Consider the following 72,089-nt stretch of genomic DNA (forward strand, 5'->3'; position numbering starts at 1 on the left):
TTTTATGACTTAGTGCTCTAGTGCTCCTCCCTACCCCACATCCACACAAATCCACACAAATGTGGTGTAAGTTTAAATCGTTGGTGATATTTATGTGTAAAAAATATTGTTTATGTACTGATTTTTCGGCCAGAACCCCAACTAATCAAACCACCACCGTTTTCGAAATTGAAAATGATCCATCCCCTATGTTGGAAATATTATAAATAATATTATATTAATATAATTATTATTTAACAATTAACCCAAGATGAATGAGAGATCTTGAGCATTAAGTTTGTGTGTTGGAATCATAATGTGTGGGAAATTGTGCTTGTTTCGCATAAGTGGAAAGATACATCTTTTGTGGATTTATAATTAGATGTGTCTTGGCTCGTGTGGCTCGAGTCCGTGGCTTGGTGTGGTCAGCTAGAGCCTGTTTACATTCGTATCTGTCAAGTTCTCCGAATTTATTAGACCATTAAATTAGATACTTTATTGTATTGAATTTTGTATTCAATTCAAACAGGAATTCCAAACAGAATATAAAACAAACTAGTGTGCTTTGTTTTTAATACACAAGAATAGAAATTCATATGGTTCATAGCACACACTACTTTCATAGAATTTCCTAATTTTGCATTCCTGAGAACTCTTGTATTTCCTAATTTTGCATCCCTGAGAACTCTTGTTTTAGATATTCTTTCAGGTGCTTGGATATCCCCGGTAGTACAATCTGCTATGGCTGTTGTACTCTGAGAAACAGACGGGTTCACCTGGGTGGCCCCAAATCTGTTTTAAAGGAAGCGTGATCTTCACGTGCCTTAGTCCCCGTGGTTTTATGCTTTTCTTTATTTTTTATATTGTTCTTAGTTTTGTTTACATTTTGTATGGTAATTTACTAATTTATTACAGTTTGGTTTAGTTCTTGTTTATGTATTGTAATTCGAATATTGATTAATAAAATTGTTATTTTATTTTATTTTATTTCTTGAACGGTTCTCGTACACGCTATTTGATTTTCTTCACGACCGAACACCACTCGACTCTACAATCAAACACCATCACCACTGTTGTATCACCATTCCCCTTTCTTGTTGCAACCCATTCATCGTATTTTCTAGTGCACAATAACTTGCATCCACCAACAAATTTGAACCCCCACCATTGCAGTCCTTTTCTTCGGCTTTTGTGGGGCGGTATGTAATTTTTGTGTGAACCATGTTCTCGCCTTCATCAAAATAGAAGCAAGCTCTCATCACATCAGCCACTAGTGCCGAACAACGACATCACCTCAATGCCCTTATTTTTGATAACGGTTGAGGGAGCAACGATTGTGACCAGGGGCAATGGATGTGACGAAGTAGGGCTTATAGGGTTTGGAAAGAATAAAAGAGACATGAGAATCATCACGAGAGATGTGTCGGCTGTTTGAGATATCGTTGGGGGAATTACCAATTGAAAGAAGATGAGTGAATGAAATTGTTCTTTTTTAAAATATAAAATAAATTTTTAATAAAATATAGAATAACTTTCAATTGGAAGAAGATGGGTAAATAAAATTGTCTTAATCAAACACATTTTTTAAATTGATTCACAAATGTGTTGATTTTAACTAACTAAATATACTAGTTGTGCAATTGACTCTTAATAAAACTAGAAAAAGATAACCTAAAATAAACAGAATTTAAATTGGTGAATAGAATTTAAATTGGTGAGTGGGACATTGAAAAGAGAGGTGTATGATTTATTTCTCGTAAAAAAGAAAAGAAAATTGCAGACCACTTGGAGATCGATGCATGTGATATTGCAATTAGTGGATGGAAACATCCAAAGGATCCACAATAATCAAAGGCATGAGGGTCCCATGTTACATCCCGTGATCGAGTACTCCTAATAAGGGGATCCGGGGTGGTTCACTAGTGATGGGTTCTAGTGATGGGAGCACCCAATCAAATAATGCCATGTCAGCACCCAATATTCTAGTGATAGTGATAGAAATGTAGTGGGGGTGGTATCACTAGTGATGGGGATTCCAATATACAAGTATTAATGCACAATGTACAAGTGATATCCTATAAAACTCAAAAGTTTAACGCGTAATGGTGGTAACGCGTTAGATATATAACGCGTAATGGTGGTAGCGGCGGCGGTGTGCTTTACGGCCATCACGCGTGAAATTCTCCCATAACGGGACCGCCCCGTCCTGCCTAACAGCAGCTTATATGGGTTTTAAATCTCAATCAAACTTTTGAAAAAAAAAAGAGTTAAATATCATTTTAGTCTATGTGATTTGGGTCATTTCATCAGTTTAGTTCAAAAGTTTTATTTTAAACATGTGGGTTAAAAAATGTTTCACCATTGCCATTATAGTCCACTGGGTTAATTTCATCCTTTAATTCTGTTAACGAGAAAGACAATTCGGTCAATTTCTATGGCTGAATTGCCCTTGTAGTTCACAGAATTACATATAAAATGACCGAATTGCCCTTTTCGTTAACAGAAAAATAGATGAAGTTAACCAAGTGCACTAAATGGCAAGATGAAACATTTTTGAACAAACAGACGAAAAATAAAACATTTAAACTAAACTGATAAAATAAACCAAACCAAGGACTAAAATGAGATTTAACTCCAAAAAATAATATGTGACATGTATGGTCGGACACCATACAAATTTAAAGATTATTATTTTATTTTTCTATTATTTCATTTATTCATGATAACCACTGCCACCACTTGTCACCATTGCATGTCATTGACAACGTAACACCACCATTTCGAATATGCAATTCGAAATACTTCACACAAACACAAAAATATTGTCATGAATAATATACTTTTGAAATTCACAAATTCAATCAAAGCATTAAAAAACATTGATTTATAAAAAGCTTCGTATTATTGGCACACTTTGCAAAATTAAATCGACACCATTACTACGGATTGTATAGACCTATACGACCTGTATTATGGCAACATCAATTTCTAAGGTCAGTCAAAGGCTGACATTGTCTTCACAAGCTCCTCTAATACGCATCGTATAGGGCTATGCGATACGTATTGGTAAAAGGTTGTCTATCAACTCTGACAGATAGGGTTCACATACAAACCCTATACGGATCATATAGGTCTATGCAATCCGTATTAAGTACGAGGTTACTTTCTGTCATTCAACAGCAGTGTTGTAAAAGTCGCTAGGCGGTCCCTAGTCGGCTGACTGGGGAGTTGGGAGTAATCGGAGTACTCGGAGAGTACTCGGGGAGTACGCGGACATGGTAAATATAAAGAAAATTAATTGTTATCTATTATTTATGTGTTAAAATAAGCATAATTCATGTCAACTGAGTATAATTTAAAATGAAACATGTTTAAAGTTCAAATATTCTGAATACAAGTCCGACTAGTCTGAGTACAAGGCCGAGTAGTCCGAGTATAAGGCCGAGTAGGCCGATTTTGACCGAGTTTGACCGATTAAAAGTCAACAAACCACGTTGACCGCCTAGACCGAATAGGCCGACTACGTCCGACTAGGCCGACTAGGCACCGAGTACTCCCGAGTAATCCCAAGGCCGACTAATTGAGACCGCCTAGGAGGAAGTCGCCTCGGAGGGGGTCCGAGGACCGGGTACTCGCCGAGTACTCGGCCGAGTAATCCGACTTTTACAACACTGCTCAACAGTGACATAAAGTGATTGAAAGGAACATTACGTCAGCCCTATACGGGTCGTATAGGCCTATACGACCCGTATTGGTCTGTGAATTTGCATTCTAGTTGGCCTTTATAAACGAGGAAGACGAAGACGATTCACAAAATTCATTTCCTTCTCTTCGTTTTTTCTTTATATTCGATTCCACCATGTCTTGGTTCAACCTTAATTACACTTTCGGCGAGTCATCCGACACAAACACGAGCACGTTTATTCCGGAAAGGAGTGTGGTATAGCATTTTTTAACTTGTTTTGTTTATGAAATACTTAGCACACTGTTTGTATTAGGAGGGGCCTGTTGTCCCTGATTCTTACGATGGGAGCGGAAATGATGATCACGCGGAGGAGGTCGTGTCCAACTTTCGTCCCCATCATAAGGAACCGTTGTTGGCAGACCTCAACGAGGTAAGTATTTATTTAATTTTTTCTCTTAGGTGTTAAATTTACCATTACCTTTTACCCATTGGTTTTTTTAGTTTGTTGTGCCCCGCCAACCGTTGTTGCGAGATCTGAACGAGGTAAATATATATTTACTTATTATTAAGAAGGCTTTTAGATGTGCCATTATCATTTAACCGTTGGTAGGGGCGGCAATTCTTGACATAACCCGTTAACCCGACCCGAACCCAACATGAAAAAAACAGGTTTGGGTCGACTAACACGACCCATTTAAAAAAACGGGTCGGGTTCGGGTTGACCCGTATTAAAAATGGGTCGGGATCGGGTTAACCAGTATAAAAACGGGTTGACCCATTAACCCGTTTAATTATTTAGATAAAAAATCTTTTATATTTCTGATTTTGTTTTTTTGGTTTCTATTTTACATGGTTAGTTATAATAATGTTAAATTTGACAAATTATATTTTTTATTTATCACACTCATACTCATCATTAAACATGTTATCAATAACCAGCTTAAAACCGAACAACTCGTTTATAAATCGTCAACTTATATCACTCATTTAAAAATATGGGTTAAACGGGTCGGGTTGACCCGAATTAATATGGGTCGGGTTAGGGATGAAATCTTTGACCCGAATAATAATATGGGTCGGGTTCGGGTTGAACATTTCAACCCACTAACCCGCCAACCCGTAACCTGTCAACACGCCAACCCATCAACCTAACACGATTGCCACCCCTAACCGTTGGTTTTTTTTTTCGGGTTATTATGCCTAGCGGTGATCATGGTTAAGGTGTCTGGATTATGAAGCCGGTTAAGGTGCCTCGTACAGACAAGAAGACTATGGTAATAACTTTTTCGTTAGTGGTGCCTCGGGCGTACAACAAGACGTTGGTGAGCCTTCTTACGCGTAAGAGTCATTGGGTGACGAGCAACCCGCTTACCCTGAAGTTTCGTACAAAACTGATCAGGTACAAATGATATATATTTTGTTAAAAATATTACTATAAACGTTATATATTTTTTAAAATGTCTTATAAATGTTTTTTTTTTCTGTTAAAAATTGTTATAAATGTTATATATTTTTAAAATGTATTATAAAAGTTATATTTTTTATTAAAAATTATTATAAATGTTATATATATTTTTCACTTAGGATTTTATATCCCGCAATGAGTTGGAAGGTTGGGTAAAAAGAAGGGGTTTAGCCAACAGATACGTTATTGTTACTAAACGGTCCAAGAATCACTGGACATGGCTCCAATGTTGTCGTAGTGGCGAGTATGAGAGTAAAGCCACGGTTAGGAAAACCGGCAACAAAAAATGAGTATGCCCTTTTATGGTGATAGGACGTCTCGACCAAATTCGCCGAGCTTGGCGGATAGATTATCTGCACAAAACTTTTAACGAGAAGCATAACCACGGCCCTGCTGAACATCTGGAGGGTTACGTGTATGCCAGGAGACTTACTCCTAATGAGTTTAGACTGGTGCAAGAGCTGACAAATCAAGACATACAACCCCATACAATCTGGAAAGCCGTAACCGAACATAACCCTGAAAACAAATGTGTTCCGAAGGACAACACAACGCTCGCCAAAAAATTAGGGCCTCAAAGTTCGATAGAAAAATGACTCACATGCAGAGATTGGAACAAAACCTCTAGGAAAAAAAGATGACCTAATATATACAAGCGGAACCTTCTACCAATGTCGTTCAGAATATATTTTCTGTCACGAAAAGTCCTTTAAAATGTGGCGGGCATTCCCGCATGTACTTATGGTCGACGCGACCTACAAAACTAACATGTACAATCTTCCATTTTTGCAAGTTGTGGGTATGACGTCGACAAACCATACCTTTTGTGTTGCGCATGGATTTCTTTCAAACTAGAAGGGGAACGTACGTCTGGGTCCTGGAGTGGATCAGGTCCATGCTGCACGAGTGTGTGGACCCACGTATAATTCTTACGGACAGAGACCAAGAACTGATAAACGCGTGTAAAAAATATTCTCTGCCGCACACAGATATCTCCGCAGGGTTCCACATCTTACAGAATATCGTAAAATACGTCAATTGCACCACATGAGCAGAGTCGCGAGTGGTGCAATAAGGGGATCTGTTTTATATGTTTTGTCTTAAATGGGGAGAGACGTGCGCCTTCCATCACTGCGTAGCCCAGTGGTTTGCAGCGACGTACCACTGGCAGGACATGTCTTTGTTGTACGGGGGCGTACATCATGCCTACTATCCACTCGTTGGGCCTTGTTCCCCATGAGAACCCATTGTTCACTGAGGGAGGCACGGTTGAGCCGACTAGGTCGACACAGCAAACGTGATTGTCATGCACATCATGCGTGATTTCCCTAGGCTAGGGTTCCAGTTTATAGGAGAGGACGGGCTGCTGTTTGTCCCCGCCGACCTCCCAGATGAGTTACCAGAGGAGCTGCCCACGGCAGGTGGTGCTGTCGATGACAATGGAGATGATGGCGATGGTGACAACGCTCACCCACCACCACCGCCACTGCAGCTGCAGCCACAGGGGGTGCCTTAGTACCCCCAGCACGTTCTGTACAACCAGCTCCCACCAGTTGTGGCGCTTGCGTTATAGCAGATGGAGGGACGGCTGCAGGTGCGGATAGAATTCCATCATGCCCGTACTAAGGCCCTTCTCATGCGGGCGATTCAGGGCGATATACAGGCGACTATCGAGCGTGGTCGGACGCCATTGCCGATACCGATGTTGCAACCTTGCCCTGGACATGATCCAAGGTCATTAGGCGTGACTCAGGATCGGGGGCCCTCAGGCACGACGCAGGAGCGGTTTATGATTGTTGTACTTTTTTGTATTTTGACTGTTTATATATTTTGGACGATGTCATGTATATATACAAACTTATTATATAGTTAAATTTGCAGTTTCAGATTATTTATATTTGTGATTGTTTATTTTGACTGTTTAGATTGGTTTGCTTGGTTACGATACGATATGATACATGGATGATACGATGTAATACGACACAACATGATAAAATATAACAAAGTTAAAAATGTGATATGATACGTCACAATACGCTATAATACGACACATCACGATAAAATATAATAAAGTTAAAAGTAATTGCCAAAATCGTCCTTGAGGTTTGGGCATGTCTGCCATTTTCATCCAAAACAACTTTTTTGTACCATATACTCCTTCACTTTTGGGATTTTTTTTTTGCCATTTTCATCTAAACGTCTGACTTTTTTGCCAAAATCGTCCCTGAGATTTGGGACTTTTTGTCATTTTCATCCAAATGTTTGATAAAAAAAATAAAGCAAATTAGATGTTTCGATGAAAATGTCAAAAAATCCCAAAAGTGAAGAACTATATTGTACAAAAAAAGTTGTTTTGAATGAAAATGACAAAAAATCCCAAAACTGAAGGACTATATTGTACAAAAAAGTTGCTTTGGATGAAAATGGCAAACATGCCCAAACCTCAAGGAAGATTTTGGCAACTTACTCTAAAGTTAAAAATGTGATACGATACGTCACGATACGCTATAATACGTCACGATAAAATATAATAAAGTTAAAAAATGTGATACGATACATCACGATACGCTATAATACGTCATGAAAAAATATGAAAACTTTTACATGTGATACGATACGCTATAATGCGATAAGTAACAGTAAAAATATAATAAAAATTATAAAACCCATTAAAATAATAATAAACAACAATAAACACCAATAACCAAACCTAACACACCAAAAATCAACCTAAAAAACAGTTCTATAATACGGATCGTATATGCCTATACGATCCGTATAAGCCAACCGCCAGACACACGTTGGCCCTGTCAGTCTTGTAACAACCCGACCTTTTGGAAGTCAAAGTACAAGTCAAAGTCAAAGTCAAAAGAAGAAAAGATTGCTAATTCGATCTGTCACTCCTTGCTTAATTATTACTTGTACTTTCGAACCTCGTTAATCGATACTTTAGTTTATGCTATTTTAGTTGTATTATGTGAAGTAACAATGCAATAAACACAATTAAACGTTAATCTACTTAACGCTATCTCATCACAAATGCATCGCAACTTGAATCGCAGTTCTGGATATTGTTTTACGTGTGTGTGCTATTATGTGTTACTTGTGCATGTTTATTATATGTTTTGAGGTGATTAATCACAAACGCAATCGCAACTCTATCGCAATGCAATCTCATCGCGAACTGGAAACGCAAGGTTATTTATGTTGTTGTATGTTAGTTATGTTATTTGTGTAACTATTATCTAAAACTATCGCATCGCTTATTCGACACTCGCTCAAACGCAACGCAACGCTCAACACACGAAACAAAAAATCGGAAACCAACTCACTCGAGCCATCCGATCGAATGACCCTTCGATCGAATGGTCATCCGACCGGATGACCATCCGGTCAAAAGGCCCTCCGATCGAGTGACTCCCACCGCCTTTCTCTCCTTCCCCTATAAATACCCTCCTGTCACATCACTGTTCACGTGATGTGACAGCTCTCCTCCAACCAGCGCATTCTCGGCCCGTTTTCTCTCGATTCCTCGCGATTCTTAGAAGTTTTCATCTCAAATCTTGTACTTCCTTGATCTACACACACTTTCTCATCAATTTCACCATCAAATCACAACTTTTAACCATGAAATCCACCTGATTTAGGCTGTTATCGAGTGACGTCATCACGTGTTCAAATGGACGTCGAAGTATGACCTCATCTCACCAAGAACAACTCAGATCTAAAGGATTTCTACAATGTTTAACCACAAATTTCACCTAAATCTAAACCCACTTCAAGTGTTTCAAACTTTTCTTCAAACATTCTTCACATTTTCACATAAAACCGATGGAATCTAAGCTCGTTCAGGCCTTCTACTCGTTCTCTGGTGAAGTGCCGATCTGAGAACGAATTACTATCGAGGAGACAACCGATTCACGGGTTGAACATGAAACACCGTCAGTGAACAACTGGTATGGATCGAACGGGGTGATTCCCGTCTGACCAGCTAAGTTGGACCTGATGAGGTTTCCGTTGTTTAGCACGTTGTCACACCGTCTCGGTCAAACCGCAACTTTCGAAACATAATGGATTTTTCAAGTTTTCAAATGAACAGGTCACTGAACGGATTGCCGTCTGATCTGATCACCATCCGATCGAACGACGATCTGAACGGATGACTTATGATTTCCAAAAATTGAAGAATATCAGTCCCAATGAATAGTTATCCGATCGGACGACCATCAGATCGAATGACTATCCTACCAGGGGACTTGGATCTTTGAAACATCTCACTCGAACGGATCGCCGTCCGAGTGAACGACCATCTGTCCGGATGACCGTTCGACCGGACGGCTTGATAGGTAGAGATACTTCTCACTTTTGAAAATGCTACAACGAAAACTTCAAAGTTCACATCATACACAAACATATCCATCCCAAACGGACGACCCTCCGACCGAATGGCCATCCGTCCGGACGGTCATCCGATCGGATCACTATCTGTCACTCATTCCACTCGCACCGATTAACGCACCGTTCAACGTTTATACTGTCGTTATCTGATCAGGCTAATCCCTCCAGCGCTCCCTTCAATCTAAGACTATGTTTATTCATTAAACACGATCTGTGAGTATACTCGAACCCTTTTTGCTTTACACACTTTTGGGTGTTACGTACATTACCTATTTCAAAGCACAATCAACACACAACGCAAACACTTTTATATGCTAACCGTCTCTGCATGTTATACGTATTATTCAATGAATGCTTGTATGTTATGTTTACACATTGATTATTGCCTGGCACCTTAGCAACGATAGTACTATAGTTTGGACTCAGCACCTGTCGTGGACAGGGGTTGTTAAGGGTTTTACTTCACGTGTCACGGTGGTGATATGTGTTGCGCATTCTACAACTCGCAGCCATGTCTGTGCATATTTCATTGTCGATAGCTTACATGCTTCACTTTTCAACATGTTACGTGCTGGTTATGCGTAAACCGCTTTCGCTACTATTATACTATTAAACTTGTATGCTCACCTTTACACTATGTGTATTGACCTATTTTACCGTATGTGACAGGTGTTTAGGATGCTGTGTTGTGCCTTGCTTTTGTGGAATTAAGCTAGGGGAGTCTAGAAACGAACTAAATAATTTATGAGTCTAGAAACTATGCTGTGCTATGCCTTGCTTTTGAGAGCATCTATGTCTGTAATAACTGCTTTTATTTGATATGTTATGGTATAGGACGTAATGTTAAATATCTGGTAATTTTAGTTGTTATGGATTCTCTTGGACAATCTGTTTCGCTCAGTGCCTCACCCCGATGTTTCCACCATCGGTTGGGGTGTGACAAGTCTGCCGTGTTTTAACTTTATCCAATACAGATCGTATAAGCCTATACGATCCATATTGAAATGTCAAAGTTTGGGGATAGATTCCCCAGTATGCGTATAGAATCTGCCTTTATAAAAAGCACAATGATTTCATAAAGTACGCATACAGAAACACAATCATTTCATAAAGTACGCACTGGTTTCACAAAGAACACACAAATCAATCGTACATTAAATAAAATATATTTTAAACCGTACTCGATTTCAACACTTTTTCGACGACATGGTAATAAAATTTTAATTTTAAAACCATAAGACCAGTATCGGATTATATTTCAACACTTTTTTGACGACATGCGAACTTTCTCTTGTGGTCTCCAGATGACTCTACATGAGTCTACTTCTTCTCCTCAGAGTTTGAAAATTTGTTCAACATGATTGCCTCTTCAGTCAAGGTCACACTTAGATCAATGGCCTCAGCGATTGTTGCAGGCTTTGATGTCGTCACCATGCTCATGATTTGGGGTGCCAATCCCCAAATAAAACGCTCAATCTTTTTAAATTCTGGTTCTACCATGTAGGGGACAATACGCGATAGAACATGGAATCTCTCCACGTATTCAGCTATTTTTGGTCCTTCCATCTTCTGGCTTTCTGCTCTCGAACAGTATTTCTTATGCATTAGTTCTTTTAGTTGATCCCATGTCGAAGCATACGCAGCAGCCTCACCCATTGTCTGAACCTGGAGTTTCCACCATGACAGAGCCCCATCTTTGAACAGTCCGGAAATGTACGTGATCTGATGCTCTGGGGCTCATCTGCTCACACGCAAAATAGAATCCGTCTTCTCAACCCAGCGCACGAAGGCTACGGCACCCCTAGTGCCGTCGAAATGCAGGGGCTGGCAGCCCAAGAACTGCTTGTAGGTGCAGCCTACGATATAAGCAACATTATTCGCGTAGGGTAATAGCAAAGCACTTGTGGAAATGTCCAAACGTTTTGTAATGTGTCTTAAGGGACTAAACATTACCGTTGGGTGGGTTATTCCCTGAGGTACCTCCGCTGCGCTCGGAGCGAAGGGCCTCGTACTGTGCGATAACCTGTAAGATGTGTTCTTGAAATTCCGTCTCTGTCGTTGGCAGAGGGTTGTTGGTATCGGTGTTCCCTTGAGTCGACATCTTCCTAGAAGAAGGTCGGTTAGGTCAGGTCTTATTAAGGACACGAGCACACAAGCCTCTACTTAACGAATAAGACTTCAGAGGTGTATTTACATACGTATATAGGCAATCATATAACGGCATCATTATAGTACAACTTGTAGGTAGGAACACATTTAATGAGAACACAACAAGCAAGCACGTAGCATTACAATTACTGTACAATCATGCAACTCAATAATGTGTCTAGTGAGAATATAGCGACTGAGCTTTCATTATTTACCAACCACAAACACATTGTCTACGAAGTGCATCACATCAAATGGGACACATGGTCACCCCACCCAGCCTCTCAGACTGAACTCCCTAGTCTCTCAGACTAACTCCCTGGTCTCTAAGACCAAATCTCCCTAGTCTCTAAGTCTAAATCCCTGGTCTCTAAGACCAACTTCCCCAGTCTCTAAGACTAAATCCCTGGTTTCTAAGACCAACTTCCCCACTCTCTAAGACAAATTCCCTGGTCTTTAAGACCAACTTTCCCAGTCTCTAAGACTAATCATCCCTCAGTCTCTAAGACAGATACTCCCTCAGCCTCTAAGACTGATCCTCCCTCAGCCTCTAAGACTGAATCTCCCTCAGTCTCTAAGATTGATCCTCCCTCAGTCTCTAAGACTGATCCTCCCTCAGCCTCTAAGGCTGAATTATAAACATAAATTTTGAAATGTGTATTTGTACCTTTTGTTTGTAAAAATGTTTGTTCCCTGGATCTGAACATTTTGTGTATGCAATGAAAAAATGTCGTAAAACGTTTTTGTGAGAGCCCTAATGATCGTAGTCTAGACTCGAGAAAGAATCCTAGTTCGCTACGATCGAAGCTCTGATACCAAGCTGTCACACCCTGACTTTTGCGGAAGCGTGATTATGGTGTGACTTTCTTGTTATCATTGCATTCAACCATATCAAACAACTAAATGATAAAACCAAAGATTTGTCATCCATAAAATGAGTTTAAAACATAACAAAATTGTCTAAAACGTAGACTTCAAATTCAAGTTTTACAAACCATATGAATTGTGTAAAAGTTCGCTTAGGACTCATCAAAAGATATTAGTTGTAATCAAAGTTTGGAAGACGTGTCTCGTCCAGGATTAAGACACACTGACCAAACCCAAAGACCATGGGTGACATCTTTATACTTAACATGACTTGAACTCCAACGCCCGCCAGATCCATACTTAATTTCCTGAAATACATGTAGTTTGAAAAACATCAACAAAAGTTGAGTGAGTTCATGTGTATGTGTATTAATAAGCCTTTAAAGTATGTCTATATAAATGTATGTCCCTGGTATGTAGCAATAAGGAAAAACAGATCAATTAATGTGTAGCTAATACATTAATAAATGACATGGCCTAGGAAGCACTCAAACCTGTATGCGTATTTCGTACTGGCCCCTCCGACGGAACGACATAGTCACCATATGCAGCCACACGCAGGCCCATGGGTGGGGCTCGCAACACCCAATAGATCTATCACTCATGCCCCTCGGTCCTTATACAAGGATTAATGGTCTTAAGACAATAGCCTACCCATTCACGTGATCTAGCAGTACATTCCTTAGCTAATCATACCATGTTTGTAATCAGTATGTAACATGTATTTCACCCCCGAAGTTGTAAAACTGAAAACAGTTAAAAGAAAAGGGGGACATGAACTCACTGTATTGCGTCTTCAATATGCGTAACCCGAGTCTCCTCAGCAAACACGACTACCTACAGTGTACTAACGTCTATTAGACGAACGGGCCGTGCCTTTGCTTAGTATGAAGGTTTTTGAGTTACGTTTCTTGTGTTCCTAATATTATTCCAAGTTATAATTATTAATTGTTAAAATAATAAATATTTTAAATTGAATTTTTGGAATAATTTGTTAAACAATATTCTTGTAGTAATACTTCTCATGTATTTGTATTCGTATTTCCTTCCCAAGGATGCGGGTATCTCATACATGTGTATTTGTATTTTTGTATGTGTGTCTTTAGCCATGTATTGACGTCGTATTCCGGTGTATTATTTCAATTAAAAATATACCAATATATTCCCAATATATATTTCCAAAACAATATATTTTCAAGTCTCACTTAGAAAATATATATATATAACTTATTTGTCAAAAATAATGTATTCCAAGGAAACTATATATTTTTCCCAAAAATCATATACTTTCTAAATATACTTAGGAAAATATATTTTTAACTCCCCAAAAATAATATATTTTCTCTTTGTCGAAAATATGATATACTTGGTAATATGTACGAAAATCATATTTTCACTCCTTCCGTTTCCAAAATAATACTTGCCAAAAATATATTTATAAGAGTATTTTCCTGAATATTTCATAAGTTACGTGTTATCGTTTGGCTTTACAATATTAAGTGTGTAAAAAAAAAAAAAAAACTTATATTTCATTCCTTGTGATTCTTGGCATTATTTTGGAGTTGTAAATGGCATGGTATTTTGTTAAGTTATATTATTTTACCCTAAAATAATATAACTATTCCACAAAATAAACAAATATTCACACAAGTGTCTTAATATAAAATATATATTCTAAATATATATTTAACCATTTTTATTTACAAAAAAAAAAAAAAAACCAACCTCCAATACTTGTATTTTTTTTACAAAAATCTATGGCAAAGTTTATATTGAAAAGCAAGGTCTAAAACATACTTGTAACACTTGTTAAAAAATATTTTCTAAGTGTTGGTATTTTTAGAAAATTTCGCCATAGTTTCCTTTGTAAATGGAGGTGTCCATGCTATTTAGCATATCATTTTCTTTTCGAAAAACATTCAAACAATCAACAATAACTCACTAAACAATATTACACTTACCAAGTGTAAAAACAATGCACTTTACATAATAACATGTCACACCCCGATTTCCACGTGTATCACCGGTGGGCCCGGTGGGGGATTACCGTGACGTAGTTGGCAACAATATAGTCAAACCACACAATATATAAATGCACAGCGGAAGCATAAAGATAAATATATTCCAACTATCGAATGTAATATCCAAGTATCACAATCGTCGAAATATAATCCACATGGGATCAAAATAAAATATAAAATATTGTTCAATAGATATTGGCATCCCAAGCTTGCGAGACTCTAACGATGCTAAGGAGTGGCCAGCCTATTACGAGTAGAACCTGCATTAATCTTTTTGGGGAAAAATATGTCAGTTTACACTGGTAAATACATTCAACTGACACTTTTGTAAAATGTTTAAATAAATTGATTTGAATGCACAAGGCACAAACACTTTATAACTTGGGATAATTTATCAATTAAATCTTGTAAAAGAATTACATGTTCACTATGCGTTCGGCCGCCCGGGTCGTGCTGGGTTTAAGGTTAATAGACACGCCACAAGCATAAAGCCGTGGCGGGAAAACCAACGGTTATACCTTTAAAATTATAGACACACTACGAGTGTACGCCTACACCCGTGTGTCGGGGTCGTGGCCATTTTGTAAAATGATGCCAAGGATATCCGGGACATGGTCATTAAGCTCCCAAAGGCGTAAAGCCAACAAAACAAGTTTTTAAACGGGTCACATTGATAATACCCAACTACTAATGAGTTGGGGTCAATTGCCCGACCAAGCGGTATTTTAAATACCGTAACCCAAGCCCGTATAACGGAAAATAAGTTAAAAGTATTTACCTGAGCAAGTATTAAACCTCAATCAAACAAATGCAAGTTTCTTTTAATGGTCTCCTATTCTGGAACGAAGGTTTAAAATAACCTATTAGAATCCTAACGGGTCTTTAATTTAGCCTTAGCTTAGACCGGTCAGTTTCAAAGGATAATTACGGTTTAATCGCGTGAAAGGCGAAAACCGGGAATGGAATGTGGTTTGGACCCAACAAGTTTGAAGACTTGTTTTATATGGGTAATATAACCACACTCTGGATTTTGAGGTCAAAACAATAAGGTTTGACCCGTTTCGGCTAGTTTATGTAAACTAGTTACATAAACCGAACCGTGCGCGCAAAAGGCGTAACGGGTAACCGTATGAGTCCTACACAAGTTTCCTAAGTTAATATGCTCTAAAGAGGTTGTGGTATCAGTAGGATACCTCCCATAATGCCCGTAACGAGTTTAAATCCATTATATGCCCCGTAGGGGTATTTCGGTCATTTTAAAGATTATAACAGAGGTTTCTGAGTTCTACAGGAAATCTGAGTTTTCCAAACAGTTTATAAAGTCCAAAATACTCTATTTATTATTTAAAATCAGTAGCGACAGGAATCGGGTCAAAATACCTTGTAGAACTCAAGTTATGTCCAAAAAGGGTATATTCGGTATTTACCGAACCGATGCCATAACCGCAGGTTATGAGCATGCTAAAAATGATTAAAAATCTTTAAAAATCCCAAAATATTATTTTACATAAGTGTGTAAAAGGTTTGGTATCGAAATTTGGGCTTAGATAGGCGTTATGCTAATTGCGCCGTTTAATTACTAAAGTTTCCGTAATTGCGCTATTTAGCATAACTCCTATTCTAGACCTTGGATTGACGTGAAATTTTAGGGACATGCTTAGGAATCAGTAACTAAAGTTATTGTCCTTTCACATATCCAAAATTCTCGTTTAAAAGTAAAAAGGGCGTTACGGTCAACTTTTTAGCATTTAACGGAAATGTGCTAAAGACTCGGACAAACAACGAACCGGTCACAGAGGGTTATACCATCTTGTAACCTGGTCCTAAGAGAGTCCTAAGGCATATCTAAATCATACCATAACGGGTCAGAACTGAAGTCAAAGCAAAAGTCAAAGTTTTGCGATTTTCGGTTCCGAACCGGGTCAAAACAGCAAATGGTCGGATCAAACAAGCTTAGACTAGTTAATATAGTTATTATCATGTTATATGAGTGTTAAAACAGGTTATACGCCATCTACATTACTGATTATGCATAAAATCGCAAATAGCATTATGTTGACTTTTTCTAAGCAAGTTTGACTCGACATTTGGACTAGTTAGAGTGGGAATCAAAAGGTGCCCTTTTAGGGGTTTAAAGCCCACATGATTACCAACATATAACTACCTTTGATTCGACAAACCACTGGACCATTTGTGATTTATCGTAAAGTCAATCGTTAATTACGACGGATTGACTTTCAAGCTATAACTATGCAAAAACTAAACCACAAAGGGTTAGGCATACTTACAGAAGCTTGGTACACGACCAGAGATGTTAGAAGAGTGCTCTTGAGCTCCAGAGGTGATCAAGAAAGCAGGTTTGAGGTGTGTCCACTAAGTGCACAACTCATGGCCTTTTATAGTGAAAATGGAAGCACAAGATCATCACAACTAAGGCTACAAGGGTTCCTTGATCATCAACATGTGTCCCTGGGTGCTAGGGGTCGTTTAGGGGGCGCCCATGCTCTCATAATGGCATTCTAAGGCGGTTAAAATAGCAAACAGTGAACCTGCCCCCGTTTTCTGCAACTGGCGGTCTGACGCGGCCCGCGTGAAGGATTAGGCTACCTTTACGTGGGTCGCCTGGATCCTATTGTCAGTAAACGAATCTACACATGGCTCGCGGCCCGCGTAAGATCACTTAGATCTTTAACGCGGCCCGCCTGAGACTTGATTTCCAAGATTTTCAAATCTTTTGCCATTATTACCCTAGCCTTTCGGTTTTGAAGGGGTAACTTTGCGTTTTGGGCCTCGTTAATTTGCGTATAAGAGCCCCGTGGCTTTTACCCAACTTATTAACCCTTGGTTAATTTATTATTACCCGAAAAGTCTTAATTTTCAAAGTTTGACGCTTTTAACCCTTTTTAACGAATTCGATCATAACTTTCTCGTTTTGAATCGGAACTTCACGAAATTTATATAGCACATTCTAGTGAGTATAATTTACCATTACAAAGCCTCGGGTATGCCCAAAGGTCACTCAGAGGTATAACTTAAACATGTTGACACATTTGGCCCCTGTAGTTTGTAATTCCTCACTTTCTCCCACAATTCGTTCCGTACGATCCATGATTTATTCGTTTGAAGGTACGAGCATCATTTGGGGTTACTATACAGTATATTTATCCCTCGTTGACAGTTTTAACCCTCGAATTTACATACTTTCAATGATTGTCAACTTTGGTCCTTTATTTAGTGTTTATTATCACGTGTAAACTTATGACACGTGTCAATACATTATTGGACGCAAAAATTTCGAGGTGTTACATCCTCACCCTCTTAAAAGAAATCTCGACCTCGAGATTTATTGAAATAATTGAGGGTACTTTTCCTTCATCGTGGACTCTACCTCCCACGTGTACTCGGGACCTCTACGGGCATCCCATTTCACCTTCACAATCGGTATATACTTCCTGCGAAGCTTCTTAACCTGTCGACCCTCGATCGACACAGGTTTCTCAACGAACTTTAAGCTCTCGTCGATGTGTACATCTGTATGCAGTATAACCAGTGATTCGTCAGCGAAACACTTCTTCAGGTTACAGATGTGGAACACATTGTGGATACCACTGAGCTCTTCCGGTAAGTTTAATTTGTAGGCAACCGATCCGACACGTTCGATTACCTCGAAAGGTCCAATATATCTCGGGCTTAACTTGCCTTTCTTACCGAATCGCATCACCCCCTTCCAGGGTGATACCTTAAGCAAAACTTTGTCGCCTACTTCGAAATTGAAAGGCCTACGCTTCAAATCTGCGTAGCTTTTCTGCCTATCTCGGGCAGCTTTCAATCGATCGCAAATTTGGACAATCTTGTCCGTTGTTTCAAATATGATATCCGGTCCTGTCATCTGGACATCTCCAACTTCTGCCCAACAAACGGGCGTTCTACATTTTCTACCATATAGAGCTTCAAAAGGTGCCGCCTTAATGCTTGTATGGTAGCTGTTGTTATAGGAGAACTCGACCAATGGTAGGTGGTTATCCCAACTACCACCTAAGTCGATCGCACATGCACGGAGCATGTCTTCCAACGTTTGGATTGTACGCTCACTCTGTCCATCTGTCTGAGGGTGGTAAGCCGTACTGAAGTTCAAGCGTGTACCCAAAGATTGCTGGAAGCTTTTCCAAAAGTGTGACGTGTATCTGGTATCCCTATCGGAGATGATAGACACAGGCACGCCATGAAGGGCTACAATCTTATCTACAAACAACTGGGCTAGTATATCGGAGCTATGAGTCTCCTTTATGGGTAGGAAATGTGCTGACTTAGTCAGTCTATCAACTACTACCCATATTGTATCGTTTCCCTTCTTTGTCTTTGGCAACTTGGTGATGAAGTCCATTGTCACCATTTCCCATTTCCACTTGGGAAGTTCAGGCTGTTGTAGCAAACCTGACGGTTTTTGATGCTCAGCTTTTACTTGCGCACAAGTCAAGCACTTTGCTACGTAGGTGGCTATAGACTTCTTCAAGCCTATCCACCAAAAGTTTGACTTCAAGTCCTGGTACATTTTATCAGCACCAGGATGAACGGAATATCGGGAACTGTGGGCTTCCTGAAGGATAACGTCACAAAGACCTCCATAAACAGGAACCCATATTCTTCCATTCAATCTCAGAATTCCATCTTTGCCATGGGATAACTGTTCTTCAGTTGCCCCTAGCTTTTCGTGAGGATAGTTAGCTTCTGTAACAGCTTCTTTTTGTGCAGCTAACAATCTCTCATTTAGACTGTTCTTGATTTCAATGCTCTTGGCATTGATCCTTATTGGCTTCACTCTTTCTTTCCTGCTCAAGGCATCTGCGACTACGTTGGCCTTGCCTGGATGGTATCTTATTTCACAGTCATAGTCGTTCAGAGTTTCCATCCAACGTCGCTGCCTCATATTCAGATCTTTCTGATTGAACAGATGCTGAAGGTTTTTGTGATCAGTATAGATCACAAATTTAATGCCATAAAGGTAATGCCTCCAAAGCTTTAGTGCAAATACAACGGCACCCAACTCCAAGTCATGGGTGGTGTAGTTATTTTCATGCACCTTTAATTGTCGTGAAGAATAGGCAATCACTTTGCCCCTCTGCATAAGCACACAACCCATACCGGTGTGCGATGCATCACAATATACGACAAATTCTTCCGCTCCTTCCGGTAATGTCAACACTGGAGCATTGCTCAGCTTTTGTTTGAGGATATCAAAGGCTTCTTGCTGCTTTGGTCCCCAGTCGAACTTAATCTTCTTCCTAGTCAGGGAAGTTAGGGGTGCAGCAATCCTTGAAAAATTTTCAATGAAGCGTCTGTAGTATCCTGCTAGACCTAGGAAACTGCGAATCTCTGTAGGTGTCTTCGGCTCCTGCCAGTTCATGACGACTTCAACTTTAGCGGGATCCACCTGGATACCACGCTCACTGACTACATGTCCAAGGAACTGGACTTCTCGTAGCCAAAATTCACATTTAGAGAATTCGGCATAAAGCTTTTCTTGATGAAGCAGTTTAAGAATACATCGGAGATGCTTCTCATGGTCAACTTGACTTTTTGAATATATGAGGATGTCATCGATGAAGACAATGACAAATTTATCCAAATAAGGCTTACAAACACGATTCATGAGATCCATGAATGCGGCAGGTGCATTGGTGAGCCCAAAAGGCATCACTAGGAACTCGAAATGACCATAACGAGTCCTAAACGCAGTTTTATGCACATCTTCGTCTTTGACCTTCAATTGATGGTAACCTGACCTCAGGTCAATCTTGGAAAAGTAGCTCGCTCCTTGCAATTGATCGAACAGATCGTCGATCCTAGGCAAAGGATACCTATTCTTGATTGTAACCTTATTCAGCTCTCGGTAATCGATGCATAGACGCATCGAACCATCTTTCTTCTTGACGAACAGGATTGGTGCTCCCCAAGGAGATGAACTTGGTCTAATAAATCCCTTGGCCAGCAGATCGTCTAGCTGCGTCCTCAATTCTTTCATTTCCGTGGGTGCCAATCTATAAGGTGCTCTTGCAATAGGCGCGGCTCCCGGAATGATGTCGATACTGAATTCCACTTGCCTGTCTGGTGGCAAACCAGGCAGTTCTTCTGGGAAAACTTCAGGATAGTCAGAGATGACTGGGATGTCTTCAATCTTTGGTTTCTCTTCACCGATAGTCACCTGTGCCATATAAATGACACATCCTTTCTTCAAACATCTAGATGCCTTTAGCATAGATACTTGTGCAGGCAATCCATGTTGAGTATCTCCCTGAATGGTGAGCGGTTCTCCCGACGGAGTCTTGAATACAACTTGTTTCTGGTTGCACACGATTTGGGCTTGGTTATGCGATAACCAATCCATACCCAACACTACATCGAAACCAGCGAGTTTAAAGGGTAACAGGGATAAAGGAAATGAGTGATTCCTAATGGATATAACACATCCATCTAAAACAGTCGAGACTGTTCCCATAGTCCCATCAGCTAGTTCTACCTCATATTTCACATTCAAGGTTTTAACAGGCAATTTCAACAATTCACAGAACTTATCATCCACAAAGGATTTATCTGCTCCAGAATCAAACAAGACTCTTGCGAATACATCATTGATAAGGAACGTACCGGTAGATAGCCTCTTGAACATTCATCTGAAAGACCCTCGCATTGGTCTTTTTACCATCTTCAGTCTTCTTCGCTATCTTCGGGCAGTTAGTCTTGATGTGCCCTTTCTCGTTGCAACTATAGCAAGTTGCATCCTTGAGTTTCTTGCACTCAAGAGTCCTATGCTCAGAGGACTTGCATATCCCACACGCCTTCGGTTGGGATTTCTTTTCAAACCTGCACCTTCTGAAATGGTGCTTCTGGCAAACCTTGCACAAGGGCATATCGCCCGACTGCCGATCGCTCTTCTTGCTCTCTGACCCTTTCTTGTGGTCACGATTGCCCCGATGCTTCTTGTTAGATCTACGTGAATCATCATCTTCACGTTTCCTCTTCTCGTTATCAGCGTTTCTCAACGATCTATGTCTCACTGCATCCAGCGTGAGAGACAGAGATATATCTGCCACGGACCTGAAGGTAGCAGACCTAGAGGCTTTCACGCTAGCTTTTATTTCTAGGGCCAAACCCCCAATGAAACGCGCGATCCGTTTGGGTTCCGGTGTAACAAGGTACGGAACCAATCTCGACAGAGTGTTGAAAGTCGTGAGATAAGCCTGGCAATCCAGGTTCTTCATGACCAATGATAAGAAGTCAGACTCTATCTTCTCAACCTCGTGCTGAGGGCAGTAGTTTTCTTTAATGAGAGCAATAAGTTCCTCCCATGTCATGCTATACAAAACAGCCTTCCCAGAGGCTTGAACCAAAGATCTCCACCACGCTAGGGCTTCACCCTTGAACGATTGGGATACAAACTTCACCACGTCTCTCTCTGCACAACCACTGATGTCCACAACAGTGTCCATTTCGTCTAACCAGGTCATACAATCCACCGCGCCTTTCTCCCCAGTAAAATCTCTGGGCTTGCAGGAGACAAAGTACTTATACGTGCAACCCCTGGCGCGAGGTGCATCATCGAACACTTTCTCCTTAGGACGGACACTATTCTCATTGGATGAGTGCCTATCGTCGTCCTTCTTAGGCTTAGACGGAGTCGAGGGTGGTTTGCTGTGAGATTTAGAGTGGGTTTTTGGCTTTGAGTGAGGTGTAGATAAGGTCCTGCTTCGAGACTCGTTGTACTCTTCGTACTGACGATCTAAGGCCGTCTTCACAGCGTTGTCTACCAAAGCTTTCAATTCAGCGCCCGTTATATGAATTTGGGCGTTATCATTTTCATCTTCCTTTGATTGACTATTAACTCCACTTGGGTCAGCCATCGAGATCTTGATCTGATACAAGGAACATGACAGAATTTCATTTTAGGAGTTTATTATGGAATTGTCTTTTATGGCAATTCATTAACCATGGTAAACATAGACCATATTTGGTTAATTTGTTACTCACTTTAATTTAGGATTTGAATATAACTTATCCTAATTACAATTAATATCGTTAGTGGCACAAAGCTTAGTCACAAGGACGTTTTATATATATATAGACTAGGATTTCAGAGAATCAAGGCATGAAGGTTTGATCCGTAGTTCTTTTACCCTTTCTAAACAGGGAGTCATAGACTACAACTGTCTTTTGTCTTATTTGACAATAAGTATGGCCCGTAGGCACCACATTACTAATGGATATTTGATAATTGGTCATCTTTATTGACGACTTAACTCTTGATTCAAAAAATCATTAATTTGGGTTTTGGAATCCTTTGAAGGGTTCTTATATGAGAATGACGCGTGTGATTTTAACGAATCACATTTGCCAAGAACGTTAACATGTTTACAGAGGCTAACAGGAATCTGAACCTTTTAATCGGGTCTTACCATCTTGGCCGGGTCTTATAATGACACCAGGCTAGGTTTCACCATTAAGATTCTTTGTTTAATAACTGATAGGCAGATTTATTTAAAAGGAATGATTTTTTTTTAATTTATTTCATATAATAAGGTATATAATGACAATAATGAAATTCATAAACTAACATTCTATTAATCATAAAAATGATTACACACTGCCCTAGACGGGACTTTTGATAAACAAATACCTACGCAGAGGTTTACAGAAAACAAGTCCACGCAGGGACCAAATACAAGGATAGATGTCCGCACAGGGACAAAAAGATAAGTCCACGCAGGGACTTGATTAAAATAGGAAATACAATAGTACATAAAGAGACTAATGATCTCGTTTCTTCCTCCCTTTTAGTAGGTTTGCTAGGCCTTTAAGGAATCCACGATTACTTTTACGTTCTTCCTCAAAGTCTCGTTCCACTCGGTTAAGACGGTGGAGGATTTCTTCTTGCTCCGGTGGAGAAAAACGTGGCTGCTGCGACGGTTGTTGAACCGGAGGTCTAGGAGGTGCTGGATACCCATGAGCTGAGTAATCTACTCCCCAAAGATTTCCATAATGTCTGTCGGGATGGAGGGCGTTGTAATTAGCCGCTACCACGTATGGGTCGGCATCATAATTATAGTTGTAGTGAGTGCGAGACGGCTGCTCAAACGGGTTATACGCTGAGGGACCGGCGTACGCAGGTATTGGGTTATCATAACCAAATGGTGGCGAAGGTGGTGCAACTGGTGCAACCGGTGCTGAATTTGCCTATTGGACTGGGCTTGAAGGTCCTTCTTCTTGCAGTGGTGGATAGTGACTACCACTGGAGTGTCGAGGGGTGCTGAAATGAAATTCCCCTCTTCGAGTGGACATACGTGCACCTGATCTCCTACGCCTTGGTGGATCTGGAGGTGCCTGTTGAACTGGTGGCGGAGGAGGCGGTGGCGTGACAGCCACGAAACGCGGATCCTCGGAGGGATCCTGCTGCTGCTGCTGATTAGGCGATGCTTGGTGAGAGGGCGTAAAATACCACTCAAGCTGGTTGAATAACGCTTGGAAACTGGCTGGACCTTGATAGGGTGTTCCGTGGAAAGAAGATCCGTCAGAGATATCAATAGGGTGCGTGGGAGTACCGCGTGAAGGTTCTATGAGATCCGTGTCCTCGTCCATATCTACCGCATTATCTTCGGAGAAATGATCTTCTGGTCCCAACGGGTTAAAGCCCGCTGGTTCTTGGATATAGTCAGCCGGGTTGAACTGGCTTTGGAAGAAAGGAGTGGGATCGCCAAAGGAACGATGCGAAACAGAACGTTGGAGAGGTATATAGGAAGGTTGAGGGTTACTGGGATCGTTCTATGAATTTGGTCCAAAAGAGTGACGGTATGAAGGCATCGAACTGTGTGAGGTAGACCGTCTAGCTGGCTCAAAGAGGTTTCTTCTACGTCTCTGAGGCTCTTCGCTCCTTGTGCTGGAAGGAGCTCGCATGTTTGAAGGTCCAACCTCGTGATCATTGCGAGTAGTGATTGGTCCTTTGCCTCTTCCTCCTCTTTTGATTGCTGGCGGCATATTTCCTGCTTAATAATTCTTTAAATCACAATAAACAATAAAAGACAAACTGGAATAAAAATTTCAGGTATGTGCAATTGTGTCATTGAGATTAAACACATAAGGATAGTGTTTAATTCACTCAACGTTGGCTCTGATACCAACTGTCACACCCCGATTTCCACGTGTATCACCGGTGGGCCCGGTGGGGGATTACCGTGACGTAGTTGGCAACAATATAGTCAAGCCACACAATATATAAATGCACAAAGGAAGCATAAAGATAAATATATTCCAACTATCGAATGTAATATCCAAGTATCACAATCTTCGAAATATAATCCACAGGGGATCAAAATAAAATATAAAATATTGTTCAACAGATATTGGCATCCCAAGCTTGCGAGACTCTAACGATGCTAAGGAGTGGCCAGCCTATTACGAGTAGAACCTGCATTAATCTTTTTGGGGAAAAATACGTCAGTTTACACTGGTAAATACATTCAACTGACACTTTTGTAAAATGTTTAAATAAATTGATTTGAATGCACAAGGCACAACCTCTTTATAACTTGGGATAATTTATCAATTAAATCTTGCAAAAGAATTACATGTTCACTATGCGTTCGGTCGCCCGGGTCGTGCCGGGTTTAAGGTTAATAGACACGCCACAAGCATAAAGCCGTGGCGGGAAAACCAACGGTTATACCTTTAATATTATAGACACATTACGAGTGTACGCCTACACCCGTGTGTCGGGGTCGTGGCCATTTTGTAAAATGATGCCAAGGATATCGGGGACATGGTCATTAAGATCCCAAAGGCGTAAAGCCAACAAAACAAGTTTTTAAACGGGTCACATTGATAATACCCAACTACTAATGAGTTGGGGTCAATTGCCCGACCAAGCGGTATTTTAAATACCGTAACCCAAGCCGTATAACGGAAAATAAGTTAAAAGTATTTACCTGAGCAAGTATTAAACCTCAATCAAACAAATGCAAGTTTCTTTTACTGGTCTCCTATTCTGGAACGAAGGTATAAAATAACCTATTAGAATCCTAACGGGTCTTTAATTTAGCCTTAGCTTAGACCGGTCAGTTTCAAAGGATAATTACGGTTTAATCGCGTGAAAGGCGAAAACCGGGAATGGAATGTGGTTTGGACCCAACAAGTTTGAAGACTTGTTTTATATGGGTAATATAACCACACTCTGGATTTTGAGGTCAAAACAATAAGGTTTGACCCGTTTCGGCTAGTTTATGTAAACTAGTTACAGAAACCGAACCGTGCGCACAAAAGGCGTAACGGGTAACCGTAAGAGTCCTACACAAGTTTCCTAAGTTAATATGCTCTAAAGAGGTTGTGGTATCAGTAGGATACCTCCCATAATGCCTGTAACGAGTTTAAATCCATTATATGCCCCGTAGGGGTATTTCGGTCATTTTAAAGATTATAACAGAGGTTTCTGAGTTCTATAGGAAATCTGAGTTTTCCGAACAGTTTATAAAGTCCAAAATACACTATTTATTATTTAAAATCAGTAGCGACAGGAATCGGGTCAAATACCTTGTAGAACTCAAGTTATGTCCAAAAAGGGTATATTCGGTATTTACCGAACCGATGCCATAACCGCAGGTTATGAGCAGGCTGAAAATGATTAAAAATCTTTAAAAATCCCAAAATATTGTTTTACATCAGTGTGTAAAAGGTTTGGTGTCAAAATTTGGGCTTAGATAAGCGTTATGCTAATTGCGCCGTTTAATTACTAAAGTTTCCGTAATTGCGCTATTTAGCATAACTCCTATTCTAGACCTTGGATTGACGTGAAATTTTAGGGACATGCTTAGGTATCAGTAACTAAAGTTATTGTCCTTTCACATATCCAAAATTCTCGTTTAAAAGTAAAAAGGGCGTTACGGTCAACTTTTAAGCATTTAACGGAAATGTGCTAAAGACACGGACAAACAACGAACCGGTCACAGAGGGTTATACCATCTTGTAACCTGGTCCTAAGAGAGTCTTAAGGCATATCTAAATCATACCATAACGGGTCAGAACTGAAGTCAAAGCAAAAGTCAAAGTTTTGCGATTTTCGGTTCCGAACCGGGTCAAAACAGCAAATGGTCGGATCGAACAAGCTTAGACTAGTTAATATACTTATTATCATGTTATATGAGTGTTAAAACAGGTTATACGCCATCTACATTACTGATTATGCATAAAATCGCAAAATAGCATTATGTTGACTTTTTCTAAGCAAGTTTGACTCGACATTTGGACTAGTTAGAGTGGGAATCAGAGGGTGCCCTTTTAGGGGTTCAAAGCCCACATGATTACCAACATATAACTTCCTTTGATTCGACAAACCACTGGACCATTTGTGATTTATCGTAAAGTCAATCGTTAATTACGACGGATTGACTTTCAAGCTATAACTATGCAAAAACTAAACCACAAAGGGTTAGGCATACTTACAGAAGCTTGGTACACTACCAGAGATGTTAGAAGAGTGCTCTTGAGCTCTAGAGGTGATCAAGAAAGCAGGTTTGAGGTGTGTCCACTAAGTGCATAACTCATGGCCTTTTATAGTGAAAATGGAAGCACAAGATCATCACAACTAAGGCTACAAGGGTTCCTTGATCATCAACATGTGTCCCTGGGTGCTAGGGGTCGTTTAGGGGGCGCCCATGCTCTCATAATGGCATTCTAAGGCGGTTAAAATAGCAAACAGTGAACCTGCCCCCGTTTTCTGCAACTGGCGGTCTGATGCGGCCCGCGTGAAGGATCAGGCTACCTTTACGCGGGTCGCCTGGATCCTATTGTCAGTAAACGAATCTACACATGGCTCGCGGCCCGCGTAAGATCACTTAGATCTTTAACGCGGCCCGCCTGAGACTTGATTTCCAAGATTTTCAAATCTTTTGCCATTATTACCCTAGCCTTTCGGTTTCGAAGGGGTAACTTTGCGTTTTGGGCCTCGTTAATTTGCATATAAGGGACCCGTGGCTTTTACCCAACTTATTAACCCTTGGTTAATTTATTATTACCCGAAAAGTCTTAATTTTCAAAGTTTGACGCTTTTAACCCTTTTTAACGAATTCGATCATAACTTTCTCGTTTTGAATCGGAACTTCGCGAAATTTATATAGCACATTCTAGTGAGTATAATTTACCATTACAAAGCCTCAGGTATGCCCAAAGGTCACTCAGAGGTATAACTTAAACATGTTGACACATTTAGCCCTTGTAGTTTGTAATTCCTCACTTTCTCCCACAATTCGTTCCGTACGATCCATGATTTATTCGTTTGAAGGTACGAGCATCATTTGGGGTTACTATACAGTATATTTATCCCTCGTTGACAGTTTTAACCCTCGAATTTATATACTTTCAATGATTGTCAACTTTGGTCCTTTATTTAGTGTTTATTACCACGTGTAAACTTATGACACGTGTCAATACATTATTGGACGCAAAAATTTCGAGGTGTTACATAACATGAACTTGAGTTTTCGTAAAAACGCGTAGTAACTTGGTAATATATTTAGTAGCCTTAGTTACTTCCCAAAGTATATTTACTTTTGTTAAAATCTCATTCTCGGGATTTCTAGATGTTTACAACTTGTGAACTCATTTTACAAAAATATTTGTTTACATCGTCTTCTTGTTTTACTAGCCTTTCTACACTTATTTTATTTCCAAAAATAATGTAAGTGCAAGAAAAGTTATGATCTTTCAAAAATCATCTTTTTAACTTGGTTTTTCTTGGAAAATCATACACAAGTCTTGGGTTCACAAGTTTACTAGTTCACTTGGTTTATTACTTTGTAAGAAAATCATTTTTACTTTCAAGTTCATGTTTAGTCTAGAAGATGATTATTTCATGAAACACATAATCATCTTCTAACTTGTTAAACCATGTTTTTAATCATACTCTAACAAGTCCCATATGATGATCAACATCACATTACCAAGAATCAACAAGTAATCATCAATATATTCAAAACAACATCATTTTAACAATATTTCATTATGTTTCATCTTATGATTCAAGATTCAAGTTCAAGTCTTTTAGTGTTCTTGTTATTTCATCACAATATATCTTTTAACCACTAAGAAATATGAAGTAAACAAAGATCAAAGAAGTCTTACTACTAGCTTCAGGGCTAGGAATGATCAAGTGTAGGAATGAAGTAGATAAAAGCAAATGAACAAGGTCCTTGAACTTCCGTTGCTTGCGACCTTCTTAACTATGCTTGTTACACCTTTGTATAAGCTTAGAATGTGTAGAAGTGAGCTAGGAAATGATTGTTATGGAGGGGTGTTTGGGTCCGTAGCCATGGGAGGAAGAAGAAAGTTTTTTTTGTGTTGTGGGAAGTGTTGAGATGATGATTCAAGGTTTTTCTATTAATAATAATCATTCTATTATCATTGTTGTTATTTCAAACTTAAAACACCCCTATCTCCCTTTAAACATTCCATCATTGATTTCCTTCAACAAACTAATTCACACAATATATCTTTTAACCACTAAGAAATATGAAGTAAACAAAGATCAAAGAAGTCTTACTACTAGCTTCAAGGCTAGGGATGATCAAGTGTAGGAATGAAGTAGATAAAAGCAAATGAACAAGGTCCTTGAACTTCCGTTGCTTGCGACCTTCTTAACTATGCTTGTTACACCTTTGTATAAGCTTAGAATGTGTAGAAGTGAGCTAGGAAATGATTGTTATGGAGGGGTGTTTGGGGCCGTAGCCATGGGAGGAAGAAGAAAGATTTTTTTGTGTTGTGGGAAGTGTTGAGATGATGATGAGTCTTAGTCTTGTGATTTATAAATAAAATCCTCCAACATCTAATTATCCAAAGGTTTTTATGTTTCTAAAGTACATGGCATATCCACTAGAAAATCTTTAGAGAATCAAGTAAAATATCAAATGAGATTTAGTGGAGATTTTGGTGGGGTCTTTTTGACCGTAAATACAAGGGGGGAAAGGGGGTCCAAGTGTAAATTCCAACTAATTACTAGTTTTGTAATCCAAATCCAAGTATTTAGTTAGTTTAATTAGTTACTAGATATTTTAGTGGGTGTTAAGGTGTTCGGGGATCATAACTAGTTTGGAAATAATTAAACAATGTCTCTAGTATAATTTTGGTGTTTCGGGTAGTGTCCGGTTGTTCGGTTAGATACCGGTTCGTTAAAGTGTCAAGCTATCCCGTTTAGTAATCTTTAAGTACCCTTTTGTGACACTTTTAATTCCCGACACTTAGGAAAGCATTCAGGACCATTTTGCCATATTTTTGCATGTTATTAGTTTATTAAAATGCTGATTTTTTGCTAAAATATGCAGAATTTTGCACTTTTAGTGGGTTTTAGGCACTTTCCGGCACTTAAACTATCACCTAGTGACGCAGTTTTATGGTCCTTACTTCCCTACACACCATACTAGTGTAGTACCTTCTCTCTGGCTCATACTGGGTCTCAAAACATTGTCTGTCTATGTATTGACATTGTCAGCATATTTCTGAGCTATCCGCTAACTGTGCTAACCGTGCTTTGTGCATCGTTTATGTCACTAAGAGTTTGTATGTAAAAATAATGTGACAGTAAGTAATATGTGATGCACATGTATATATGATACAGAAATCATAAAGCAGTTTAAGTCATAAATTGTAATTCAGCACAGTCATTAAGCACTAATCAATATTAATTAATTGTACAGATACATGCAAATTTGACAGTTGTCACACAACTTTTAGGAGAGGGGCACAATTTAACACACCAAGATACCATTGGGCACTAAATGCCCTTTGGTAGAGAATACCTTAATGAATCTTCAAACTTGCATGGCACATGGCGCACTAGAATCTATTTCAAACACACATAAGCCTACAAACGAAAAGTGGTCAACGACTTAATACATGTTCAAGTTCTCAAGTTCTTTAGAGCGTGATGACTGTCGTAAGGGTCAATCAAAAACCTAAATAAGCTACGTAGATAGCGTAAGTAGGGTATCGTATCCACGGGGAATTTGTGGTTAGCGTTAAAGAAAATTAATTAAAACTAAACTATCTAAATTGGGGGTTTGTTTGTTGTTTTAAAAGAAAACACGATTTGTCACGAAAAGTGTTATCAAGATGAGAAGAAGTAACCTCCACCCGGAATCGCGAATACCCGTTTTAATATAAAAATCTGTTATCTGATTCAAAACACCACATAGACATGGCCTCGGAATTTTTGAATTTGATTAGTTAATAGGGATAGTTTTTAAGATTCACTATGCAACCTAATAACCCATTTGATTGTATCAATTACCCACCAATTTACCAACCCGCTAACAACGCAAGAAAATTGCCAATACGCTTAATAAATGATAAGTAATTCAAATACAAGAAACATTTACCAATAATTCAACACAAGTGGTCAAGATATACCAGTTTACAAAAATCAGAAAAACAGAAAATTATATCAAACCGTGTAAACGTTCATCCGGGCAGAAGTCACAAAAAAGTTTAGCCGCTCATGGTAGTCTTCGCCGCTCCGGTTGTCATCCCGAGTTGGTTAGATGTCAATGATTGGCTTCAGCTTGAGATGAAGAGAATGATGGTCAAATTCGTTCCTTGGTTACGTCTGACGGCTGTTCACATCCTCGTCTTTATAATATAATACCTCATCTCTTTATTAATTCCTTGCGCTTCAAGTAGTTGTTCCCCAATTCTCTGCCGTCAAAAACACATTCAGCCCATGCGTGGCTTTTAGGCCCAATATATACTAGTAAGCTCCATATATTGAGTTTCATGAATTATGTAATTTATAAACATTAAATGATCATTAAATTAAATTGGTAGGACATCACGACACATTCTTTGTTTTTACTAATTCTTGAATTGTTTGTTTTCATTTCTATTTAATGTCCATAACCATTTGAATTTATGTCATTAAGGTTCGTAGTTACAATAATAAATTACATGATCTTGGACCGTTAACTAGTAACATAATCGTTTTAGCTTGTTTTCTTCTCAACCCGCATGATAATAAAACTACATAAACAACCATATTATATACTATTATCAACGCATTTTAACCATAACTAATATTAAATAAAGTGTTCTTAAAATGCACAGATCAAATCCCCACGCTTATCTTTTTTCGTCCCAAAAAAATAATTTGCAATGGAATCACAATCAAAACAAATGGCTTCCAATGTATTCAATTATTTTATTAAAACAAATCACATCACACGTTAACAAAGATTGTGGATATACGGTCCACTTAAACCCAACCGCCGGTTTCAAAGCCCTTATTTTCGATCTATTAAGTTCAAGTAATTTATAGTTGTCTATGAATCCCACACTCAAAAGACTACGACTCCACCTATTCCCGTTTCAAGCTTATGAGATTAAAAGATTTATAATCTACCGCCTTATATAAAAAAACTCGTATGTTATTCCGATTAAACTTTATGATGGATAGATGGATGATATTATGAGCTTACATGCTTTTGTATACGATCAATTCAGCGGACATACGTCATACGAGTCACCATCCCCATGGTTAATGCCATAAACTTCATGCATTTTTAGAACTCCACCTAGAGGGTATGTACCGCATGAGTCGATACCCCCGTGGCAAAACCATAGGCTTCGTTTTTCTCTTTTTTTACATGTGCTTAAATGAATGGATGGAATATATATATATATATATATATATATATATATATATATATTTTGGCGCCACACTGTTTCGGATTTGTTTTCACAAAAAGAAACAGGTGTGCCAGTTTAATCGGAAAAACTTATAAGTTTTTTACTTATGATGTACCTCTTATACTCTTCACAGTTTCAGTTTTGCTATAGCTCCTAAAGCGGGAACCCACAAGACTCCTATTTAAGTTATTTTATATCAAATCTAAGGAACCTTTCCACCGGCTGGGCCTACCCACATATCCTAAGTTAGACGCGTGACTGACCGTTTATTATCTCATATATATAGTAATCGAAAAGCCAATGCTTCAATTATACCGTTAACTAGTAACATAATCGTTTTAGCTTGTTTTCTTCTCAACCCGCATGATAATAAAACTACATAAACAACCATATTATATACTATTATCAACGCATTTTAACCATAACTAATATTAAATAAAGTGTTCTTAAAATGCACAGATCAAAGCGTTTACAAGGTTGTTGGAGTGTGAATTAGTTTGTTGAAGGAAATCAATGATGGAATGTTTATAGGGAGATAGGGGTGTTTTAAGTTTGAAATAACAACAATGATAATAGAATGATTATTATTAATAGAAAAACCTTGAATCCTTTTAAATGACCAGCTACCAACCGGTTTATATTTCCTTACTCCGACTAATAACATGTATGGTGTATACCTTTTTTTATGCAAGTCTACTCATCAAAATAGGGGATGAGAAGGGGACAACAAAAATCACAAGGCTAAAAGGGGGGTAGCAAAACCTAGGGTGCTAGAAGGATGATTATGATTTAGGTGTTGTTTGTTTTTTCAGAGCTAAAACGTCTGCAGTCTGCGGACCATATCTGCAGACATTTGTAGATGAATAGGTGGAACAAAACTCTACAGTCTGCAAGAAGAAGACTGTTTGTTTTTTTATCATTTGTGATAAACCAAATTGCAACTCATCTTTCAAAGAAAGATCAGAGCACAAATCATATTATAAAAACAAAGTTTATCCTTAAATTGGTCGAAGTAGTTTATCCTTTATATTCCTCTTTAATGTCAGAAATCATATTATAAAAACACATTACCTGTATATCATAATATAACACCACCTACTGAACAAGACATCAATCATCATAAGGGGTATCAACAGAGTGAATAACATCAAACCAATGATTAAACAGACTGAACAACACATCAATCATCACGTACCTGAAGGTGGAGATGAGGGCTTCGTCGGAGATGAAGATGGAGATCGATGGAGGTGAGGGCTTCGTCGGAGATGAAGATAGAGATCGACGGCGATGGAGGTGGATATCGATGTGTCGGTGGATGGAGGTGGAGATCGATGTGTCGGAGATGAAGATGGAGATCGACGGCGATGAAGTGGAGATCGATGTGTGCTATGGATGGAGGTGGAGATCGATGTGTCAGGGATGAAGATGGAGATCGACGGCGATGGAGGTGGAGATCGATGTGTGCTGGATTCCTAGGGTTATGAGATTTGTTTTGTTTTGAATGAGCAGAGAAGAAGAGGGTAGAAGACCCTTGAAGTCAGTGGTCCACATCTGCTTGAGGAAGTGGTCTTGAAGACCTTTTTTAATGAAAGCACTTCAATAAAACAAACACACTGCAGACTCAAACGTCTGCGTGGGGCAGACATAAGAGGTTCTGAAGTGTTTTTGACAAAAAACAAACACCCCCTTAGTTTTGTACAAATTGTACATGCATAGTTTGATATTAAAAAAAAAAACTAATTAAATGTGTCAAAGGGATAGTCTAGTGGTAAAATAGTATATTTCTCAAGTACATGATTGTGGGTTCAAATCCCGCAAAAGATAGGTGCGGTGATTTTAGGTGTTAAAAAACCAAATTTAAATTTTCATAGATTCATTGGTTCTGATTTAATGTATTCAAGTGATAGTATGTTTTAAATATTGATACATTATTATTGTTATGAAATAACCACTAAACAAAAATATTCACATTTTGGTGTATACACATAATTACCATAAAATTAAAAAAAAAAAAAAAACTTATGGTAAAACAGGCCCGGTGACCTGCCAAAATTAAGTACCGCCTCCCAATATCCCTCTCATATCTCTCTCTATTCCTTGTCATGTTTACAAAACATGTCTTCTCAGTTTAGGACTTGTTATTTGTCACTTGTCTTTAGGGTGTTAGACTGTTAGATGGATAGTACATGATATCTAGTGGCGGAGCTTGAATGAAAAAAATCAGTAGGGGTCTGACTCTCAAAATCCAAATTAGTAGAGTCAGACTCTTAAAAATCTAATATTTTACACTATAAAAAAAAATCAAAAATTTCTGTAAAATTAACACTACAAACGAAAAATCAGTGGGAGCCGGGACATCCCCCAACCACCATGAAGCTCCGCCCATGACGACATCAACCCAAAAATTTGTTTCAGATGCATGATCTGAAACACGACATGAGTTTTCGCGGGTCGATACAAACACCGTCGGTCTAACACGAAACTTAATATTCTATTATTTTTTGTATATTAATAATCTAATATCACAAGTTTTAAACAAACAATACAAACTAATTAAAATAATCAATTAATCATGTTAAAAGTATAAACACCTGTTTAACTTTTTGTATAATAGATTAATATCCATCCAGTTTAAGCAATAACATAAATGATAAAACACATTTTGCTGGAAAAAAAGTTCAAAATTAATGGCTTACACGTATCAACTTGGAACCCATCAAGTCAACTCAAACAAGATTTTCTTAATTAAAAACATGTTAGTAGTTTTGACTTGAAACCGACCTAATCCATTTAGAGTCTCACACTAAATTCAAACTCTTGAATTTCATGTTAGGTATGTGTTGTACTGTCGTGTTAAGGGTGAAATGGGTGCTCACTAAATGAGGAGTGGTAAACCTTTTCTCTAGTCAATAATTTCATGCTATGTCAACTTTTCTCCCCCCTTTTCATTTTGGACTCAAACATTAGGCTATAGGGTGTGAGGGGCATGGTTGGGTCATTAATCGTCACGTAGGACCATTAATGGATTGCTACACAACCCCCTTGTCTCATCCATCATGATTCCCATGGATTAAACCATGGCAACCATGAGCCTACTTTTCATATTTTATATTTTCTTTCCTTTTCACAAAAATAAATTGAAGTAAGATAACAGTGGTTTAAGTCACGACCACACCCTTAGGGTAGTGGTTTTGGATGATGGATTAGAAGTAGGTGACATGGCGGCATGGCGCTGATGTGGAGGGTCATGGTGATCATGAGGGTCATGACCACACCCTATAGCCTTAGAGGTGCTCCCCACATGGGGAGTGGTAAACAATTTTTTTTTTAAAATAAAAAAATAAATGTGTGATTTGTTGGAAGAGAGTGGGCCCACCATTAACCCCTTCTTTCTCCTCTCTCTCTTCTCTTCCCACATTGGTGACTAGTAACCGTGCTCACCATTCACCACTCACCAAAAATATGGCAGGGCGCCTCCCCGATTGGCAAACATACTCACCGAAGGGGTCACCGAAATGGTGCCCCTTCCACCCTTATATATTCACATCCTTGTCTTAATTAACAGGCATAATTCAGTATAAACTTTTTTTATAGGTTAGTTTTCTACATTTTCATTTCCTTCATATTTTTCAGTAACTTTTTATACCTTATTTTAGGATGCGTCATTAACAGGCATAATTCAGTTAGCTAAGCTTCTGAAATAGCAAAGTCCGTAAAAGAGCCCATAAAATTAACAGGTTGGTCACAACTTTATGGATTGGGCCTGCAGCGTTCGGATTGGGCCCTTTTTATGTTTTAGTGTGAATTGGGTAACACTTCAAACATAGGCTAAATTGGCATATATTTTAGTAGCATTTCTTTCATTAGATTAGACACTGATATGAGTGTATTTTGGGGCGTGAAATTCTTATACGACATGAATCTAATGTATAACTAGATTGTTGCCATTAGTCATGTATTGTGGCGGTGACATCTTAGTTGTTTATAGCCGGCGACACGTTATGTGATGCGTTAATCATGTGAAAACGTGTTTTGACGCATCCGATATAACTCAGTGTAATCTCTATGTGTATATGTTGGTTGAGATACTCAACAGATATTCATTTAGTCTTCACATTGAACATCATTCAATCTTCACATTTAACACATACTTTTCACTCCACCTACACATTTGTGTCCCATGAATGAATGCGTGTTAAGTTTTGGCGTTCGATTTAAAAAAAGTTTATCCCATATAGTTAAAAAAACAAAAATACCCCTCCTTCATTCATCTTCTTCTTTGTTGCGGGTACTGTTCCGGCACCCATCTCTAGGGAGTTCACATGGTTCACTCACGATGGCTAAGGGAGAATCACAAGGGCTAGAAAGATTGGGACCGTTGACAAGGTTCTCAACTTCACCCACCGGAGAAATGAGAAAGAGCAAAGTATAAATCTGGACTTGCAAGTCTAGAGAGATATGAAGAAACACCATGTTTCAATCAATCTGGAGCAGTAGTCGTCGGCTATGAAGATGAGGCATGGTACCCTTCAAGATGTTAGATGCGAAGATCTGGTATGAAGAAGAAAGTGTAGTTGGAGTGAACAATATGGATTATACCCTTACTTTCCAAGACCAAAGGGTGAAAGCTAAAATCTCAACATACCAGAGGGATAATTGGCATAACTTACTCTTTTGTGATGTGTGAAGTGACAATCAATCCTCTCGTTAAGGATGATAGATTTTCATATGCCTTCACGAAACACAAGAGTTAATCGCTTCTCTTGTAACTACCCGACACTGAGGAAGTTTCACGTTAAATCAGATACAAATATTAGTTTACCTAGTTGATTCCTTCTACTTCATGTCTGACATAACCAATACCCTTGAACAAACCATGCTTTAGTTCATGTCATGTGTGAGAGATTGTCAACTCTTGATTATTCTCATTTACAATATGTCCTATATAAAGATTACAAGGGATCTCCTATCTTGGGAGAGATATTTACATAACAAATATAAGTGATATCGTTTCCTATTATACATCCGTCTATTACACCCCCGCAGTCGAAGCTAGAGGAGGGCGAATGCTGAGACTGGAGCGAAAATCATCAAATAGAACTTTAGGCAGCCCCTTTGTAAAAATGTCAGCCACTTGAAACCGCGTGGGTATGTGAAGGACGCGAACCGTGCCACGCTGTACCAGATCACGAACAAAATGGATATCCAGTTCAATGTGTTTAGTACGCTGGTGTTGAACTGGATTCCCGGCCAAATAGATCGCACTGATGTTATCACAGTAGACTAGGCTAGCCTTGTTGACGGGTCGATGTAGCTCTAAGAGAAGGTTACGAAGCCAACATAGTTCAGCGACAACATTAGCAACGCCCCGGTATTCGGCTTCAGCGCTGGACCGGGAGATAACTGACTGGCGTTTAGACGACCATGAAATGATGTTCGAACCCAAATACACACAATAACCCGAAGTGGAACGTCGCGTATCGGGACAGCCCGCCCAATCAGCGTCGGTGTATGCTCGTAAAGAAAAATCTGCAGAAGTACCGATGGTAAGGCCATGAGAGGAGGTACCTTGAAGATACCGAATAATCCGCTTAAGGGCATTCCAATGATCCACTTTCGGTGCGTGCATATACATGCATACTTGTTGAACAGCGTAACATATGTCTGGTCGCGTGAATGTCAAATATTGTAGGGCTCCTGCAAGGCTGCGATAGAGTGTCGGGTCATCGAAGTCAACACCCGCGTTGGAGCCGAGTTTAGGCTTAGTATCAACAGGAGTAGCCACAGGTTTACAGGAGGACATGCCGGCCCGGTCGATAATCTCTTTTGTGTAAACCTGTTGAGAAAGAAACATTCGATTACCTTGCCGTTGAACGTGAATGCCCAAGAAGTGACTGAGCGGCCCGAGATCTTTCATTGCAAATTCGTTTGATAGTCGAGACATAAGGTTCACGCGAAGAGAATCCGTGGATGTTGTGAGAATAATATCATCGACGTAGATGAGCAAGTAAGCTGAAGTGCCATTGTGACAGTAAGTAAAGAGTGAGTTGTCACATTTACTTTGCTGAAAGCCTAATGAAAGAACGAAGTCGGTAAATCGTTGATACCACGCACGCGGGGCCTGTTTCAAACCATAAAGTGACTTCTTTAGAAGACACACGTGATCGGGATATTGCCGGTGTCGAAACCCCATGGGTTGATACATGTATACTGTCTCATTTAGATTACCGTGAAGGAACGCGTTGGTAACGTCGAGTTGATGAATCGGCCACGACTGTGACAATGCAAGCGATAAAACGATACGTATAGTGGTAGGCTTCACAACCGGACTGAAAGTTTCACCGCAGTCAACCCCAATTTGTTGATTACTTCCATCACAAACAAGGCGCGCCTTGTATCGTTCAAGTGTACCGTCGGACCGAAATTTGTGGCGAAATAGCCACATGCTACGTAAAACATGCATATGAGGTTGCCGTGGAACTAAAACCCACGTCTTTTTTTTAATAAGAGCATTAAATTCGGTGTTCATGGCGTTATGCCAATCCGTGTTAGACAAGGCGTCCTTGGGATTTTTGGGTATAGGAGCAATGGAGGAGGAATGGAGATTAAGTATGTTTTTCGGTTTAACTATGCCGTCCATGGAGCGGGTACGGATAGTTCGAGTGGGAGGAGGGGGAGGTGGGGGTGGGGTTGGGGAGGACTGTGTACTGGAGGGGGGTACCGGGTCATGTAAGGGATCAGAAACAGGGCTGGGAGTGGGTGAGTGTGGGCCGAGAGAAGATGAGGATGGTGAGGTGAGTGAAACCGGGATTGGGCTGGTGGGAGAGTTTGGGCCTGAGGGCGAAGGAGAGTTTGGGTTGGTGGGTGAGTTTGGGCCTGAGGGCGAAGGAGAGTTTGGGCTGGAGGGAACCGAGGGTTGTGGAGATGAAGTAGTTGGGCTAGTGAAGTAGGAAGGTGGGCCGTAAGTGGTTGGGTGAATGTGGGTTGGAGGGTGAACTGGGTAATGATGGGTGGGCGGAACAGAAGTGGTGGAGGGAGGGTTAGATGAAGGATTAGGTGAGGCAGTAGAAGGAACAGTGGTGTTGAGAAATTCATAGGAGTGTAGGGAAGGTTTAGGATTATTAGCGAAGGGAAAAATAGATTCGTCAAATATAACATGTCGGTTGATTATAATTTGACGTGTATTGAGGTCGAGACATTTGTAGCCTCGATGGTTAGTAGGATAACCAAGAAAGACGCATGGCATGGACCGGTATTGTAGTTTATGGATGGTAGTATGAGGGATGAGGGGGTAGCATAGGCAGCCAAACACCCGTAAATGCGAGTAGGATGGAATGCGGTGGTATAATGTTTGGGTGGGAGAAATGTTGTGTAGGAGTTTGCTTGGCAAAATGTTTTGTAGGTAGGTAGCTACTTCCAAAGCATGATGCCAGTATGTATTTGGTAGGGAAGAATGGGCCAACAAGGTGCGGATAATATTATTAGTGGACCGTAACTTGCGTTCGGCTTTGCCATTTTGGGAGGAGGTGTATGGGCAAGAGAACCGAAAATGCATGCCATTGAGATTACAATACTGTTTAAACATATGGTTATTGTATTCTTTACCGTTATCACATTGGAATTGTTTGATCTTTCGTTCAAACTGGGTGTTAATGAGGTTAGCGAAGGTGGTAAATGTAGAAAAAGCTTGGGATTTGTGTGTGAGGGGGTAAGTCCATAAAAAGTTTGAAAAATCATCAAGAAAGATAATGTAATAACGGTGACCCCCCGTGCTAAGGATCGGAGAGGTCCAAAGATCACTATGGATAATATCAAAAGGCATTTGCGTAGTATTATTAGAATCAAGAAACGGTAGTCTAATATGTTTACCAAAAACACACGATTGACAAACATTATTTTTTAACGGTCCATAATTAATAAAACTGGAATTTTTAAGAGAATGTAATGAAGATGATCCCGGATGACCGAGACGTTGATGCCATGTGTCTTGAGAAATAGCGGTGAGGGCAGTGGGAGAAGTGAACTTGATGACTTGGGATGGATCAAATGTGTAAAGGTCTCCGGAGCTATTGCATCGTAGGATAGGCGTCCGAGTCTTGAGATCCTTCACCAAAAAACCATATGGGTCAAATTCAATAGAAAGTTGATTATCAGTAGTGAAACGACGAACAGACAGTAAATTTTTGATTAGTGAGGGGGAATAAAGGACTTGATTCAGTTTAAAGGGTGGGAGGGGAGGGGGTAAGGTAAGGTCGCCTTGTCCATACACGGGAATGGTTTGACCATTGCCCACAATAATATTTCGAATCATGCTTTTATTAAAAGAAGACGAGAGTTTAGAGTTGGAAGTCATGTGACCTGTGGCACCTGTATCCATGGCCCAAGATGGGTCAGTGAGAGACATCGCGTACATGGCCTGATTGATGTCGGTGGGCGTGGCAGCAAATGGGGTAGATGGACGAGGGCCTAAAATACCCGCACCAGTATTGTTGGTTTTGGGTACAGTAGGGTAGGGGCAAGGTGGAATGGGGGCCCAATTATTCCATGTGGGTGCATTTGCAGGTGGGCCGGCCCAAGGATAGTAAGGCCAAGGGTAAAACCCATTCATGTGTTGACCGATGCTGCCAGAAGAGAAATTAGGGGTTCCCCTGCCACGACCGCCATAACCGTTCTGTCTTCCTCTTCCACGGCCACGGCCGCGACCGCGACCGCGGCCCCTGTCGGAGGTCTCGTTCCGCTGCTCCCTTGACTCCGATTTGTCCCGAGTGTCCCGAGATGGTGGCTCAACAGATGTGTGAAGGGCGGTGCCGGCTGACTGAGCCGATTGGCGGGCCTGATTGGTCTTGCGGGATTCGGCCATACATAGCCTGGAGCGAGTGTCGTAGAAATCTGGAAGAGGCTTCATTTGTTGAATGACGGAGGCAGTATTTTCGTATTGTTCATTCAAACCTGTGAGGAGTTGTAACACTAGTTGTTCGTCGGTGACCGGGGAGCCGAGGTTGGTCAGTTGATCAAAAATAACCTTCAATGCTTGACAGTACGCAGACATATTCGGAAACTGGTCAAGACGAGTGTTGGAGAATTTGTTGTTGAGGTCGATTGTGCGAGTTGCTTTATTGTCCTGGAAGATATTAGCAATCGTGGTCCAGGCGTCGTATGCGGTGGTGTCGGGTTTGAGAACGGTATGAAGAAGATCAGTAGATATTGTACTATAAATCCACTGTAGTACAATGGAGTCCAGCCGTTCCCATGTTTCGGTTTGTGGAGCAGCATCTTTGTCCGATGTTTTGTCAGTTGTGGTGGAGGAACTGGAGGCTTCTGCTGGCTTCGGTTGCAGGTGATCAAATACAAGGTGAGCTTTGCATTGAATCTTAAACATCTCTGACCATGTAGTGTAGTGGCCAGTTTCAATGTCTAGGGTGATAGGAATCAGGTTTTTGATTGAAGTAACCGTGACTGCGGGGTGAGGGGAAGAAGATGACGAAGACATGATGAGGGAGAAGTAGGGTTGCGCAGACGCAGAAGGTGGGGAAAGAATAGAGGATCGGCTATAGGTATGATACCATGAGAGATTGTCAACTCTTGATTATTCTCATTTACAATATGTCCTATATAAAGATTACAAGGGATCTCCTATCTTGGGAGAGATATTTACATAACAAATATAAGTGATATCGTTTCCTATTATACATCCGTCTATTAATGTGGTTAGAGATCCCTTTGATACTTAACTCTATGGTGTCCTAGAGTTGTTTTGTCATCTCTTTTTGGGTAATGGTCTTCAAAATGAGCTTGTCAATGGATTGGAACAAGTTCACATCTTTTAGTTTCATCTCCTCCAAATTCTTTTGTTGGGTCGTCATCACTTGCACACCTTCCTTATGTTCGATGTACCCAGTTTCGACTACTAACCAATACTCTTTGGATTGGAGCAAGTTCTCCATCACCAGGCTCCAATGATCATAATCACCATCGAACCTAGGAACACAAGGATTCCGGATATTACTTGTTTGTTCTGTCATCAAGCTTTCATCTACTTCTTCTGAATGCTTAGTATTTCGCTCTTATACCACTCGAACAAACTCAGGCATACATCTAGGGCTGCAAACGAACACGAACAAGACATTGTTCGTGTTCGTTTGTTAGAAAATATATGTGTTCGCGAACCGTTCACGGACACTTATCGAACGAGATTTTATGTTGTGTTTGTTTGTTAAGGAAATGAACTTGTTCGTGTTCGTTTGTGTTTGTTTGTTAATTTTAGGAAACACACAAAAAGAAACGTTGACGAACACAAATGAGCACAAACTAATGTTCATGAACACAAATGAAAAAAAACGAACACAAATAATCGTCCATGAACAAAATATATAATACACTGACACTTACTAAATATTTAATTTGTCGGAATTTTGAAGTATTTAAATAAATATAAAAATTAAAAACACTAATGATCTATCGAACACAAATGAACACGTTACCGAACGTTCACGAACATAAACGAATGAACGCGACCTCTGTTCATGTTTGTTCGTTTAACTAAACGAACAAAATTTCTTGTTCGTTTAACTAAACGAACAAAATTTCTTGTTCGTGTTCGTTTGTTTAATAAACGAACGAACACAAACGAACTTCTCGCCGAACGGTTCACGAACTGTTCGCCAAACGTTTGGTTCGTTTACAGCCCTACATACATCAATGATACTCTCAAATACTACAATGCTTCCAAGTAAAATAGACGCAACATAAACCAAAAAAAAATCAGACGAAAACAAACCATGGACTTGTTTTACATGTACGTTAGCATAAACAAACTCCTAAAGTGTAGGCTAAACACTTTTATTCGATAAAACTAAATCCAACACTCTTCAATAAATGATTTCATTGAGAACCTAAAGCTCTTGTTTTCTTATAGAGAGCCAATCATAGGTACTAGTCGAGGAAAAAGAAAAGTAATTTAGTTCATTCATAGACTAATAAAAGAAAGGAACTACAACTCTACAAATTTCTTAAAAAAAGGGTTATGATTTGATCCGAATTACATGCTACCAAACGGCTAGCAGTCTAGCGATACAAGTTTGTTAAGGCTACACGGTATCCACATCAACTTGATAAAGTCCCCAACATTGCCTTGGGAGGCGCCAAAAGGGCTCTCATGAGAGTAATGGCGAGCGTGAAAGGGAAGTGAAGTGTGAAACATATTTTGTAGACTTGGTGCCGATGAGAACCAAGGGCACCGAAAGGCTTTACTCCATACCATTTAGTCTAAAAATGCATCACTCCCCGTAAGGTTGTTGAGGGTTCTAATCTTGTTATGATAGTCAAATATGTAAATTTGGGTGTAACATACAAAGGGTGTTTAGGATTCCTTTTTTTAACTCCTTTTTAACTTCAACCAAAAGTTAATAAGTCACAAATTGTGACTTATTAACTTATTCTCTCCCAAGATAAACAGTCTTAGCTTTTTAACTTTTCGAAAAATTAATAAACCAAAAGTTGGTGAAAATAATCAATTCCTTTTTTTTTTTTTTTTTGAAATGTGTGAATTATTCGCGAATGTCGAGAGGTATAGTATACGTTGTCTTAACCGGGACCGCGCTAGAGAGCCCTCTCGCACAATAGATCCCCAATTTAAACCCCTCAATGAAAAACTTCTATCACTCATACTCGAACTTGAGATCTGTAGAGGAAAACTCACTCGGACCCACCATAAGTGGAACTTATGAAATTTGGAAATAAGTTGAAACTTTATCGCAGTTTCAGTAAGAAATGAAACCTGTAAGGGTGGTAAGTGTAACTTGAGAAAGAAACCTCTGAAAAGTCACGAAGAAAAACCCAACCCAACCCATTCAATTCAACATCTCTCTCTGTCTGGAAATCAGGGATAGTGAGAGAGAGAGAGAGAGAGAGAGAGAGAGAGAGAGAGAACACCGCTTCAATCAAAATCATCATCAGAAGGAAGGAATCAGTAGAACAGTAGTGATAGTTAAAACCGATAAAATGGAATCGAAGCTAGAACCCTAAACCCGATTCAAGTTCACTGTCACACATCCTTTCCTCACCTCACCTTCTGTTTACAAAACCATGAGATCCATCAGACCCCATTTTCGAGCTCTCATCACCCCTCACCAACGAATCATCTCCACATCTTCTTCCGAAACCCTTTCAAGAACCCCAAACCCTCAAAAAACTTTCTTCAAATCCCAAAACAAACATGAAGAAGCCATTATCAACCTTTGCCAGAAATCCCGTTTAACAGAAGCAATTCAACTACTTGATCGTATTGAACACCCATCTTCATTTATCTATTCTAATCTTCTTCAGCTTTGCGTTCAACAGAGAGCTCTTGAAGGCACCAAAAGGGTGCATTCGCATATAAAAAGATCAAATTTTTTGCTTGGGGTGTCTAGTTACAATCGAATTTTAGATATTTATTGTAAATGTGGGAGTTTGGTGGATGCACGTAAGGTGTTCGATGAAATGCCTGAGAGAGATTTGTGTTCTTGGAACACTATGGTATCTGGGTATGCGAAAGCTGGACGGTTAAAAGACGCACGCAACCTGTTTGATGAAATGCCTGAACGAGATAATTTTTCTTGGACTGCGATTATTTCGGGATATGTTCGACATGGGTGTCCTAACGAAGCGTTGCGGTTGTGTAGAGCAATGTTGAAGGACTACAATGTTAGGTGTAATAAGTTTACGGTTTGTAGTGCGCTTGCTGCTTCTGCTGCGACTCAGAGTTTAACTATTGGGAAGGAAATTCATGGTCATATTGTGCGAACGGGGATAGATTCTGATGCGGTTGTTTGGAGTGCTTTGTCGGATATGTACGGGAAATGTGGGAGTTTAGATGAAGCTAGACACATATTTGATAAAACATCGGATAAAGACGTTGTTACATGGACCGCGATGATTGATAGGTATTTTAAAAGCGGGAGGAGGGAAGAAGGGTTTCTCCTGTTCTCGGAGTTGTTAAGATCCGGAAATAAACCTAACGAGTTTACGTTCGCTGGGATATTAAACGTATGCGCACTTTATAATCTGGAATCTTTAGGTCGACAAGTACACGGGTATATGGCACGCATCGGGTTTAACCAATCTTCATTTGCAGCAAGCGCTCTTATTCATATGTATTGCAGGTGCGGGAACACCGAGATTGCGGATAGAGTGTTTAAGTGGGTACCAAACCCAGATTTAGCTTCATGGACTTCGCTAATCAACGGGTATGCTCAAAACGGTCAACCCGAAGAGTCTTTAAAGTTATTTGAAGCGCTACTCGAGTCCGGAACTAAGCCGGATCATATAACATTTGTCGGTGTTCTTTCGGCTTGTACACATTCCGGGTTGGTTGATAAAGGACTCGAATATTTTAATTCGATAAAAGAAAAACACGGGTTAGCTTATACCATTGATCACTATGCGTGTGTGGTTGATCTTCTTAGTCGATCAGGTAGATTTAATGAAGCGGAAGACATTATTAAGAAAATGCCGATGAAACCCGACAAGTTTTTGTGGGCGTCTTTACTCGCTGGATGTAGAATTCACGGGAATCTCGATTTGGCAAAACGAGCGGCTGAAGCGTTGTTTAAGATAGAGCCGGAAAACGCAGCTACTTACGTCACGCTTTCCAACATTTACGCAGCGGCTGGTAAATGGGCCGACGTGGCAAAAATCCGGAACTTGATGGACGTTAACAAAGTGGTGAAGAAACCGGGACGAAGTTGGACCGAAATTAAGCGAAAAGTGTATACGTTCTTGATGGGAGATACATCAAACCCGAGATTAAACGAAATCCATGAGTTATTAGAAGAATTGCAAAGAAAGATTAGGGAAGAAGGTTATGTACCGAAGACGGATTATGTGCTTCATGATGTGGAAGATGAGCAAAAGGAGCAAAACTTGTCGTATCATAGTGAGAAACTTGCTATTGCGTTTGCGATTCTTGTTACGCCACCAGGGACTTCGATAAAAGTGTTTAAGAACTTGAGGACTTGCGTTGATTGTCATACGTTTATTAAATACGTGTCTAAAGTTGTTAGTAGGAAAATTATCGTAAGAGATTCGAGTAGGTTTCATTGTTTCGAAGATGGGAGTTGTTCATGCAAAGACTATTGGTGAGATTGTAATAGTTAGTTTAGTCAAACGATAGACTGAGGGTGAGATAAACAAACTTAACTACCGTTTGAATGCTTGTTAAGTGGTTGAAACTGCATCTTGTTGATTTTCTTTGTTGGTTTTTGAAACTGCAGTTAGTAACTCGGCGTGTAGTTCTTGCTAAATTTGGCCGAACCGGCTTGTGAACACCCTCAATAAAAACAAAAACGACGTAGTTCAGATAATTTGCAAGCCATATTTGGAATCTGAATGTTTCGATGGGCCAGATCCGACGTCGTTGGTAGCCGATTTAACACAACCATCCAGCATAAGAAATTAATCTTTAACGGAACCCATGTATTTCACAAAAAATCGGTCTCTAAATTCGTAAAGGAAACCTGTTCAATAAGCTTTCGGAAACTTCGAACCGTAAACTGCCTTGAAAACTCCGGCTTCCACTCCCATCTGTCCTCACCATCCCCAAAGACGAAAGCCATAACTACAGCCGTGAGCCCCTGCAGCTCTGCCATCTCCACCTGATTACACGGAGCCCGTAACCAGTTAAACTCTAGCCTTGTGATCCCTCCCGCAATGACAACCCGATTGTGGAATCCACGAGGTGTGCGACATGTTGCATACATTTCACTATCTGGAACGTTGTTGAACTGTCTAGACCCGTGGATATTTCATCCATAAACAAAGTTTTCGCTGGCCCAACAAGCATTTCTCTGGTGGTTACACGTTTATTTTTCCCCCCAGAGATACCTCTCCTCATTTGGTCTCCAACGAATGTGTCGCGGCAGACATCAAGACCCAATATCTGATTTTTAGTGTAACAAAAAAGCATATAAATATTGTACTTTTAGAAAGATTATACTAAAAGTCTAAAAGTATCAGAACACTTACTCTTAGAGTATGCCTAAAACATACAAGTCACATTACAAACAAGAAAAAACCGAAAACCGCAACTAAAAAACCCGTTAAACCGACACGAACCTGCTTACGAGCCTTTTAACAAGTTTTTCTCCCCCTCACAATCCCACTAAACTCATAAGGCGAAGGCGAAACCGTCTGACGAAATTGCAGGCGACCCTACCGCCGTAACCCTGGGTCCCACTAACCCCATGTTACCACCCTGTAACACCCCATCAGAAACACCCATGATCCCATTCCTAATTACAGGACTACCCTCCATACCACCACCATAAGCAACATTAGTTTGCTTTGGAAACAACTGTTGACTTTTCTGTTGATTTTGTTGTTGACTTTGTGCAGATCTAACTCCATTCACATTCAATGGCAGATTATGATTGTTTGTACTCACACCTTGTTGGAATCCAACAGCCCTGACCCGAAAATCGGTTTGTTTTGCGAGTTTGTTAAATTACAAAACAACCCGTTATCATTCGGTTTATCAACCAACTGATTTTCTTCCGTTACAACTCCAGCCTTGACCAAAAACTCCTCAAGAGTCATTTCCCCTAATGTCTCTTGCCTTTGAGACAAATTCGGTTGCCCGAACGCGTTAAACTCTTTCGATATATCTTTCCAAACCTCATCAACTATCTTTTGACTTATTGTTCTTGGTAAAGTCAAAGACCCTTGTCTTTGTATCATTCCACCACCTTCGACAACAGCGTTGTTAACCGCGGTATTATTATTAATATTTGTTTGAGTTTCTTCTGCATTCCAAATGCTTTTTAACAACTCATCCATATTCATTGACCGAAAATGTTTACCAATGCTGGTACCCATGGTGGTTTGTAGCTCATCAAAGGTTAATGAGTATATTGATCCTTGTCTTGCTAGATGGAAGTTTCCGGGCGGTCTAGCGTTCCCGCTCGCGATCTCTGTTGTTGGTTGATTATTGAAGCTTTTGTAGTTCATGATTCTGTAACATTGTCACAAAAAATAAAGTCGTACTATACCCAATTAATAAGATTAATTAGAATAACTGCATGAACCAATTGCATCATGATACACCTACAATAATGTTGGGGAATTTTCAGAAACCGGACGATCAGAGAGGCGTGTAATCACTCTCAGATCAAATTATTTCGGTGGTTCACCCGAATAATTTAATCGGATACAACTCTGATTTCGAGAATTGAACCTGAGTATGTGTTTTTGAGTGAAATTGACGAACCAGAGAATTGTGACCAAAAACTGAGAAACGAATTTAGGGTTTCTTGCAGATAACTGCCTCTAGCAGTTATTTTCGAATTTTAGTAAATTGCATTAAAAACTGCCTTGAAATTTTGTCTGAAAATTTATCATAAATTTTATTTTCTAAGGCATTTTCTATAAAGCAATTTTCTAAGGCATTTTTTATAAGGCATTTTCGACCCCAGCCAAGGGCTCGGCCCCTTGGACCCCGCCAGGGGCTGCCGTCCCTTGGACCCCGCCAGGGGCTGCCGTCCCTTGGACCCTGCTCCCAGGGGTGCTGCCCCCGGACCCCCGCCAAGGGGGCGCTGCCCCCTTGGAACCCCCGTAGAGTACGGGCTCCGCTCGTACACCTCGAATAATAATAACTCAAACAAGCGTGCACTCCCGCACCTCCTAACTTGATGTGTATTATTATTCGCTTTGATCACCAAGTCAATCCCGATTACACTAAAATATCTAACAAATAATGCATCGCCTCCAAAAATGTAATCTTCCTAAAAACTAAACCAAATAGTAATAGAGAATACAAACCTTTAAAAATAACCTTAATCGCATCTGTACTGAATCATAATAAAGGCCAACTTACAATAGAGACAAGATAGGCATGATTAATATAACTACATTATTTAGAAATTAATCCAACTTTTTGGAGAAAAAGGATTTGCTGTAAACACTTAGGGGGCGTTTGGTTCACGGAATGTGTAGGAATTGGAATTGACATCCCTATGGGAATTGGAATTTGAATTCGAATTTGATGGATTCCTTTGAAATCCATAGATGTGTGATAAATGTATTAATGGAATTAGAATTTAAAAATACCTAAAAAGACAAAATTACCCCTAGTTATAAACAATTGCCAAAAGTTTTAAAAACAATTATCTTAGAAAAAAATTCAAAAAAATCCAAAAAATTATAAAAATTATAAAAATTCAAAAAAATTCTAAAAATCATAAAAAATTATAAAAATTCTAAAAAATCCAAAAAAATTCAAAAGTATAAAAAAAATTAAGAAATAAAAAAATCTAAAAAATAATAAAAAGTTCAAAAAATGCTAAAAAATCAAAAAAAATTCTAAAAACTCAAAAAAAGTTATAAAAAATAATAAAAAATCCTAAAAATCCTAAAATTTCAAAAAAACTCTAAAAAATAATAAAAAATCCAAAAAATTCTAAAAAATCAAAAAAAATTTAAAAAATAATAAAAAGTTCAAAAAATTCTAAAAAATCATAAAATTTCTAAAAAATCAAAAAAATTCTAAAAATTATAAAAGATCAAATAATTAAAAAAATCTACAAAATAATAAAAAATCAAAAAAAATATAAAAAAATTCAAAAAATTATAAAAAATCAAAAAAATTCAAAAAATTATTTTTTTGAATTTTTTTATTTTTGATTTTTTAGATATTTTTGGATTTTTATTATTATTTTTTTATTTTTTAAATTTTTTTTTTATTTTTTTGGTTTTTTAGAGTTTTTTTTGGGGTTTTTAGATTTTTTATTAATTTTTTGATTTTTTAGAATTTTTTTGATTTTTTAGAATTTTTTTGATTTTTTAGAATTTTTTTGATTTTTTAGAATTTTTTAGATTTTTTTGTTTTTTTAGACTTTTTTGGATTTTTTACTATTTTTTTGATTTTTTAGAGTTTTTTGGATTTTTTATTAATTTTTTTTGATTTTTTAAATTTTTTTTGATTTTTTTATTTTTTGGATTTTTAGAATTTTTTTGTTTTTTCTATAATTTTTTGTTATTGTTTTTGATTTTTTAGAATTTTTTGGTTTTATTATTTTTTGATTTTTTAGAATATTTTGGATTTTTTATTATTTTTTTGATTTTTTAGAATTTTTTATTTTTTAGATTTTTAGATTTTTATTATTTTTTTGATTTTTAACTTTTTTTTTTGTTTTTTGGATTATTTTTTTGGGTTTTTTAGATTTATTATTATTTTTTTGATTTTTATTAGTTTTTTTTTTTATTTTTAGAATTTTTAGATTTTTCAGAATTTTTAGATTTTTTTAGATTTTTTATTATTTTTTTGATTTTTTAGAATTTTTTGGATTTTTTATTATTTTTTTGAGTTTTTAGAATTTTTTGGATTTGTTATTATTTTTTTTATTTTTTCGGATTTTTTAGAATTTTTTTTATTTTTTTATTATTTTTTGGTTTTTAGACAAAAATGAAAGAGGCAAGGGGTTATTTCCGTAACTTTGGAAACATTCCCGTGCTTTTTTAAACTTTCCTTTGAAATTTAGAAGGAATCTGAATTCAATTAAGGGGGTGTTTGGGGTTGAGTTTTGAAAATAGATTATGCGTTTTGAATAATCAGAATCAGATAATTAGCTGTAACAAAACGTGCTGCAGAAAGATAGTGTTTGGATTTGATTATGTTGTTTGATATCACAATAATCAGATAATCAACATTGTTTGGATTTGATATGTTGTTTGATATCACAATAATCAGATAATCAACTATTTGAGTGTTTGGCAAGTATATATATTTTAAAAAAAAATAAATAAGTGAAAACGTAAAAAATCAGTTTTTGGATTATCACGTTTTCCTGCAGCAAGGGGTGACCTACTTATGGATTATCACGTTTTGAACTCTACAAAACGTAAAAAATCACTTTTTATTAATTTTTTTACCAAACACTCAAAATAGATTTTTTACGATTTCAAAACACAATAATCAAATAATCAGATTGAAAACGCAATCCCAAACACCCCCTAAATAACGGATTTTGTTGGCCATTCAACCCATTTGATATCTTTATGTTTAACCAGGTTTATAAATTTTGCTCATCTCACCCGCAAACTGCCATCACTAAAGACAATCGATCAGAAAGGTGCAAGGCACTGAACAAAAACGCATCAGATATCTTAAAACATGTGGCTAGACAATTTACTGTAGCTTTTCTAAGTTCACGATCTCGTTCTGCAGTTAAACTTGCAAGGATTTAGCTATCCACTTATGTGCAGAGATGAGCAAACCTCATCAGTAAGTTCAACCATTAAGTTTAGGTGGCATGTACCTCAGAGCCATTGTTATCCAGGAAAAAAACCTACAAGATCAACACACTCAATTCTTATCTTGTTATTTCTAGAATGCAGACCTTCCAAAATGTATGGGGAAGTTTCTCACTTGTGACCAGTCTGCACATATAAGAAATTTAGTAGTAAGTAGGCATTCAAACTCATAAGAGCCCCATAAAATTTATAAAAATCCGAAGTTCAATATAGAAATTACTCATTAGACATAACCTAACAATCGTCATTTCCAATCATAAACTGTTACGTATCAAAGTGTTTGATCGATTATTGAGAGAAGAAGAACACAAGAGAGAAGAAGTTTACTCAAATTCATCGATAGAGCATTCTTACTCATCTGATTGTTTAAGTACAATCTGGTTAACCAACAGTTACCGAATAGACCCTAAACTATTTAGCTATTACAATCCTAATCCCTCTACTATTTTGTACGTAACAATACTCCCCCCATATTAGATTTTTGTCCCCAAAAATCAGGAAAAAAAATCTAATCAAAAGTATCAAATCAAAAGTGTGAAAAATCTTTTGCAAAACCATCAGTGATTCCTTGAGCTTCACCAAATTGATGAAATTCCTCTCCTTCATCAATTAATACAGCACTTGTCAATTTTCTCCTCCTGGATTCAGTAAGTTGACTGCCTTCTTCATGAACAACATACCCAGGTGGAGCACCAATTAATCGGGTAACAAAGTATTGCTTCACGTACTCAGACATATCAATCCTAATACGAAGTTTTTCATCATTAGAAAACTGTTTTGCAAGAGCCTTAGTAACCTTTATTTTACCAATACAAGCGAGACCCAAGAACAGGATTGAACCATTTAGTTGCTGAGCCTTTCCCAACCAGTCGGCTAGGCCAATATGTCTTTCTTTCTCCTTGGTTTTGAGCCTAGTCACAGGTATACATACTTGAGCTTGAACTCCATTTGATTTCTCTTTATAATCAAGCAAAACACAGTCAGCAGCCAATCTTTTTACTTCAAAATGAACATTCGACTTCTTGTATATTCTTTGTGTCATTTCAGTTGCTTCCTCAGCTCCAACTGTAGGATCGTTTGGCGACCCGAATGAGTCGATCAGAGGCGTTTTCGTCAATTACAGGTGCGGAATAACAAGTAATCAACGTAGGAATAGCTTGCAATACACTTTAAATTCTTTCTGTATTGATTTGACGGTAAATACACTCAGTTCTCGATCCGGCAGCACTTCGGTACGAGATTCAACCAACTATTACAAATGAGATCGCTCTTGGGCTATATATAGTAGTCTGGAACCGCTTATTGGACAGGCCCAATAAGCGGCCCAACCATGTCATTGGAGCGATCCAGCACTTTGCCACTCGAGCGGACCACAATATGTCACTCGAGCGGTCCACAATCCTAATGGGCCTATGAGCGATCCAACTATCTCAAATCTATACAAACTAACTATTTCTCGTATATCGTGCCCAGATCTAACATCTAAAATCTATGACTCGATACAAGACGTAATCAGCAGATGTAGTGCACCAACAGACTCCCCCTCAGATGTTGATGGGGTCGACTATCGAGTCACAACAATGCTGTGTCTTCAGATCTTCAGTCTTGATCAGTCTTTGGGCTTCTCTTTTTCTAGCTTCAGACTCCCCTTCTCGATTTGCTGGCATTCCTTTGATCTTCAGCAACATCTTCAGGATCGACGCCTGGCTATCCTGCATAAACTCTACCTCAAAGTAAATTTCTTTCACATATATATGTCAAACATATAACCCTGCACCAATTCAGATTCTCTTTCAAAAGAAACATAGATTTTGATGAACCACTTGAAAGGTTAGATTATGAAAACATTTAATTTCACACAAACACTCCCCCTCAAATATTACTCATCATGTTTAGCACTCGGAATTTTGAAAATCAGCAATTCAACATCAGTTGTCGAAAATCTTTTTGACTTTTCAAAATTTATGCTAAAACACACCAAAAATCTTTTTGGATTTTTCTGAAAGAAAATAAAATGCAGAAAATGAAATATTTACAGACAATATTTTTGTGAGTTCGTGCAAGAGGATCATATCAGATTTGAGACAAATCACCAACACCGTTAAGCTTTAAACATACTCAGTTATAAACAATTTACCTAGATTGTCAGTATGTTTGTCCACTTAAATCTTCACACAAACTTCAATTGATTCGAGATACGATATTAGTGTTTTAGAGACTTAAACTTAATTGTGTATCACTCCACTTGAATATACTCCTGTATCCAGATCCCAAATATTCAGTCTTACAGGTGAGTATACCACAGATGATATCTGTAAAGGGGTTATGTGCGAGGGCCGTGAGAGCTCAGGTCGATACTTCCGTATACGCAGAGAGATGACGGCTTCGACTTTTGGTGGGTCCCCTTTAGAGGATCTTTTTTACAACATCAATGACTATCAATTTTATTGTTTAATCAGATTGCCGAGGGCGGCGCTTTTTCAAGCATTTGCAGAAAGTATTATCCGGGGACTAGGTCAGTACTTCCATACAGCAGAAGTCCCGGGATAATACCCCAGATTTCACTGAGCATAAAGACCTAGTATCTCAGAATACGGGACCTTTCAAACAAGATTTCGGGGGTTACCCATATATCCAAGAATAGTTACCCACGAATCAAGCAAGTTTGAATTTAGGTTTATATCTCGTTTCAATTTACTAAATGTGCGAAAATCTACTGACACATCCGCAGTAAGATCGTTTACACATTTAAACTTTCCAATTCTTTAGCATGTTGCGATAGTCCACTGATGTACTATCATTTCCTCTTTTTTTCACAACAAAACTCAATTTTTCAGTTTTATCATGTTTTTGTCTTTTTCAAATTTTCTGATGTTTTTGGATTTTCTAAAAATTCTTACTCCCCCTAAAATTCAAATACATCTAATGAAAATTTAAAACAAACTGTACAGAACATGACAACTGATATCGAATCACCTCAAATCGCCATTCACTAGGCATAAACAATCAGAACTCCCCCTATCAACAAACTATTTTCCCATTTAGATTTTAAAACACTTAAGTTTGTTTTAATTAAAATGGTTTTTCCGGAAAATAAGTTTGATTGATTTTTCCACTTGTAGATTTATCAAACAAATGTTCGGGGATGTGGTTCATCATCTTGACTTCCAACCAAAAGTAGGAAAATACAAGTACAACTTAATGTCCTTGATTTACCATATGCAATCAAATCATCTAACCACTTGTAATTATAACCAACAAACATAAACAAACCTATTTACCGTTTGTATGATTGACGTTACCGAATAAAATTCAAGAAAGATGCCGATTCATGCTCCACGCTTACCAACCTGGGAGCTCCGGCAAGTCCTGAGACTTACTGTTCATAATATGTACCATCCCAGTCACAAATCAGGGATGGTTCAACTGTTTCTTTCTTTGTTTTCTTCTCGTAAAATTCTTTAACCCCTTTGACTTTTCGATCAATCATCTTGCCAAAGATGTGTTTTACCTTGGGGTTAAAGACCTTCTCAGCATCAAATTCCTGTTCATCATGATAAAATTGGTTAGAAATTTCAACTTTACCAATTTTCTTTTTATAATTCTCAGCCCGAAGTGATGGAAAATCATCATCATTAGCACTCGAAACTGAGTTCTCAACTTTTACATCAGCTTCACATTTTGACATAACTTGTGGCTCAACTGACTTTGTGGAATCAGTTTCATCGCCTGAAGATAGCTCCTCTGATTTCGATCCATCAGAATCCTCGCTAGAGCTTTCACCAACCTTCTTAACAACCCATTTCTGATTGTCAGATTTGGCTCTCTTTTTGTAAAACTTGTTCGAACTCTCACCAATTTCAAAAATAGAATCTTTGAACAATTTTGTTCTATCAAGTGGTGACTCGAACGCAAACACTTTTTCTGAGATTTTGCGAAAAACTCCCTGTTTTGATTGTATCGCCTGAGAACAATCTTTGGCGATATGTCCAACATTGTTGCACTTGAAACAGATTCTCGAGTCTTTCTTTAATTCAGCTTGTTTCTTTTTCAAAAACTCACTGTTCTTTTCCCTCCAGAAACATGTCTTTTCTTCTTCATTAGTCGATGTACCTGAAATAAATGACATTTTGGATTTAAAATCACGAACATATTTTTCATTTTTCTGTTTTTCTGTAGGAGTAAATCCAAGACCTTTCTTTTTGAAATTACCGCTATGGTTTGATCTCTTTTGGAAATCTGAACCAGAACTGTAATTCTTTTTCTTGTTTAATCTCTGTTGAACTCTTGAGGTATATTTTTTAGGTTTTTCATTAAGACATAAGTCGTTAATTTCAGAAATATTAATTTCTGTGAGTTTGAAAACCTTGTTTATCAATTCAGTTTTTACACCTCTTAATGGAAATTGCTCATCAGAATATAATTTGTCCGAATTATTCAAAGTATAAGCAACTTTAAACAACCCATCATCCAAATTAGATTTTGATAACAGGAATTTTCTATCATAAACTAATTTTCCCTGTTTTTCTATTTGCACCGGAGTTTTTGACTCAGATTTTGACTCTGACGCGGACTCCGACTTTGACTCTTCACTGTCATCACTATCTAACACACGATCCACGATTTTCTTCATCAATTGAGACTGTTGATCAGTGTCAGATGATGTAAACACAACATCAATACTTTCTGGAAGATTAACCGACGACTCTGACTCCCACTGTAAATTTGTAGCCTTTTTGACTCTTTCATCGTTAGGATGTCTAGGCAAATATCCGTTTTCCAGTGGAGGTGGACATCTGTTATAACTGACACCTTTCTTCTTACCAGATGAAGCCTTTTCAGTGTCCTTTTTCTTGTCAGCAATCTTTTCACCAGCATCAACTCCAGCTGCATTCTCTTCAGTTACATCATCCTCTTCCCATACCTTCATGCTCTCAACAGTCGGATAAATTCTGTCAATCACATAGGAAGTACATGAGTAACTTTTCAACAAACGATTTACTCTTTCAGTTTCAATTCGTTGCAGCTCAAGCTTTTGTTCCAAAGCAGCACACTTCTCAATGTAATTGTTTACAACTTTTGGTTTTGTCATAAATTCTCCCTGAAGAGTCTTCATAGCAACTGCTTGTTCTTCACTTGTTTGATTATACTGATTCATTGTCTTGTTCAGCACATCATATGACTCCTTCAGACTGTTTAAGTTGTAAATCAACGTGCTGTTTTGCTTTTTCACAATCTCACAGTTTTCACATTTCACCGAAACTTCTTTTGCATCTACTTGTTCTTCTACTTTAAACTTAGGCACTTTTGTCATCTTTTACCTTCTCACCACCGGCACTTCTTCATCATCACTACTCACCGGCGCTTTGATCTTCTTCTTTTTCTTCTCCTTCTTGACTTTTTCGTCTTCACTATCACTCTCAGCAAGCAACTTCATATCTTCTCTGTATTTTCTCGCCCAATACTCTGTATCATCATCACTATCATCTACAATCTTTGCTGTAAATGCAGTGTAAGCTGTGGTTTGTTCAGGAACATAATCATCCCAAGTGAAGTTTGCCCAGCTAAAACCTTCTGCAAGCTTTTCATCTTCTTGATCAAGCAAACAAGCTTTTCCATTTTCTGGAATGTAATTATCCCAGTTAAATGATTGCTTTTGATTTGGATTAACCACACAAGCTCTTTTTCCGGTATCTTCAATCACATCTCTTCCATGTGCAGTCTGAGCTTGATGTTTTTGTTGTTGAGATGATTGACCGACTTGGTGGTAGATGGCTTTACGATAATAATCGTTGTTGTTGTTGAACGGATTTTGAGCTCCACTTGCTTCTCGGTTTGTGCACTCTCTCTTGAAGTGTCCTTTTTCCCTGCACCGAAAGCAAGTAACTTTAGATTTGTCAAAACCTAAAGTAGAAACATTTGCATCACGAAGATCATCTCTCCCCGTGATTTGTTTGAACTTCTCAGCTCTCCGTAAAACACTAGCCAGACACCACTTTATGTCCATCAATTCCATCTCTTCAGCATCTATCTGGTCGTAGTCTTCTTTGGTTAGCATTGGATTGCCGATACGACCTGCAACAAAACAAGTGTAAGATTCCAAAACCATTCCTAATAAAGACATTTGGTTTTTGGCAATATCCTCAGAATAATATTCTCAAGATTCAATACAATGTTGCACTGTAATTTTCTCCCGTTTTTAGTTGCAGAGATGTTTGGATCAAAAGATGGAAATGAAGTAAAGCTGGTTTTGCTGCTTGATCCAGATGATGGGCTTTCAGATAAGCTCTTGGCACTCATACCAGTCACAATCTTTGGAGATGAATTCGACGATTTCTCATTTACCCCAGCTTTATAATATAACCCGATGTCTTGTTCACCATCGAAGTCTTTCATTCTAATCACTTTTCTCTGTTCCATTTCTTGAGCTTCGATCTTTTCGATGAACTTACTGAGCGTCAGATTGCTAAAACCTTTCTTGTTTCTGAGCATCATCAGGTATGTGCCCCAATTCTCATATGGCAACGCATCAGCAAGTTTGTCGATCAACTCTTCATTACTCTTTTCAATACTTAACCTTTTCATATTTGCAAGCAAGTTACAATAGCGTTCAATAATTTCTCTCATGCTCTCATTCTTCAATCCACGGAATAAATCGAACTCTTTCTTCAAAAGAGACTTTTTACTCTTGACCATCTCCTCACTTCCTCTAAACTTCGAACGTAACGCTTTCCAGATCGAGTACGACGTTCCATTGTGCTGTAAAAGAACCATGATATCTTCTTTGACTGCCTGTTGAAGAAGACTTAGCATCATTTTCTCATTTTTGTACTTCTTCCTCTCATCATCTCTAAGATCTTTGATTGGAACTGGTTCTTCATCATCGTTCAATGGTCGAACATACTTTGTTTCTACGCATTCCCAAGCATCAAGATAATTCGCTTGCACCCAATTTTCAAACCGACCTTCCCAACCTTTATATTCTTCGATATTCATTAACTTGGGAGGTTTTTGCATCGTTCCTGTTTCGTTTTCTAACATCGTGGTTTGAATAGCGGTGATTGGGGTACTAGGGGTAGCAAATGCGTTATAGAAAGCCTCGTCCATTTTTAAATTTTTGAATAATATTTCAATCTGTACACAAAAGTAGACAAAATGTTCAATCGGTCACAAAAACGGTCTAACTGTTCAATTTGTCAAAAGAGTGGCCCAACAGAATCAAATAAGCGGACCAGATGGGTCCGTATAAGCGGTCCTAATAAGTGTTCGAACAAGCGATTCAAGTGATGTATGAATAAGCGATCCACAACTTGTACGTTCGAGCGGTTCAACACTGTCCGTTCGAGCGGACCAGAGTCTTTTCGAATGAGCGGTCCAGAAAATTAAAATTACGAGCGGTTCAGATGATTCAAAATTACGAGCGGTTCACAAAGATGCGAAATTTCAAGCTATCCAGATCATACAAACGTCATTTGACGACCCGAATGAGTCGATCAGAGGCGTTTTCGTCAATTACAGGTGCGGAATAACAAGTAATCAACGTAGGAATAGCTTGCAATACACTTTAAACTCTTTCTGTATTGATTTGACGGTAAATACACTCAGTTCTCGATCCGGCAACACTTCGGTATGAGATTCAACCAACTATTACAAATGAGATCGCTCTTGGGCTATATATAGTAGTCTGGAACCGCTTATTGGACAGGCCCAATAAGCGGCCCAACCATGTCATTGGAGCGATCCAGCACTTTGCCACTCGAGCGGACCACAATATGTCACTCGAGCGGTCCACAATCCTAATGGGCCTATGAGCGATCCAACTATCTCAAATCTATACAAACTAACTATTTCTCGTATATCGTGCCCAGATCTAACATCTAAAATCTATGACTCGATACAAGACGTAATCAGCAGATGTAGTGCACCAACACCAACTATCGTAGATAATGTGTTCAGAACTGGCTCATATGGATGATAAAAGATATCGATAGTGGTGTTCGGAGTGAATTGTATTGTAACACTTACAAAAATTTTGAAATCGGCTAGTCCTTTTCCAGCTGAGCTGTTTGGAGGAGCCTCTGAAACAAGTACTCTGCTTACTTCTGATTGCTCCACAGAATGATCTAGTACAAACTTAATTCCTGTCACCACCCCCGACCCCACCCTGGCCGGAATCGGGAGCCGCGAGCAGCCTAGTGATACCGGTGATTACTTTTGAAAAACATTGCAGCGGAAATTTCATCAGGACCGTGGGTTAGGAAAAATATCAGAGTTTAAAAACACCGGATTTTATTTATTGAATAGATGGGATAAACCCATGTTTTACAAAGGTAGCTTTAATAAAAATGATATTTCTTAATTTGATTTAATTAATAAAATAAAATAAGCCACTTCTTTGAAGTCTTTCAGTGCCGGATCCAATCCTTACTCCAAACTACTGTAATTACCTGCAACGTGTTTTAAAAAGGTTTTGTCAGCGGGAAATACTGAGTGAATCATTCATTTTACTTAAAACGATGCATTTGTTATAATTTACAGTATTAAGAGCGATTACAATGTTTCTGATATCAAACCAACTACCCACGGTACTTTATCACTCGACCCACTGGCCCACCTGTCCAGTGGTGTCTGTGATTATGGTCATATCACCCATTGGCTGCCCCAATGTTGAAGATTATCAAGTAATGTATACAAAACCCCACATACCGGCTGTAACTTGGTGATTACAAAGACTTAATCCCTGTAATTATAACTTTTGAAAATAATTTGGAGTTTTGTAAAACAGTTGATAAAAAGAGAATGACTCACTGTATAAGCATGCAGTATTGATCTAACAAACTTCTTGATTCTACTCCTTCTGATAATTAAGCATATACTTTATTATTTTGGATCTTCTGATGATTAAGCATCCATTTTGATTGTAAGCGTATAGTTGGGAGTATTCTTATGGTTAAACATATAGTTTAACAGAATGGAATACGTATTTGTGTAAAACCATATCAAACCTAACGATGGCCACGAGATTCGAACCTTAACGAATTTCACAAAGTATAGTCTTATTCAGACAGTACTTTGGTATCCATTTAATGAACTCACAAAGTATAGTACTTTGGATTCCGTTTAACGAAATTCACAAAGTAGAATACTTTGGCATTCGTTAGACGGTTCCTGAATCGATCGGACAGAATATCGCTTTGGTGATTATTGGTTAGAACACCAACGTATAGAGAGAAGAAGAAAAGAAATGAGCAAGGAAGAATGAAATCCTAGACTCCTATTTATAGGTAAGGAGTATGCCTTTCTTAGCTAGGAAGATTTCTTAATTATTAAGTTTCCTTTTATTTATTTAGTTTTTCTTAACTATTAAATTTCTTTAACTATTAAGTTTTACTTAACCATTTAACTAAATAACTTACTTAGCTTAATAAACCTTGCTTAAATTAAATTAGCTTAAGTAATCTTGATTAGCTTAATTAATCTTGATTAACTGGTTAATTAATCTTACTTAACCGATTAATTAATCCTAATGGTTTAATCAAGTAATTTATTAGCCGATTAATTAAATAACGTGACTAGTTGATTAATTAACTTACTTAGCTTACTAAGTTTCCTTTCCTGTTAAGTTGTCGTGGCTATTAAGTTTTCTAACCCACTAAATTATCTTAATAGCTAAGTTTGATATACTAGTTTAACAGCTTCTTGATTATGAGTTCTAATTTCTAGACACAAGAACTCGTATTAGTGTATTAACTCAATTCAACTTTAACGATAATCACGAGATAAAACCCTCACAACGAATGACAAAGTGTAATCACTTAAACATCCATCGGATTCACAACGAATGACAGAGTATTCCCCGAGTTCGGGTGATACTTAAACATCCTGTCGGAATCACGACTAATGACAAAGGATAACACTTAAACATCCTGTCGGATAGTTTCAATCGATCGGATAGAGTATCGTACCAGTGATTAGAGTTATTACTCTAATAACGGGAAGAGTTTCGGGATTTAGAATATAATACCCGAGCTATTGCCATAATAGAAGCTGAAGGAAAGAAAAGAATTGAACCGTTTGAAACGTAGCAGCGATCGAGCAGAATTTGAGCTTATGTGTGTGGTTGGTAGTATTCGGACTATAACTCAGCGTATGAATCGAAGTTTTACGTCGTTCAAACTCCAGAAATCAAGTCCCAGGCCCCCCTATTTATACTGAAAATGTGCACCTCCCGCGTGTCGCGGGGCATGTCCCCCTAGCTTAGGGTAGCCTGGTCACTTGCATACAATGTTGCAGAAGTCGTTCTAGGCGGCCGATTAATCGGCGCCTAGGCGCTAATCGGTTACTTGTCGCCAAAAAATGAACAAATCGGCCAAAAAAATCGGTCCTGGTCAAAGTCGGTCAAAATCGGACCAAGGCGGACCTAGTCGGAGTTAATCGGGTGAAATCGGACTAATCGGACCTGGAATTTTTACTCATTTAAGCCAATTTTAAGATCCAATCCATGGTTTTAAAGGGTTACACGCTATAAGTTATAACCCTAATTTATTCAGCAGTCAAGATTCTAAAGAAACTTACCTAAATCAATGTCCGACACTTACAAATTCGACCGCCGTCCATCGCCAACGTCGGAATGACGGGACCTTGAGTTGTCTTCTCTGACGGGACTGCAACATTCACGGAGGTCTGATGAACAATGGAAAGGGGAGACGGCGTATGAAGAAAGATGATGGGATTAGGTTTAATAATGTTTGGGAGTTTTAACATTTAGCCCCTCTCTATTTTCACTAGTTTACACTTGGTCCCTAAACTTTCAATTTTGTAGATAAAAAGTATAAAACTAATGTTTTTTATATATAAAATTATACATAAAAAAACCCAATCCGATTAATCCCTAGGCGGTACCCCACCGCCCGACTAGCGCCTGGCGCCTTCGACAACATTGCTTGCATAGCCTTGCTGAGTCGACGTTGCTTGAAAATTCAATTTAGACAGCGAGTTTTGATGATAATTATCAATTAGGGTTTACCCCCCTGAGTTTTAGGGGCCCTAATCCTGATTCCGATTGTTCTAAAAATTTTAGGGTTTATGCAGGATCACTTGGGTTTCTCAATTAGGGTTTCCTTAATAGATAATTAATATACTAAGTATTAATTTTAGTGAGAGTTGTTACATCCTCCCCACCTTGTTTTAAATCTCGTCCTCGAGATTTGGATTACGATATCTCTTTTAGAGTTATGTCATGCCTTGGTCAAAAAGAATAATTTTAAGGTAAATGATACCGAATCAAAATATCAATTTTTGTGATTCAAGAAAAAATATAAGTTGTACAATAAATATGACTCAATGGTTCAACTGAACTTATTTGAAAGAAAATCAATATCAAATGAACGAGGTGAAATGATATAATTTCCAAGGTAACTAGGTTTAAGTCAAAAGAGATATATGATCAATAGAAATTTAACTTGAATGTTTACAAGTTGTGAATGATTTACCAAAGGAAACTTATTTCGAATGTTAACTGAGAAAGAATCAGAATCAACAAGCTTGAATGAAATAAAAGTACGAAAATGATTTGTCAACTAGGAAAAATCAATGGGATGACATTTATTGAATTATAAGGATACACCGGAATATAATAGAGTTTAGTGTATCTTTGTCTTAACACATAGTTGTATTAAGACCACTTTCAAGGATGAGTCAAGCGAAAGAAATACATGATTTTGGAATGATTCGTATGCTTATATTTAGCCCAAGCTACAAGTTTATACCGATACCGCAAGGTGTCGTAATGATTGAAATGATTCAATAATTACGGTGACCGAACAATTTCACCGTCTAATTAACTGAAAGCTTTAATGAAGTGAATTTTTAGATAGGAATATGATTTTCAATTGATGATGAAAAGACTAAATGAATGTTATAAAATTTCTGATCAATGATGAAAGAAACTTTTAGAATATGATATGAATTTGTGTACTCTTATCTTAATACATAATTGTATTAAGATTGTTTATGACAATGAACCGACAGAAAATAAATAAATAAATTCGTACATTAGGTATGAAAATGAGATTAGCTCAAGCTTTAAGTAAAATGAAAACGCCACCACAAGGTGTCGTAGTAATCGAAATAATAATAGTGGTGATGGAATGAGTTCACCATGCTGGAAACCAAATGAAAGTTTAACGGAGTGAATCCGAATGTTTGTTTCAAACAATTCTAGTAGAATTTTCGATTGAAAATGAAAAAATTGAATAGTGTTTTTCGATTGGAAAGATCAAGAAATGCTCGATCGATGTTGTAGGAATTGTTAAGAGATACACTGGGATATGATATGAATTTGTGTATCATTATCTTAACACACGATTGTGTTAAGATTGCTTTTATAGGATAAAACAACAAAGCGGATTCAGTACAAATAAATAATTAAATCCGTATATGACGTGTGCAAGCGCAAGCTTCAATTTTGTGAGAACGTCACCACAAGGTGATCGTGATTAAAGAAATGTTTTGATGAATTCGAAGACCAAACAAGCCTATTATGGTTCAAAACAAATGAAGTGCTTGTTGGGACTATTTTGAATATGATAGCTGCAATCCATCATATGGGACTTTGAATTGAATACGAAATGTGAGCAAGTTCAAACAATTGAACTTGGTTTAAACAAAACGAGTTAAAGAAAGTTCTGACATGGTTACAACAAAACCATGTATACCATTAAAAAGGAAATTGAGTTTTTCAAGAAATTTATCGATTAAATATCAAAGAGTAATCATTTTGCAAAACGCGGTTTACAATGCAAAGATCAAGTATAGCGAAATGATATTTGAGTTTGGATAAAACAACAAATTGGAATGAAGCCCTCCCGTGGTCTTCATAAATCAAACGAACCACATGCGCAACAAACAGTGCATGTGTAACGCGTGGATTTATCAAGAAATGAAATAGATCAATATTTGTTACTATAAAAGAAATCCTCATGGTATGATGACCATTAGGGGAAGTAGAAATGCGAAGATCAATTCATTATATGCAGAAGTCAGGATTTCAATGAAAGAAATATAAGAATTTTATCTAGAATTTCGTGTGATAACCGTTGTTTAAGTGACATTACCAGGGAATATCGAATAAAATGAAATAGAGGGGTTGTAAAGGTATGTGACTTCTTTTGCAGCGTCAGGAATTGTGACTCTGCTTAGATTGTGCATTGATGGTTGTGAAGTCTTGTCCCAACGTACCTCAACAATATTCAGATCATTTGTAGGATCATGTGGCAGAGTGCCGCTTTTTGATTAGTAGTTCTTCCACTGACGGAATTAGTATTGATGTCGTCGTGCCCAATCATATTTTCCAAAGGTCTTGCTTCGAAAGTCGTGTGTGATATACTTCGATGTCTGTGGTCGTAGAATTTAAGTTTCATGTGTTTTCTTGTGCATTAGCATAACTTTACATGCTTCTTATCTGCGTTCATAATTTATGGCGTTAATAATTCATGGTAACGCATTGGAAATTCTTATATTTTTGATGGTGTCCCAACTTAATGGGTTTCCATTTATTATTGTTGCTCGAGTTACGGAGTAGATGATCAAATGAAATAATGTTTGATATCGGAATTTAAAGATATATGCAAGAGATTTCTGATAAAGAAATCTAGATTTATTATTGACACATATGTTTGTGTTTTATTTCAAATTGTCAATCTTTATGGTTTTTGGATTTCCTTATAGATATACATATCTATATTATATATTTCACATGCTGTAATATACATACCTTTCATAAGGTTAAATGTATTTAACATATTCATATTTCCAAAAACAAGTCAGATATCAGGTCATGATATTATTTAGGGAAATCTTGTCACTTGTTTGACATACTATGTACCCTGTCTTATCCGGTTCACGCCGGAGAGGTAATCTCAGTATATCCGGACAAGCTGGAGAGTCTGCTACTCTATACCCAGTTTTGCCGGAGAAAATTTTCTATTTCCCATAAATAGTATCTTTTCAAGATTTTAAAAGTGCCTCTTTTATTAGGGCTTTTATCCAGAATCAAGGAAATTTGTATTTCCATAACATATCTTTATTCTAGACCAAGTAATATCAATAAACAAGAATTAATAGTAATTAAGTGTTATTGCTTATTTATCATAGAGTAAACTGCCATTTTGGTCCCTGTGGTTTGGTCACTTTTGCCACTTTAGTCCAAAACTCAAACTTTTTGCATCTGGATCCCTGTGGTTTCAGTTTTATTGCCATTTTGGTCCAAAAATGAAATCAAGTCATATTTTTTTATAAAATCCTGCTATTTTGTCATTTTTCGCTGGGGCAAAATGATGATTTCTTTTTTATAAATAAATACCATATTTTATAAGACAAATATGATCTGATTTGCCCCTGAGGAAAATGACAAAATTGCAGGATTTTATAAGATATATATGACCTGATTTCATTTTTGGACCAAAATGGCAATAAAACTGAAACCACAGGGACCCAGATGCAAAAGGTTTGAGTTTTGGACTAAAGTGGCAAAAGTAACCAAACCTCAGGGACCAAAATGGCAGTTTACTCTTTATCATATCTTGCAATGTTCTAATCACCCTTCTTATGGCATACCAATATTCATTACATTATACTTATATAAGTACTTTATCTTGAAGCTTATATTAAGGCAAAATTCTTAAGTTCAAGTCTAAATATCATCCTGAGTGCTATCAGATAATATTAAGTTTCTAGCTCTCTGTTTAAAATTAGGTATTGTTACAACACCTAATTGCTGAAACAAGTGGCTTAGCTTATACTAAGACATCTTTTCTTATGTTCAAGTCTAAATGCTATCAGATGTGCTACCAGTTAATAGCAATCTCCTAACTCTTTTATTTAAGCTTAAGTATTATTATCGCAACACTTATAGGCTTAAAGCAGTGGCTCTGATACCACCTTTTACTGTCACGACCCCCGACCCCACCCTGGCCGGAATCGGGAGCCGCGAGCAGCCCAGTGGTACCGGTGATTACTTTTGAAAAACATTGCAGCGGAAATTTCATCATGACCGTGGGTTAGGAAAAATATCAGAGTTTAAAAACACCGGATTTTATTTATTGAATAGATGGGATAAACCCATGTTTTACAAAGGTAGCTTTAATAAAAATGATATTTCTTAATTTGATTTAATTAATAAAATAAAATAAGCCACTTCTTTGAAGTCTTTCAGTGCCGGATCCAATCCTTACTCCAAACTACTGTAATTACCTGCAACGTGTTTTAAAAAGGTTTTGTCAGCGGGAAATACTGAGTGAATCATTCATTTTACTTAAAACGATGCATTTGTTATAATTTACAGTATTAAGAGCGATTACAATGTTTCTGATATCAAACCAACTACCCACGGTACTTTATCACTCGACCCACTGGCCCACCTGTCCAGTGGTGTCTGTGATTATGGTCATATCACCCATTAGCTGCCCCAATGTTGAAGATTATCAAGTAATGTATACAAAACCCCACATACCGGCTGTAACTTGGTGATTACAAAGACTTAATCCCTGTATTTATAACTTTTGAAAATAATTTGGAGTTTTGTAAAACAGTTGATAAAAAGAGAATGACTCACTGTATAAGCACGCAGTATTGATCTAACAAACTTCTTGATTCTACTCCTTCTGATAATTAAGCATATACTTTATTATTTTGGATCTTCTGATGATTAAGCATCCATTTTGTTTGTAAGCGTATAGTTGGGAGTATTCTTATGGTTAAACATATAGTTTAATAGAATGGAATACGTATTTGTGTAAAACCATATCAAACCTAACAATGATCACGGATTCGAACCTTAACGAATTTCACAAAGTATAGTCTTATTCAGACAGTACTTTGGTATCCATTTAATGAACTCACAAAGTATAGTACTTTGGATTCCGTTTAACGAAATTCACAAAGTAGAATACTTTGGCATTCGTTAGATGGTTCCTGAATCGATCGGACAGAATATCGCTTTGGTGATTATTGGTTAGAACACCAACGTATAGAGAGAAGAAGAAAAGAAATGAGCAAGGAAGAATGAAATCCTAGGCTCCTATTTATAGGTAAGGAGTATGCCTTTCTTAGCTAGGAAGATTTCTTAATTATTAAGTTTCCTTTTATTTATTTAGTTTTTCTTAACTATTAAGTTTTACTTAACCATTAAGTTTACTTAACCATTTAACTAAATAACTTACTTAGCTTAATAAACCTTGCTTAAATTAAATTAGCTTAAGTAATCTTGATTAGCTCAATTAATCTTGATTAACTGGTTAATTAATCTTACTTAACCGATTAATTAATCCTAATGGTTTAATCAAGTAATTTATTAGCCGATTAATTAAATAACGTGACTAGTTAATTAATTAACTTACTTAGCTTACTAAGTTTCCTTTCCTGTTAAGTTGTCGTCGCTATTAAGTTTTCTAACCCACTAAATTATCTTAATAGCTAAGTTTGATATATTAGTTTAACAGCTTCCTGATTATGAGTTCTAATTTCTAGACACAAGAACTCGTATTAGTGTATTAACTCAATTCAAGTTTAACGATAATCACGAGATAAAACCCTCACAACGAATGACAAAGTGTAATCACTTAAACATCCATCGGATTCACAACGAATGACAGAGTATTCCCCGAGTTCGGGTGATACTTAAACATCGGATTCACAACGAATGACAGAGTATTCCCCGAGTTCGGGTGATACTTAAACATCCTGTCGGAATCACGACTAATGACAAAGGATAACACTTAAACATCCTGTCGGATAGTTTCAATCGATCGGATAGAGTATCGTACCAGTGATTAGAGTTATTACTCTAGTAACGGGCAGAGTTTCGGGATTTAGAATATAATACCCGAGCTATTGCCATAATAGAAGCTGAAGGAAAGAAAAGAATTGAACCGTTTGAAACGTAGCAGTGATCGAGCATAATTTGAGCTTATGTATGTGGTTGGTAGTATTCGGACTATAACTCAGCGTATGAATCGAAGTTTTACGTCGTTCAAACTCCAGAAATCAAGTCCCAGGCCCCTCTATTTATACTGAAAATGTGCACCTCCCGCGTGTCGCGGAAGAATATGCGACCCCTGGCGCGTGTCGCGGGGCATGTCCCCCTAGCTTAGGGTAGCCTGGTCACTTGCATAGCCTTGCTGAGTCGACGTTGCTTGAAAATTCAATTTAGACAGCGAGTTTTGATGATAATTATCAATTAGGGTTTACACCCCTGAGTTTTAGGGGCCCTAATCCTGATTCCGATTGTTCTAAAAATTTTAGGGTTTATGCAGGATCACTTGGGTTTCTCAATTAGGGTTTCCTTAATAGATAATTAATATACTAAGTATTAATTTTAGTGAGAGTTGTTACAATTCCTAAAATGGGTCTGTTAATTTTTCCAAACAACATCATCTGGTCAACAACTCCACCAAAATGACTATCAACATTGCAAGATATCTTCCTATTTCTCATTCCCTGATTCTTTTGCTCATCAACCGAAGAAATTTCATAAAGTTCTCCATATAAACCATGATTTTTGTATATAAGTTTCAAATTCAGATTCCTATATTCATCTTTCTTCTTAGTGACCATGAGGGCTGATACTTTAATAGGAGAGCCTTCAACATAACTAAAATAGTAGAGGGATTAGGATTGTAATAGCTAAATAGTTTAGGGTCTATTCGGTAACTGTTGGTTAACCAGATTGTACTTAAACAATCAGATGAGTAAGAATGATCTATCGATGAATTTGAGTAAACTTCTTCTCTCTTGTGTTCTTCTTCACTCAATAATCGATCAAACACTTTGATTCGTAACATAAACCAAATTAGATCATCAATTAGAACACAAGCCATCGTCATCACCAAAAACCTCTCATATCCCGGTCTCAGTTGTATGATCCTGTAATTGTATGAAATCAAAGTAACCAAGTCAGAATCACACACCTAAATCGCATGAACGAATGGCAGAAGAGCAAAATTGATAATTGGGAAATCAAGTAGGAACTTTGTGGCTGATTTCAATGGTCGACTTCTTAATATGAGTGGTTAACAAAAACCCTAATTTAGGGGATGTTTGGCTAACCTTTTTGAACCAACTTTTTGACTTATTAGCTTTTCCAAAAAGCTAATAAGGAGATTTTGTGTTTGGCAAGTCTAAAAGGACTTTTCAAAATGACTTTTTGTAAATAAGAAAAAGTCATTTTTGAGAAGTTAGTATTGTGTGACTTTTTGAGCAACTTATAACTTTTTGAGCCCTTTTAGTTATTTTACATCAATAAGCTAAGGCAAACACTTTTTAAAAAACAACTTATTGACTTATTGGCTTTTCCCACCCTATAAGCTAATCCAAACATTTTTTTAAAAACTTCTTTTCAAAAAGTCACAAGTCAATAAGTCCTTTTCACAAAAAGTCCTTTTTAGGTTAAATAAGCTTAGCCAAACATGCCCTTAGAGATTAGGGGAATTTATGAAAATACAGTGTTCTCTTAAGATATGGAAGTATGTGTACTGTCCCTCTGCCATGAGATGGAAAGGATTTAACTGGTAGGGAAGATGAAGTGGCGTGTCTTTAGTTGGGCAGCAATTAGGTTTCTTCAAGGGCACGGATGGAAAGGATTTCGTGTTTGTGAGTATGGTATGGGTAGGTCTGTAAACGAACCAAACGTTCGGTGAACAGTTCGTGAACCGTTTGGCGGAAAGTTCGTTTTTGTTCGTTCGTTTATTAAACAAACGAACACGAACAAGAAATTTTGTTCGTTTAGTTAAATGAACAAACACGAACAGAGGTGGCGTTCGTCTGTTTATGTTCGTGAACGTTTGGTAACGTGTTCGCTTGTGTTCGATAGTTCATTTGTGTTTTTAGTTTTTATATTTATTTAAATATATCAAAATTCTGACAAATTAAATATCTAATAAGTGTCAGTGTATTATATATTCTGTTCATGAACGATTGTTTGTGTTCGTTTGTTTCCATTTGTGTTCATGAACATCAGTTTGTGCTCATTTGTGTTTGTCAACGTTCGTTGTCTAAAATTAACAAACAAACACAAACGAACACGAACAAGTTCATTTCCTTAACAAACGAACACAAACATAAAATCCCGTTCGATAAGTATTCGTGAACGGTTCGCGAACACGTATATTTTTTAACAAACGAACACGAACAAGGTCTTGTTCGTGTTTGTTTGGGTCGTTTACAGCCCTAAGTATGGGTATAGGTAGAATTTACTATTACTATTATACCCTCCTAGTGTCTTAAAATCTTGAGCTCCTTACGAATTTACCCTAAAAAAACAAGCATTCATTAGTTGTATATATTGCTTTAAGAGTTGGACGCGATGTAAATTTACATTTATGTACATCACTTTTCCTTTATATAGTATTATAGATAGTTTTCTTATGTTGGATTTAATAAGTAATTATTTATTTTATTATATTTAAAACTTGCAGATGTGGCATACTTCTTATAGGAATCAACTTTTCAATAAAGATGTAACTAAATATGCAATTACCAAAAGAGTTTGCTTCAGTTGCTGAATTGCATGATGTGAATGAAATGAGAGTGAAGGTTGGTGATCAAGCAATTAGGAATATGAAGATGTGTGAGGAAATGTCCAAGAAGAAGAAGCGATATGCTTTGAGGGAATCGAAGAACTTCATGAAACAAAGTGGTTTGAGGAATGGTGGTAAATATCTTCTTAGGTATGTTAAGAAGGAAGGTATGTTACTAATTACACGTCCTTAGGTTGGTTATGTGATGGTTGATGAACAATTTGTTTATGTTTTTCTGGTTTATAAACGTAGACATTTTGTTTGGGAAGAGGACTATAGCACTGATAACCTTTCTGGACATGAGATTAGCCCATAAAGACATAATGACAATGATCATGAACATAAGCTACACACCCAAAAATTTGGGAATCAAGAGGATACGGAGTTCGTTAGGAAACAAAACAGAAAAAATGGTTGACCATGAAGAACAGACCATACGATTAATTAGATAAGCCGCAGTACGGACAATATCACCCCAAAATTGACGAGGAACATGAGAATGAATCATGAGTAAGTGAGCAACAGCAGATGGCAGTTCTTGTGTTCAGCAATACCATTCTGTTGGGATGTATATGCGCAATAAGTCTTGTGAATTATACCATGTGTTTTGATAAATGCAAAGAAATCGGTGGACAAGTACTCTTTTGCATTATCAATGTGTAAGGTTTGTATGGATGTTTTGAACTGGGTCTTGAGATATGCTTCAAACTAACGAAAGATTGAATTGACTTCACTTCAAGACTTTAATAGAGAAACCCAAGTAGCACGATAATAATCATCAATGAAGGTGGTAAAGTATTGAAAGCCCAACGTAGACTTATGTCACACCCCAACCGATGGCGGAATCATTGGGGCATGGCACTGAGCGAAACAGATTGTCCAGAAGTTTCCATAACAATTATCATCACTATTTAGTTTAAATTAACACGTCCCATATCGTGCCCCAAATAACAAAT

At 38.0% G+C, this 72,089-nt stretch overlaps 1 protein-coding gene and 1 pseudogene across 1 annotated transcript; one reads left to right on the forward strand and one right to left on the reverse strand.

Moving 5' to 3' along the window:
- The first annotated feature begins 44,115 nt into the window (after positions 1-44,115).
- On the forward strand, positions 44,116-46,504 carry LOC110898555 (pentatricopeptide repeat-containing protein At4g37170). Its single transcript, XM_022145347.2, has one exon. The coding sequence runs from the start codon at positions 44,360-44,362 to the stop codon at positions 46,394-46,396; it is 2,037 nt and encodes a 678-aa protein (XP_022001039.1). The 5' UTR covers positions 44,116-44,359; the 3' UTR covers positions 46,397-46,504.
- A 900-nt stretch (positions 46,505-47,404) lies between these two features.
- Positions 47,405-48,359, reverse strand: LOC110902944 (annotated as a pseudogene).
- Between the last annotated feature and the right edge of the window lie 23,730 nt (positions 48,360-72,089).

This window comes from Helianthus annuus, chromosome 13 (assembly GCF_002127325.2).
Source record: "Helianthus annuus cultivar XRQ/B chromosome 13, HanXRQr2.0-SUNRISE, whole genome shotgun sequence".
NCBI classification, from domain to species: Eukaryota; Viridiplantae; Streptophyta; class Magnoliopsida; order Asterales; family Asteraceae; genus Helianthus; species Helianthus annuus.

Bases quoted from the DNA above. Each gene is read 5' to 3' on its own strand.
- LOC110898555 (XM_022145347.2), top strand. From the start codon at position 44,360: ATGAGATCCATCAGACCCCATTTTCGAGCTCTCATCACCCCTCACCAA.